The following is a 62393-nucleotide window of genomic DNA, read 5'->3' on the forward strand; positions in this document are numbered from 1 at the left end:
TCTCCCATCTCTAAACTGAAAACATTTTAAAGTTACAATTAGGTTGATGATGATATGCTAAATAAAATAAAGGTTTCTTCAGTGTCAACTCCCTTGAGTAGTGGTCTGAAAAACAGTGAGAAATATTTTGAACTTGAACGTACATTTGTTTTAAAGATTTTATTTATTTGTCAGAGAGAGAGCACACAGGCACATGTGCACAGGGGGAGGGGCAGAGGGAGAAGCAGGCTCCCCACTGAGCAAAAAGCCTGATGTGGGATTTGATCCCAGGACCTTGGCATCATGACCTGAGCCAAAGGCAGATGCTTAACTGACTGAGCCACCCAGGCATCTCTCATTCGTACATTTAAGGTGTGAAAAATACATAGTTCTTTTCTCTTAAATTTTGTAAATCAATTTTATTATTTCTTTGGGCCAATTATTTATAACATCAGGTTTTACCCTTTGGTAGCTATTTTGTTTTGTTACTATAGTCTGCACACTCATCATCAGTTTTTCATTCTTTGAATATATGCTATTTATTACAAAAGATTGTGAATGTAACTCTATGCAAAAATGACTACTGAAAACAAAAAAGAGTGTCTGTTTCTTCATGTACCATTCATCAGAGGTTTTTGAGTATGTGCTATGTGTCAAACACTTAGATGCTGGAGACCCAAAAATGAACTGAAAATAGCATTTTCCTCTAAGCTTAGTGGAGATACAGACAAGGAGAAAGAAATTTATGTCTGTTGTGATAAGTGCAGCTCTAGAATTAAGTAGAGTGTGTCATGGAATCACATTCTTTTCTAACAGTTGCCAAACAGTGTCTCGGGTGTGTGGAAAAGTAGGAACCTCTTCTGTCCTTTGTTTATAATGAATTGGAGGGGAGGCAGGGAGAACTTGTGAATCAATCAGTTGTTACAAAACAACATTCCAATGAGTTGTGTAAATGAGTTGGAAACAAATTGAAGTTCCTTAACTCATGAAGCCCTAAAAATTGTTTGGGACAAGTATGCTTTGCTTTTGCCAAGCTCTAGTGTATGAAAGATAGTTTGTCATTTTGTTGACCTGTATCCACCCCCAATTTATTCTATTCATTGTGCTATCATCAGATCTTAAAAGTGCAGAACATAGATACTAGTAGAAGTGCCATGAAATACAAAAATATTATAGAGGTTTTGAAAAGAACAACATTGTGTTTGTGTGTGTGTGTGTGTACGTGCATGCAAACATACACACATGTAGAAGTGTGGGTGCATATGTATGTATATTTTTATATGGATATGCATTCATATATATGTGTGTGCCTGTGTGTGTATGTAATGCATATTTATATAGATGACATGACAAAGAAACTCTGGCTAAACATATTTAAATGTGATAACTGGGAAAATGCCACCCATGGTCTTATGGTATTTGGTGAGAAAATAAAGAGTTTCTTTATGAGAAGGCCAGGGTCTAGTTGAAGAAAGAAGGTTTAGAGAAAGTCCTGGAATCAGGTTGGAGGTAGAAGGTATTTACAACAAAATGAAAGAGGCCAGCTAGAGATGTGAGAAGAAAACAACAGTATGGGAACAACACGGTGGAAGCAGCAACAGAGGAGACTGAATTTTGACGGGTGGCCAAGAATAACCAAAATGAAAGGCGTGATTAGATCAACCAGCTTCAGAATTCTTGACCTAGGCAGGTTGAGGTCCTGTGGGTTGTGGCAGACCTCTGTGTTCGGCAGCCTTTGCTCAGTGCTCAGATGTTTCATGCTGCTTCTTCCTTTCCTCCCTCTGCTCTTCATAGAGCCACACTAACCTTGGAAAGGAATTCATGTTCCTTCATGCCAGCATAGCCCTAGAATACAGTGTTTGGAAGTTTTGATTTTATACTGGGTTATTTTTATTCACTATCAATTAGTTTCCAGGTATCACAAGGGAACAGAGGACTATTTCTGTAATAGAATAGAAAAAAAAAAGTCTGAGAATTGGTGCTGGTTAGGGCTATTAGTTGAATGGTCTTATTTTCACAGAGAAAGTATTTAGTAGAACATTGCTGATGATGATCTTGATAAAAGGACGGGGAGAGGTGGAAGAGGAGAAAGAAAAAGGGGGTAATAGTGAAGTGACTAACACCACTGTGTGACGCACTCAAAATATATTGTCTTATCCATTTACCAGGTTTTATTGATTCTAAGTAGCCCTTTGATTTAACATTTTACAAATATTAATAAATGAAAATAATGGCATGTTACAATTAGAGCTGGTTATGTTTTTCCCTTTGTTTTGGTCCATAAAAAGCCCATCTTGGATTTAGTGAAACATTTTAAGTCCTCATGTTTTCATTCTCATCCAACCCCCTTTTAAATTTCATATTATTTTTTAAAGATTTATTTATTTACTAAGAGAGAGAAAGAGAGAGAGAGAGCAAGCTAATGAACTTGGGGAGGAGGGGAAGATTATCTGGAGCAGACTCCTTACTGAATATGGAGCCCATGTAGGGTTTGATCACACAACCTGAGATCATGACCTGAGCCGAAATCAAGAATCAGCTGTTCAACCGACTGAGCCACCCAGGCACTCCTCCAACCCCCTTTTTAAAAGCTTTTTTATTTTCCACATACTTAATTTCCTTAATTTCTTGAACTCTACACAATATTCAATTTATTTCCTTTACCCTTTTTATCCTAACTTCATTTTTCTTCTGGCTTGTGGTTTACATAGAATATAGTTCTTTCTCTATAATCTCAGGTTTTAAAAGTGTGTAGTACAAGCTCTCTAGGCCCCTGTTCTTTTATGAACTATCATGTGCCTTTGGGTGAGTCTTTCAACTTCTTTGGGCCATGTGTTGTTTTTTTGTTTTTTTTTTTTTTGACTGTGAAAGGATGTTGGGCTTAATGATATCAATGGTCTAGTTTTGTTTTTAAATTTCTTAATTACCTAACTCCTTAGAGGGCCAACAAATCCCTACTCTTTAGCATTCTTTTTGAGTTATGAAGATAGAGGAACAGGGGCATAGAGAAGCCTGCCTTTCTTCCCAGATTCATCCTTTAAGTAGCCTCTGACTTTTGTTGCTGCCAAGCCCCTGGGAGCTAAAGGCTTCTATCTGGACATAGGCATCAAGCAACATCATCTTCAATTACATGGATCTATTAGATAAAAAAATAATATAGGTTGGGGCGCCTTCCACTGAGGTCATGATCTCCAGGTCCTGGGGTCAACCCCCGCATCAGGCTCCTTGCTCTGTAGGGAGTCTGCTTCTCTCTCTCTGTCCCTCTGCCCTTCCCCATTGCTTGTTCTCTCTCTCAAATAAATAAAATCTTTAAAAAAAACAATATAGGTCATTCTCTTCAAGTGTGGTACAAAGATTCAATACATTTTGTTGTCATTTGGATATTTAATTCCTTCCAGGGGTATCATTATCTTTTATGGTCTCTGGCATAAATCAAGATATAGTCTGACAATTGAAACTTTAGAAGAGATTATTTGCTGTGGGTCACCACATAAATATATGTACATAGCAAGTATACCATAAAATAAGATGTAGAGAAATCAGATAGTTTCTTATTAGATCACCCAGAAAGTAGGAATTATATGTTGCCTGATCAAGTTGGAATGGTTGTTTACATAAGACATATTGTAATCAGTAATTTTTAGTAATGATAAATTCTGGGAAATATACTCAGTTGCAAGCGAAAATAGTTGAGCACCAAGTTCGCTTTATTTACCAAGTGATTTCTTTTGGGCTAGCTACCATGTCTATTGATTTTTTTTTTTTTCCCCCAGGGAAAAGTAATGCTATTATCAGGTTTTATTATAGAGTAGATACTATATCAGATTATCACTAGAGAGGACAGATGATCCAAGAGAAGTGTACAGTGTTGTCCCCATATGTGAAAAAGCTAGCTATGAAGGAAGCTAATAGCTCCTTACAAGGATAATAGAATATTATAATGAACTCTCATATAACTATCACTCCAACTCAAAAATTATCAAGATTTTTCTATACTTGCTTCACCTATTCCTTTTTTAGTTGTGGTTATTGCTGACACATTTTGAAGCAAGTCCCAGATTCCATGCCATTTCTCCACCACATATTTTAATAGTTATCTCTTAAAAAAATGAATATTTTCTTACCTTGCCACAATGTCATTATGACATCTAATAAAATTAACCCTGATTCTTTGGTCTATCTAATACTCTGTTTATATTCAGAATTTATCAGTTATCTAAAAAATGTTATTTTCCACTTGCTTTATGTGAATTGGTATCCAAAGAAATACTACACATTGCATTTTATTTTTTATTTATTTATATTTTTTAAAAATATATTTATTTATTTGACAGAGAGACACAGTGAGAGAGGGAACACAAGCAGGGGGAATGGGAGTGGGAGAAGCAGGCTTCCTGCGGAGCAGAGAGCCCGATGTGGGGCTCAATCCCAGGACCCCAGGATCATGACCTGAGCCGAAGGCAGACACTTAATGACTGAGCCACCCAGGTGCCCCTGCATTTTATTTTTTAAAGTTCCTCCACTACCATACCTTTCCCATCTTATTGAAGCAAACTGAGCCAGTGATCTCGTAGTCTATGTGTATGTTTGTTTTTGTGGCATTACATAGGTTGATTCCTTGGCCCCTGAATTTCTTGTAAACAAGAAGTGAGTTATTAGGCTTGATAAGATTCAGGTTTAATTTATTTCCATTTTTCATGAAGTTTTTCACAGATTAAACTGTATGTTTCATAAATGGTTCCATGTAAAACCATGATTGTTTTTAGGAATTGTTGATAATCAGAAATTATAATCTTATGACCAAAAGAAATACCAGGACTAATCTTTCTTCCTCATTCCCTCAAAGTGTCTGTGGTCTACCCCAAAGTGCTTTGACCATCAACATATTAACAACTAATATGAAATGTTTATAAAAAGTGACAATGTCAAATAGGTTTCCTTGTAATATTCATTAAATTATTACATGGTGCATGTGCTTTTTATTCCTGCCCCTCCTTTTTCTGGTTTCTTTTATCCCATCCTCTGAAAAACAGGTTGTCAGTTCCCATAGCAGCCTTTACCAAAATAGATAAATATCAACATCATGGTTGAAATACCAAAGCACAGTGCCAACAATTATCCTGCAATTTCTGTGTTGGCGTAATCACACACGGGGACTGGAGCACATTGAAAATAGCCACTGAGGGTAGCAAGCTAGTCTCTAAACATATTAAAATGCCTCAGAGGACTTCTTCAGCACTACATAATCAAGATTTGGTGATATGAGCTGCTTTGTTAGGACCTGTTGTGAATGTTGAGTTGCCTTATTGTGTGTGTGAAATTAGTGCCGATCTTCATAAATTGGCTTAGATAGTATACAACCAAAAGATAAGCCAAAAGGAGATTGAACTAGCTGAATGAAGCATATGGCAAATCACTGGGAAAAAAGCATGTCATGTAGTGACTTTTAATTTGGAAATGAGAATGTAAGGATATATCCAATTTAAATGGGGCTTGTCTGAAAAATGTGCTGGTATCTGTCATCTCAGAAATGAAATGTTTTGATTTGCTAAGGTTTGATTTGCATTGCCGAGGACAAGGATACTTATAACCAGGAATGTATGAGTCTTTGGCTAAAATAAATCATTAAGCTGGCTTATCCTCATTTTTATTCTCTTTCAAGCTAGTATTGACAAGGTAGATCTTACTATTCTTAACAACATAAATAAAAAGTATGGGAGCAAAGAACATATGAAAAAATTTTCAAAGTTATTTCTTTTATTATATTTGGAGTGTTCGGGAAAGTTAGGTGAAAAATATTTTTCATACAGAGTCTTTAAGCTTCATTATACAAGATAAAGTAAGAATAATGAATAGTTTACTGGCTAAAAATTTGGAGGATTTCTGTCACACTGAAGCCATTCTGTAAACATGTTGTGATTTGGGTGTCAGATTTTCTTCCACCTCTTAGACAAACTTGTGTTTTTTATCATGTTGGTTTTTAAAGAGATTTTTGGATTTGTATCTCCCTTTAGTTATAGTTTATTGTGTTGAAAACCTCCTGCTTGCCACTCCTAATTCTGTCCCTGGGAAAAATTCCTGTTGGTGGATACTCCCATTGCTTAGGGATATTTTATAAGCATTTTTAATCTACTAGTCCAAGAAATCTGCATAAAATGTACATTAATATGTATTATGTTCAATAAAGAAATTACAAGGCAGGGCATTAAGCAGATGCCACATGCAAAATTATTTCTTTAGTATTGTCTCATTTTAGAAAGGGATATGGAATAAAATTTAAAATATGTAAGGCCCAGAGGCTCCTGGGTGGCTCAGTCGTTAAGCGTCTGCCTTCGGCTCAGGTCATGATCCCAGGGTCCTGGGGTCGAGCGCCGCATCGGGCTCCCTGCTCCGCTGGAAGCCTGCTTCCCCCTCTCCCACTCCCCCTGCTTGTGTTCATGCTCACGGTGTCTCTCTCTGTCAAATAAATAAATAAAATCTTAAAAAAATATATGTAAGGCCCATTAAGCTTTAATTAACGTGTGTGTGTGTGTATAACACATATATATGAGTTTCTCTCAAAAGCAACATATAACTGCCTCTATATACATATTATATATATATATGTCAAAGGACTGATTCCAGTCCATAGTAGATATAATTATTAGGATATGCCCTCTAAACTGAGTTAAAATTCTCTTCTGTAGAGCTTTCACTTAATTTGTTTTGTGATGTAATATTGAATGCACTTATACCTATTTCTTCTCTTCTACTTGGAAGCTTTTCAAATATATGAAGACAGAAATATCTCTCTTCTCAACTTCTTTTTTAAAGGCTAAATCTCTCTTATTTTCATAATTTTTCTATGTCATCATTTTAAGGTACTTGATAATTCTATTCAAACTACTTTAAATTACTGCATTTTGACACTATTGTTGGACTGTAGTACTTAGTACCTAACACACTGTCCAGGTGTGGTTTGGTCAGAGCATTAACACTATCATTTCCTAACATCTGAATGTTGTGTTATTGGTGTTTCCACTAATACAGCTTAATGCATGACATATTTTTAGTTGCAAAACCATAGAACACTGTGATCAACTAACCTTTATGTCATCATCCTCTTTTTTAAAAACAGAAAATGCTATCTCATGTGTGGTTAGTTGAGGCTTTAGGAGATGTTTTGAACCCCGTTCTGTCATACACTCATAGCTTTACATACACATATCATAAGAGTTACAATTCGTATTGATCAAAAATAAAAATCTCTTCCTTTCCTCTCTTTCCCTATTGGTCTTTCAAAGAGATTTGAGTACTAAATCAAACTCTCCTACTTACAATTTGTGAGTCTGTAAGATATTGAGACTCTCTGAACTTTTATTTCTGCATTTATAAAGCATTGATAACAGGTGTGAAGGTTAAATGAGATAATGCATGCACAGATTTTAGCATAGTACCTGGCATGTAGAAGGCATCTGATAAACATACATTTTCTTCCTTGTGTTGAGTTTGTACGTAGAACAATCTATATTAATTAGCCACTTGGCTAGATAACCCCTAAACCCATACTGTTTTCATGTACTGTTCTTGATAAGACCCTGACTAATTTCTGCTGGGCAAAAGGCAGAGAGAATGCTAAATAATCTTGAATTTAAAATAATACACATTCTTTTTGTTATATAATGGAAAATATATTCAGTCTCAGAATCAGGATCAACATTTCCTGTTCATCTTGGCTGGTATAAAGTTAAACAAATCCTCTGATTTATACTTTGTAATTTTTTCTTTATCTCAGGTTATATAGTGATAAGTTTATTTGTACCTGAAGCTAGTTAATGTCATATACGACCATTGAAAAATAGTGAAGGCCTTTCTACTTCTCTTCATACTGTTTTTACCTATATTTTCTCAGTTATTAAAATGTCCTTAATCTATATAAAAATGTTGGGGCACCTGGGTGGCTCAGTTGTTTAAGCATCTGACTCTTTTTTTTTTTTAAAGCGTCCGACTTTTGATTTTGGCTCAAGGCATGATCTCAGGTTCCTGGGATCCAGCCCCATGTCAGGCTCCATGCTGAGCTTGGAGTCTGTTTCAGATTCTCTTTCTCCCTCTGCCCCTCCTCCCCCTGCTCATGCTCTCTCTCTCACTCAAATAAATAATTAAATCTTTTTAAAAACCTCTATTTAAAAATGTCACTGCAGAGGCAGATTTTTTCTAAGATAGTTAAAAATGTAAAGACAATTGAATATATTCTGATATTTATCACACTTCATCTATAAGCACCACTTAATTTCAGACAGAGAAACAGTTTGACACAGATTCATTTGGCTTCCCATTAGAGTCTGGTAGGGGAGGAGTACAATGAATATAGGCTCCTTTTATGTCCCAGCTGAGTCTTAGATGAAATTCTTTGAATCTTTTTTGATTATTAGTCAGTACTAAATTGAAAATAGAAGACTTCTGTAGTTCCCTTATTTCTTATTTCTGGAAAGTTTTTTCTAGAATTAACCTAAGAACCTTTTAATATGGAGAAAATTCCATAGCCATTCAAATCAATAAATATTGATGAGGCACTATTGTGAGCATGGCATTTTGCTTGACTCTGTTTGTGATCAGTTAATTCTGTTTTTTTTTAATTATTTGACAGAGAGATAGAGCACAAGTAGGCAGAGCACAGGCAGAGGCAGAGGGAGAAGCAGACTCCCCACTGAGTGGGGAGCCTGACGTGGAACTCGATCCCAGGACCCTGGGATCATGACCTGAGCTGAAGTCAGACACTTAACTGAGCCACCCAGGTGCCCTGTGAGCAGTGAATTCTAAATGTTGTTGCTCTTACTGTTGTTTCGCCCTGAAGAAGCTTCCTTATAATATAGCCTTTTAAAATACAGCTGACCTATAATAATAATTCTGAATTGAGGGGATATAAAAAAAGATACAAATTTGGAGTACAGTTAGAAATATATTATATAGGGGCGCCTGGGTGGCTCAGTCGTTAAGCGTCTGCCTTTGGCTCAGGTCATGATCCCAGGGTCCTAGAATCGAGCCCCGCGTTGGGATCCCTGCTCAGCGGGAAGCCTGCTTCTCCCCCTCCCACTCCCCCTGCTTGTGTTCCCTCTCTTGCTGTGTCTCTCTCTGTCAAATAAATAAATAAAATCTTAAAAAAATATATATATACAACTGAAACCACGTTAGATCTTTTACAAAACTTACTTAAGTTGGTAGAATAGATGCTCAAGAAAGAACTTGCTGAGTGAATATGTTCAAAACATTCAGTTTTAGATATATAAGCTTAGAAAATGTTTCCCAAAGAACTAGTTTGCCTGATGGTTTAAAGGTTTTGTGAGGCTAAGTAGAGTTTGAATAACTTAACTGAGAATCTGGGGCGCCTGGGTGGCTCAGTTGGTTAAGCGACTGCCTTCGGCTCAGGTCATGATCCCGGAGTCCCGGGATCGAGTCCCGCATCGGGCTCCCTGCTCAGCGGGGAGCCTGCTTCTCCCTCTGACCCTCCCCCCTCTCATGTGCTCTCTGTCTCTCTCATTCTGTCTGTCTCAAATAAATAAATAAAATCTAAAAAAAAAAAAAAAAAAAAAAACTTAACTGAGAATCTGGTGGTTAACTAATTAAACAGTGTGGGCTGGAAGATCTTACATCAAAGAAAAGAGTAGGGACTGTTGTTTCACTCCTGTTTATTCATTCATTTATCAAGTATTGGTACCACTTTAGTGCCAGGCATTCTACTTTTAAAAAATAACAAAGTAAAGAAATAGGCAGAGAATCTACTATAATTTAATCAGAGGTGAGGGAGGAGAGAGATATGTAAGACGGAAGAAGGTAATCTTAGACCCCTGGAAATTTTTTTTTTTCACTTTCTATTTCTTCCATATGAGAGGAAAGTTAACAGTGCTGAGAAGAGGAGATAAAATCTACAGCATTATTTCAGCATTTAGCTTCAGGTAGGGAAAAAAAAAAAGGGCAGGCAAAAGAAAGTTTTCTAGGTTGAAATACTAACTTGGTCTCCTGGAGAGAAGCATCTCCGGATGTTTAGTTTTCCTGAGGGGGTGATAATTATTTGGAAAGGACTTCCAACTTCAGGCTGAGATGAATGAGATGAGGTATAAGAGCATTCAGTCAAAGCTAGTGGGTAAAGAAATGTTTAGAAAATGCTGGTAATAGTTAATGAACAGTGAATCTTTATAGCTAATTGTTAACTTCTAAATTTGCTTTTAGATTGATTTTAAATACTAACTTTAATAGCAATTTCAAAAAAAGTAAAATTTCAATGAAGTATTATTCAAAAGTATTCAGATATACACATGGGCATATACATATACATATACTCATAATGCAGTTTCCACCTACTTTGTTGCCATCTTGGCTTTTCTATTTAGAATATACTGGGCACTGGAGAGGAAAAGGCCACAGGTTATCCACTAGTGGATAAGTTACGTACATAGATTGTAAATAAAAGTACACTACTCGAGTATTTGAGAAGCACAATAATATTTTCTATAAGTTCCATTTGTCCTTTCCAGCAGTGTTCTCCCTCCTTCCATAGTCTGTTTTTGTAAAAAATGTAAGATTGGTATCACTGTAAATAAATATGTGTCCATAACATAAATATCTCTAATTAAATCTTAAATGAGATGGAATGTATTTCACATTATTTGTGTTTAAGTCACTCAGTAATTTTATTAGAAGACATAAGTACAGGAAAATACTCAGGACTTCAAAGTACTACCATTTTGAATAAATTGCTATCACATTTAATAAGATTATAGAATACAGCAACTATCTTCTGCCCTGTGGGTATATCAGAAAATATAATCAGTGGGTTTTAAATGAGAGTTACTTATTGTTTTAGATAGACAGCAATTTAAATAAGAATAATTACTTTGAATCCATTCTTAGGTTGAGTATTTTGGGATGTCTTTATTTATTTAATTTATTTATATTTATATTTATAATTAATTAATTTTAAAAGTAATCTCTATACCCAGCTTGGGGCTCGAACTCACTAAGATCAAGAGTCGCATGCTCTACCAACTGAGCCAGCCCCTGAATCGATTCTTGAGTTGAGTTTTTGTCAGTATAATGTGGAGTTGCTCTGAAGTGAAGTTCATGAGAAGTGGGCTGGTGGGGTAGGGTAGGTCTTGGAAACAAGAGTGTGTGGTGGATCACTGTGGGCCTTTGTACACTTCTGGACAGGGCAAGGGAGAACATCAAAATGATGTTTGAGGAAAATATACTTGTTTCATGCCTGTGGTATTGTATTGGAGATAGGAAGTGCTAAAGGCTGGGGTACCAAATAAAATAAAATTTTTGGTATTTCAGCAAAAATGACTTACTCTCTGGATCCCCTACAATGAAAGCAGAAATAGTTCCCTTCTCACAGGCTGTCCTCCCTCCGCTTCCTCCTGAAAAAACAAAAACCAACACCAACAACAAAAAACCCCAACATGCTATTTTATTTGACTAAAAACATTCAGGGCAATCATACCTTTCTTTCTATTACCTTTATGGTTGCTCTTGATGCAGTTAGAGGTTATTCTTCAACTCTGGGGATTGCTGTGAATTTCATGGTAGACCTATGTTGTCTTAAGGTGTCTTTTATTGTAATAATAGTAATGATACCTTTAATAAAAGATAGCAATGTAGAGATCCTCTATACTTTATCAGATAATTTACTTGCATTTTGATAATTAGTCTTCAAGGATACTGCTTTTATTTTTACAGATAGGGAAATTGAATCTCAGAGAGGCTCAACAACTGTGTTCTTTTAAGTAGATAAGAGATGGAAGCAGGATTTGAACTGCAAAGCATTTTACTTTTCATGCTGCTCCAGTGCCTTTTGATTGAAACATATCTTGTATATGATACATGTATATAATACACAATTACATCCAGATATTTAAAAGCAAAGTTTTTTTTTTTTCCTTTTCTAAATCCACATTTCAAATGAATGATGTAGTATGTGAAGTTCTTTCCAGCACTTAGGAGATAGATGTCAGCACTAATGAGGAAACATTTCTAAATTAGTGTGTCACATGGGGATTCAACCACGAGTAATTGGATGACCTTTGAGAAAATTAAGATCCCTGTCAGAGGGAAATTTCTAGATCACTCCATGGAATAGTCCTTCAGTGAAAGAGGATTTTACTTTCAATTCTCAATAAAGAACAATAAAAAATTAAAACTATATGCTTATTATTGAAAATAGTCCTTTTAATAGTGGAAGAATAACTAAATATCCTATGCTAACTTTTCTGTTCTCAAATGACTATTTGGAACTTGAAATTATCACACACAGAAAAACATGACCTAAAGCCTTTAAGAACCTGGTTCACTACATGAATGTATATTTAAAATTTGGAGACATTCAGAAAGTAAGAAGTATATATATAATTGTGAGTCAAAGGATGTAACTTAAACACGTGTAATCATTTAAAGACACCAAAGATATACTATGGAAGTTTATAAATTTAACGTCTTTTGGGGAAAACATGTACCAAATGTGTTTAATAGGAAATTTTGCAACTTTTCCTAAGGATGAATATATAATAGTGGTTCAAGAATTATGGTTATGAAATGCCCAATAAAAATAATATTCTGTGAGCAATGAGTAGAGGAATGCCAGCTGCCAGAATTTTGATAAAAATTATATTGACAGGCATCGGGAGAGACTGGGACCAGATATCTCTCCCCCAAGTATGAAAGAGCCAAGACATTATTTTAAAGTTCTAAGGATTGACAGAGGCGCCTGAAGCCCATTTAGGTCATGGATTTGAAGAGCCCATGTATCCAAATTGAAGTTAAATATCTTTAGAAAACTCTAGCAGTTTATAAAAAGTAATAAAGCTTTTCACCTTTTTTTAGCATCTTATAGGGAAAAGAAATCCTCTATATACTATGACATTTACCCTCATTTGCATGACTTCAGTGTATTGGTTGATCATTGTTTCTCCTTAGGAGAAACCTATTCAACCTAGGAATAAAGCTGCCAAGATAATATGTTTTATAAAAGCTAAAAGTTACTCGGAATTCCTCTGAATCAATAATCTAAAGGAGATAATGGAAAGTTATATTTTCATATTCCTTTGAAAAGAAGCAGTAGAAAAAAAATTCTGTGTAGCAGTGGTTTTCAAGTTTTTGGTCTCAGGACCCTTTATACTTTTAAAAATTATCAAGGACCCTAAAAAGTTTCAATGTATGTAGATTTTATACTTTATAGTTTAGAAATGTTTAAAATAGTGAATTCATCTGAAAATAATAACAGTCAATAACAATATCCAAGAAAATCACAAACATATATTGACACAAAAGGTGGTACACAAATGCTCATTATCATTCATAATAGCCAAAAACACAGGAACAACTCAAAGGTTCATTATCTGATGGATAAACAAAATGCAATATATCCATCCAATGGAATAGTATTTGGCCATAAAAAGTGATAAAGTACAGCTACATGCTATAGTATGGATGAACCTTGAAAATATTATGCTAAGTGAAAGTGACTAGACACAAAAAACCATATAGTATATGATTTTATTTATGTGAAATGTCCAGAATAGAAAAAATACATAGAGACATAAAGTAGATTAGTTGTTGCCAGAGACTGAGGACATAGGAAAACAAGGAGTGACTATTAATAGATATACAGTTTCTTTTGGGGGTGATGAAAGTATTCTGAGATTAGTGGTGATGGTTATATAGCTTGGGAATATACTAAAAACCACCGAATTTTGTGCTTTATAGTGCTTTATATATAATGCTTTCTAATGCTTTATAATGGTGAATTTTATAGTGTATATATCATTAAAAATATACACAAAAATATAATAAACACATTATATTTCAACATGTGTATTTTTATGAGGAATAACTGTATTTCCCAGACAAAAATATAACGAGGGTGGCATTGCTTTACATTTTTTACAGATCTCTTTGATGATTGCTTGATGAGATTAGAGTCTTAGGTTTGCTTCTGCATTCTATCTATTGCAATATGTTGTTTTGCTTGAACTACAGAAGAAAATCTGATCTTACACAGATATGTTGAAAAAAGGAATATTACAGTAGATAATTCAGATGATTGTGAATATTTTTCTCTCATTTTATATTAAAACTTGACATGTACTAATTCTTAAAGTTTAGTTACAGTGTAGAATCTCAAATCCCCAAGTGATGTTGGCTAGGCTGCAGTTATTCAAAGGTCAGTCTGGGATGGGAAGTTCAAGATGGCTCATATACATGGCTGACACTTAGAGCTGGCTATTGACTGGATGCTCAGATGACCAGAATGCCTCAGTTTCCCTCTGTGTGGCCTCTGGATGTGACTTGGTACTCTCACAGCATGGTGTCTGGATTCCAAAAGGAAATATTCATAGTGAGAAAGTAGAAGTTGTGGATCTCTTAAGGCCCACCCTCAGAAATTACAGTGTTACTTTCCCTAAATTCTGTTGGGCAAAGTTGCAGAGTAGGCCCAGACTCAAAGGCAAGAGAGATAGACTCCACTTTTTGATGGGAAGAGTGGCAAAGAATTTGAAGCTATCTGTCCTTCACTATATGACTTTTTCTGACCTCTTGGATGCCATGCCTTATGGGAGGTTAGTAAATACTATGATTGTCGTTCTTTATACTGTGGCGACTTCTGCTTTGCAAATTAACAGCATCTTAATTGGATGCTTTTGTTTGAATTATTAAAAATCTATTACCAAATGCAAAATATTTAGTGCAGTGAGAATCAAGAGTGCCTTATGGCTTTTTATTATCCACCTATCCTTCCTGTTTTTTAATTTGTGACATTATTGTTCAGTTTTGTTGTTTATATTCAATTACTTAACAATTTCTTTCAGTGCAATGCAAAAAGTGTAATGTAGGTAGAATATTAAACTGTGTGTTCTAGTATGAGTCTGCCATTTCTAAATTACGTATCTGTACTTCCTGTCAGTGTTTATTCTGTAAGAGGCCCTGGTTTTGTCCTTAAGGGCTATCTATCAGCAATGGTTATAAGAAGGTACATCAGGGTTTAATTCATGTAGTTACTTAGTTATAATCTCCTTTGGAAGAAAATAAGCCAACAAAACAGTAAAAAAATGTGTTTCTTAATGTGGAGGCAAAAAAAAAAAAAGAGTAAGCAAAAAATATATATATATTTTACAACTGGCTACAATTTTCAAATTGCTTTTCACATGTCCCAAAGTTAAAGTGCTGATGAAATGCCTTTCAGGTTTTCTTTTAGTTTCTTTAGGAAAGGTAATATTTTATGCAGACCCAGGTTAGAAATGCTTACTTATTATTAAGCATTTATGTAATTTGGGAATTTTGATAGTTATCAAAGCATGCTAACAGCCTCATTCAGCTGCTCTTAGAAGTTGCTTCTGGAAATCTGCTTTGAAATTGCTTTCGAAAGCCTTATTCATGTTGTATAGAAAATTAAGCTTTTTCTCTATTGCAAAATGGCAAAGTGTCTGTAGATTGTTAGTAGAGGTATTAGGTTGGGCATGCTTGCTGTTACTGATCATGGGTAAGTAAAGCACTCTACTTCCTTAAAAGAGCAGTATCAGGGAAACTAAAGCTTGATTGACAGCTCAGCATACTGAAAAATCTTAAATTTGTTTCAAAATATTTGGTAGAAAGACATTATAGAACTTGGAACCTAGTGTACAAAATCTCTCCAGAGCATTGCTGTCAACTCTAAGTATTTGCAGTACCAAAGCATAATTGGTCACCATTACCATTTGAAATAGCAAATATCTTTACTGTGGTATAACAGATGTCTCTCAGAAACCCTCTGGCTATTTTGGTCACATCTAAAAATCAAGGATGGGGATTTTAAGTATTCTTGAAAGGAAGATACAGAATTATGAGACATAATTTCAGTTAAATCTGTACTGGTAACTAAACTGTCATTAAGATGAGTTTTCAGATTAGATTCGAGCTAGGATATAGCTGCCACAGTCTTGTACCTTATTGAATATAAAGGAAACAGCCCTAATGATTCACAGAATGATCTCAATTGCTTAATACTTTCTAAATGTCTGTAACAATCCTAGTGCATTTTCTTAAATTCTGTGAGTACTTCATATTTCCTTTGGTTCTATTTTGGTAGCTAAATGATTTCTCTGATCAGTTTCGGTGGCTGGTTCATTCTGGAGAGTTCACATTTCAGTGGAGAGACTCTGTTCCTATATATAAATAATCTTGTAATTTTATGGGGGAATTTGGGAAAGATCACATCCTAGAAGAGAGGCTACACTCCTCACTTTGACGTTTTGTGTTATTTTGCCCTGTGTTAGTTCCTTCCCTCATGCCAATGCTTGCAATATCTTTTATCCACCACTTACCAGTTTTCAGTCCTCAGCTCCTGTCCCCAGGATGCCCTACCAATCTACCTTTATTAGCCAGATTAGCCTTTTTAAAAAAATTAAATTCAATTAGCCAACCAGATTTAACCTTTATTCATCTCTCCCTTCTTTGCATTCACAGCGTAGTTAGGGTTAATAGCATACACTGAACAGTTACCTCTTCTCTAATCATTTCATTCTTTTATCTACTATTTTATCTAATCATCCATTCTCTTATCCAATAAACATTTATCATGTTTTTCAATGTAATTTGCAAGGCACTGTCCTTATTCCTATGGTGGAAATAAATTTGTATTCAATCTTTATCCTCAAAATGAGACACATGAAGAAATGGTCATAATACAAGGCACTATGTGTGTAATGGTGCCACTAGAATTCATTTTATTTCCCCAAATAGACTCTATCCAGTAAAAAAAGATCACTTTTAGTATGGTGATCAGGATGAAGACATGGAAAATGGGTGTTGAACTGGAGATTAAAGGATGGATGGGTAAGGTTTTACAAAGTGAAAAAGGTGGTGCGGGATGGCATTCTGGTAGAAGAAACTAATTTAGAAAACATAAGAGTAAGGAAGAATAGATTGAGTTTGAAGGATTTCAAGTCAACTCTAGTTCAGTGTTAAGTATTAAGGAGTAGTAAGAAAACATTTTTATTTTACTAGAAAAATGTCAGTATCTGCAGATCCAGAAATCTGCCTTGACTACTTCTGTAGTGTAAGTCTTAAATGTTTGTTCTGATTTCCATTTGGATATTGGTATGTTAATGATAGTCTTCATCTGGGTTACTGTTTTGTTGCATGAAAAAATTGTTCACAATGTTTAATTTTTGAAACAAACTGTTATAGGCTATCAGATATTCTTGTTTATGGATTGATTGTAAAAATGGTGAAAAAATGTAAATTCCAGAAGTCATCAAAAATAAATATGTTAAAATGAGTGTTATTTGGAACTCCATAGTAACGAGTGAAGCTCACATTCTCTTTGTCGAAATGTGTACACACCATTTCCCCTGAGGAAAAAAATATACAAGGAACCCTATTCAGTTACCTTGTAATATTTACTTTTTTTAAAAAAAAAGATTCATTTACTTGAGAGAGAGAAAGAGAGCATGGGGGGTGGGAAGGGGCTAAAGGAAGGGGAGAGAGATTCTTAATAAGACTCCACACTCAGCGTGGAGGGGCTCAATCTCACGGCCATGAGATCAGGACCTGAGGGGAAACCAAGAGTCAGATGCTTAACTGACTGAGCCATCCAGGCGCCTCACCTTGTAATATTTATTTTTGAGTTAATAAGTGTCCTCAGTTGGCTCATAGTTCGCTACATTGGAAGATTTTTTTATTTGATCATGAGCATACCTCTTTTGTGGAAAGTGAAAAACAAAACCAAATCTAGAGGGGAAAAATAACTTGAGGACTTTGCTCTCTTCCTTGTAATCTCATTTTACAGGAAGGTGATACCATGGCTTTTGGTTATGGATGACAGTGACCTACTATTGGTAGGCTGTGTACTTGAAGTGGTGATTGTTTCTGTTGAGACTGAGAACAACAATTATATTTTCTCATTTACACCCCTCCCCCACAAGGATCAGTGATATTTGTTGATGAGGTTTAGTGGTCCCTACCATCTTGCTTCATGGTTAGGTATCTGTTTGTACAAAGTTGTCTCCAAAATGGGAAGGAACTTTGTGATATTGTTATTATCCTGTCACTGATGTCAGAAATAGGGACACATTCTGCAGCAAAAAAAGTATAAAACAATTCTGTAGAAATGGAATTTTATATGCAGAAACAATGTTAAAATATTTTCCATGTACACTCACTAGAATTTTAGGGGTTAATATACCATGTTTGTAAAACAAGAATATGAACCACATGAGGGAAAAAAAAAACTAATCGATTCCAAGAATTTAAAAATTACTGTCAATGTTATAGTAGTTAAAGTCTTATGTAATTATTCTGATATCTTCTATCAATTAGTACCACATACTTCTGGAATAAATCTTTCTTTTCCATTTTTAGCATCTCTGTACTTTAGTTTTTCTTTATTAGGTACTTTTTATTCCTTACAAAATGTGCTGTTTTACATTATTTTTTCTATAAAAATAAACATAAGCAAAAACTAGAGTATTTTGGTGTAATAGCTATTCTCCTCATATTCCCTCTAAGATCCTTAAGTTGTGATAAGCCAAAAACCCCAAATCCATTATTAGAATGTTCCCCATGCCAGGTTTTTATTACTAATATGTTGTTTATTTTTAATCATCTTTTGAATTATTGACTATTTTATGGTGTCTCATAACAGCAATTTCTATTTGTTTTATATACTTCATAGAGTAGATTTCTTTTTTTCTTTTTTTTTTTTGCCTCACTCCATTATATGTAATGGCCTAGCTTTGAAATCTTTGCTTGATTTAGGGGATGTTAATTTGCTTTAACACATTACTGTCTAAAATAGCTCAGGTTTTGTATGGTCTTGTAAAAACTTTATCTTGAAATGCTCTGAAAGGTGCTTTTTTATTCCTTTTTTTTAATTTTTAAAATTCCTCCTGGTATTCTTGTCACATACCAGGAAATTAAGCAGATGCTCAAATTGACTCTGCTAGATAATATTAAAATGCATAAATTCAGGTTTCAAAGGAATTGATAACTTTCACTCCCACATTATTCTTCCAATATTTTACTCCTACTCGGTGACATTTTTACCTAAGGCTTCTAGCAGCTGTTTTGCTACTTAACCTCTAGCTAATTGTTTCTTTTCCCCTCAGCCTGACTCCACAGAGTGATGGATCTGTTTTCTGTAGACTTGCCTGCAATTGTTAACTGAACCCCTAGAGTACTATGTCCTATCTTATTCTTTTCAGTTCTTCCCCAATGAGGCATGACCAAAAGATTGTTGTATCCTTGAGAGGCAAGTTCTTGGAATGGAGTGGCAGATGGATATACAAGAATCACCAGTGCAGTGCTAATGGAAATTCAGCTCCAATTAGATTTTAAAGTTGGTTGCTTCCAAAAAGTCTAGAAGTAATGTGAATAGAACTGTTTGCCCTGTTGGGATTTTAGTCCTTGCTAAGCTGTGAGGCAAGGTGGTGATGATATTGGAGGAATCTGGCTTTAGGAAATGATGATTATAATAATGATGATGGTGATGATGATAAACATTGCAGCGAATATTTATTGAACACATATTATAAATAGGGAATGAGTTAGGCCTTTTCTACAGAACTATGAGCATCTGTTGGTTGCCTTCAATGTTAGTGTATTATTTTTCTATTATTATATGACAGATCACCACAAACTTAGTGGTTTAATATAACACACATTTATTATCTTAGTTTGTGTGCATCAGGAGTCTGGACACAGCTTAGCTGAGTCTGCTGTTTACAATTTCATAAGGCTACAATCAAGGTTTCATTTAGGATTGGATTCTCATCTAGAGGCTCATCCAAGAAAGGCTCTCCTTCCTTGCTTTGTGGTTGCTGGACTGAGAGCTTTATTTTTTGCGGGCTGTTGTCTAGAAGCTACCTTCAACTCCTAGAGGCCACCCTCAGTTCCTTGCTATGTGGAGTTTCCCAGTATGGCCACTGACTTCCTCATAGCCATTTCTGGAAGAGAGAAAAACTCCTGCAAGACAAATGCTAAATCTTACATAATGTAATCATGTACACTAATCATCTCCATCCCATCTTTTCCATATTCTCTTGCTTAGAAGCAAGTCACAGGTTCTGCCCATACTCAAGAGGAAAGCATTACACAAGGGTATGAACATAAGGTAGTACAGATCGTGGAGTCATCTTAGGAATCTGTACACCATGCCAGAGATTGCTATATATGCCCCAGTGTCTATCCTTTTTCCCCCCAAGGAAGTAGAAAACATCTCATTGTTAAGTGGATAGATGGTCGCCTGCAATAAAGACTTCATTCTCTAAATTCCCTTTTGGCTAGATATGCCCTTGTGACCAAGTATGGCAGAATCTGGAATCTGGAGGATTTTGTGAAGTCACTCTATCAGCCTTTTAAAGATCCTTTACTCCCGACTTCTTTAATGTGAAAGAGAAATAAACTTTTATCTTGTTTAAGCCATTGTTATTATTGGTTGTTATTTTGGTTGCAGCTCAGCCTATTCTTAATTGATATTCTTTTCTAACATCTATTCTCCCCTCTTCTCTTTCCAACAGCCCTTTCCTTCCATTTTGTGGTCTATGTTTTTTCCCCCAAAGAACTTGAAATGACCCCAGGTTCAAGTTAAGCCAATGAGAACATTCTGTCTCCTGTTCACGGGTATGGAAGTACAATGTGTGCCAGTCTACTCAGAGTGAATCTCAGAACTTTTACTGAGAAATTATGGCATATTACCTGTATGTAGCAATAATTCTGACTGATCATATTTTCCATTCCAGCCTCTGATCCTACCTTTAGAAGAAACAGACTTCACCTGACTCTTGAGCCTGTTGCTTGAGAGAGATGGCTCATGGGGCATAGAAACAAACCAAACTACTTCATTTTAACGGCTGATGTTTAGGGAATGGTCCAGTGGAAGCTTCCATACAAGTCTTGAGGTTAGAAATAACATAGAAAGAAGGTCTCTGGGAGAATTGCTCTGTCTCCCTGCCTACAATGGGATTAGTTGTGTGACTGACTCAGATGGAATTGGGGGATTCCCATTCAGTATAGATTTCTGAGACATTCATGTGAGTGGCAAGAATTGATATCCCTGTGCTTGTAGATTGATGCAGATGTCTCAAGATATTGGATTCATCCTTCCTAAATTGTGTATCAGTTTCCACACCTATGGTCTTTATTTTGGGGCAAAATGGTATTGGATTTATTATTGGATCTTAAAAAATGACCAAAATGACTATTGCTCACTTTGGTAAGTTGAACAGGAGAAAGGTGTGCTTTCTTCCTCAGCTAATCTTCTGCTCTTCAGTGTTCCTTTAACTTATTCCTTTTAGTCTCATGTTGATGTTCATTTAAAAAAATGACCTCGTTCAATACCTTTCATATTCTTTATTTCAGTGTTTTCAAGATTTTAAAATATTTTTGGCCTAAACAATGAATAATTTATTAAATCCAAAGTAGATAAAATTGCCCAGCACTCTGGATACAGAATGGAAGTAAGGATTCATTATTAGTCTTGCCGCAGTAGGAACTTACAGCTGAATTAGGGGGTGAGAGGTTAAATATGTGAAACAGTGAATAAAAAAGTGCTAATCATGTACGTAATCTGTTTTTAGAAGGGGAGTTACCACTACAATTATATATGCATAATAAGTGAGGGTATTTGAAATGGTCAAAGATGTTTCTTAAAAGGGAGATGTGACCTATCTGAGGCTTCAACTAAAAGGAGAGTCAGAGAATTGGGGCTGCCCTGAGAATTCTTGGCATGGAACAGAGAAACTGTTCCTATACCTGGCTGAGCATCCCATCATCCTACCTTAGATCTATTGGGATAGAATCTCAGGAGTGAGGCCAGGTAGCTGTGTTAAAAACAAACTCTTTAGGTAGTTCTTTTCCAGAACTGGCATTTAGGAGTTTTTGAAGCAGAAGTTGTGCCTTGTTATTATTACAGCTGCTTGAAGATTAACTTCACAACATACTTCATGACTGAAGAACTTTCGAAAAACAAAAGGTCATGTTCATTGTTGGTTGGGGTATTAATTATATTCCTTAAAATCATATATTTGTACATGAGTTGCTATTCTCTTGATTCTTCTTAAAATTTTTTGAGTCGTTTATTTGTACAAGCTTTATCAAAAAGGAAACAAGAGTCCACAAAAATAATCTTCCTTCATTCCTTTCATTCATTCATTTATTTCGTTGACAAACATTGGATAAGGCTGGAGGCAAGGAATAATACAATTTAGAGCAGAACATTCTTCCAGCCCTAAGGAATTTTTGTAGAGATGAAATTAAACACTAATAAATATAATGCATAGAAAAAGTGCCAGAGGAGGGAACAATTACCTTTATCCATGGCAATTTGGGAATCTTTTATGGAGCATTTTGATCTTAAAATTAAAATGTGGGTAAAATGTGGGCATTTTGAAATAAGATAAAAGGTGTTCAGACAGAAGATACAGTGTGAGCAAAAGCTTCTAGGTTTTTATTTTCAAATAAAATTTGAAAGTGCACCTTAATATATATATATACACATACACACTTTTGAAATGTGATTCTGCTCCATTTTGATGGAATAGCCATTAAATATGCATTTTGATGGAATAGTCATTAAATATACATTTTGACAAAAAATTGTGGCTTTCAAATGGAGAAAGGCATGCTGTGTGCTTTGTGTCAAGTGCCAGATACATGGTGAATGAGAGTCATATGATTTTGTAAATTTATAAGTATTGTATGTTCATCATAAAAAAGGGAAATCTGAGAATCATATAAGTAAAATCAACCTGTTGAAAACCTTGAAGGGCAGAATATAGCAGCATAACTGAGCTGCTGTCTATACCTTCACACCAATCCACATCCTGTCAAGTTTCCACACTTGAGTACTGAATAAGTACTGCATTGTTTCTACAGAAAAATCAGATACCATTTACTATTTCTCAATTTGGGGGATGTATTTTTAATGCTTGCCTAAGCATCATTTTACTTATTTTCTCCTCACTTATTGTCTTATATATCTTAGGTTGGGTTCCCTAGAAACTGATCCTCAGATAGGAATTTTTATGTAAGCAGAAGAAATAGTGAAGGTTTGTAATGAGTCACCATGTTGCACAAGGCTTTTGTTTGAAAAATGTATTCATTGTTAGGATGTCTAATTTTGCCTAAAAAAAAAATGAGATGGAGGCGCCTGGGTGGCTCAGTTGGTTAAGCGACTGCCTTCGGCTCAGGTCATGATCCTGGAGTCCCGGGATCGAGTCCCGCATCGGGCTCCCTGCTCGGCAGGGAGCCTGCTTCTCCCTCTGACCCTCCCCCCTCTCATTTGCTCTCTCTCTCAAATAAATAAATAAAATCTTTAAAAAAAAAAATGAGATGATTATAAGGAAAAGTTTTGGCAGTTTCCTTAATGGCTAAGATTTATTGACCACCTAATATATTTCAGGCACTGTTGCAAAGGCTTTTTACATATTAAATCATTTAATCTTTACTACAATCCTATGAGATGTGTTCTTATTCTCCTTATTTATAGAAAGGGAACTAGAGGCACAAAGAAGTTGCCTAACCTGCTACCAAAGATCACACACTTAGTAAATGGTGGCAGATTTAGAATTTTAACTCAGGAAGTCTAATTTTAGAGCTCACATATCATGCTGCATCTTCTTAAATTGAATAAAGATTTGGATGTGAATATGCTGTCTATTAAGAAAATGAAAGGAAAACATCAAGTATCAGGGCAGATTGAATTTTTTTGTTTAATTTCAAAATGAACTATCTGCAGACAGAAAGGCATTTATAGTTTGGTTGCCTTATAGTCTGTAAGGCAATAAACCTCGCAGTGTAGGCCTATAAGAACTGCCAAGTCTTTGTGAACTCCTTTCATTTATGTGAACCCTTGATTGAGTAAAGATCAAGTACCAAAAAAGTGCTTTTTTGGATTTCCCTAAAGCAACAACATTATGAAATGGTGACCAGTTGTGTTGGTCCCTTATCATTCCTTGCTCAAAAAATGACCTTTGTACCTATTGATTTCTACTTCTCTTTTTAAAAATGGGATATTTTTATTCTACCAAAGATTTAAATTGGAAAGTTATATTATCTTCCTCTTGGATCATTTTGTGTGTGTGTGTGTGTGTGTGTGTGTGTTATATGCTTTTTTTTTTTTTTAATTCCCCATACGTATGTTAGAAGTCAGACCTGGAGAGTCTTAAAATTGGTGAGAAGTATTTATTTCTTCTCTGTTCACTGGAAGAATGTTAAACAGTCAGTAAAGGAGGTGGTAAGTAACCTAACTCTGATTCCAAAGTCCCTTCCTGTGATAGGTCAGTGGAGAGTTGGAGCCACTTACTTGTCTTTTATTTATGGTAAAGGCACAGAACATGCTGAGTGTGAATTGAATTTCACAGAGAGCTTATCTTTTCAATTTTCTTGATTTAGAATACCATAGTTTTGCTCTGGGACATTTTTACCATAAAACCTATCTATTTTCATGACTACCTCAAATCCAATCCCAGCAGCCATTTCTCACTGGAAATGCCCAAGGCCTCAGGAAACAAGCATGGACGGAAGGGATCAGTGGATCTTTCTTCTGCCTAAATCTGGCTACAGAGAGAGCTTGCAGGCTTCCACCATATTCCAGAGACCTTGCTTTCCTGAGGTGGAACGGTAGCATCACCAGTAGTCTCACCCCTCAGATCCTCTCTGGAAAGCCACAATGGTGATCAATGTTCAGAAGAGAAAAGTCACCTTCAAGGTGTAAGACTTCATAGCTACTTCAACTCCTCTTGGCTCTAGTTGGCTTTCATTCATTGATGAGACAGATTGTGATCAGGATAGACATCTTCCATGTACTTTCCAATCACTGAAATTCCCTCTTCCTGATTCTACCATGTGAGGAGCCTTTCAGCTGACCCATTTCCTATAGAACTGGTACTTACTATGCATTAAATATTTCTTTTTAAAGTTCATAGACGTTCACTTCAGTGCAGTTCCAGATATTTTTTTAATCATTCAAGTCTTCCTGAGACCCCTCCCACTCCCTCCATTCCACAGCTTCCAATGTATTTAACAGCATATTCAGCAAAACAAAATTTCCCATTACAGTCATACAGGGGCTTATTCATAAAATGCATTGGGGCTCTTCTAATGAAGGATAGGGGCCAGCTATGTCATGGTCCCTTCTATGATTCTTTTGTATGAATTCAACATCTACGCTGATGCCCCTTGAAATACTGTGACCTTTTAGCTTTATAACTCCAGTCTTTTATCATTTACCAGAATGACCATGTTTTGAGTCTCTTCATTATTCTGTACCACTTTATTTCTAAGATAAAGAAATGGGAATTCCTTCATTATGCCTGAGACCTTTCCTATTCTGTTACTACTTTTGAATGTGAACTTTCATGTCATCATCCTTTGGGTTAAAAAAAAATGACCATTATTCGTAATAGAAATGACTGCCAGATTATTTTTCACTGTGGCTGCCTATCCTTGGATACTCTCTTAAAAAGTTCATCTGAACTGAACATAATATTCCAAACATGTTTTACCCAGCTCAGAGCAGATTAGGTTGCTTCCTTTTTGATGTGTGGATTATAATTTCCCAAATTCAAGTGAATATCCATTCTATAGCCAGAGGGAAGTTAGTGATTATCTAATGAAGGCCAACCACTACTTTTTTTAAAGAAGTCTAATATTGTATTAGAATATTTAGTAGACATGGCATGCCTATGGCTCAGAGTGAAATTGTGGTCAACCAGCCTCCCTCCCCCTCACCTTGTTTGGTTTGTCTGTTTATTCAGATCATTGTACATTCTGCCACATGATCCCCTCGCATTTCACCCTAACTTTTTATTTCAGTTCCTTGATTCAGTTCATACCCCAAAGTCCATTATGTTAAGAACTCTCCATTATCCTTTCTTTTTCTTTTTTTAAAAAAATTTAAATTCAATTAATTAACAAAATATTACTTATTTCAGGGGTACAGGTCTGTGATTCATCAATCTTATAAAATACCCAGTGCTCATTACAACACATACCCTCCCCAGTGTCTATCACCCAATTACCCCACCCTCTCAATGCCCTCCCCTCCAGCAACCCTCGGATTGTTTCCTAAGATTAAGAGTCTCTTATGGTTTGTCTCCCTCTCTGGTTTCGCCTTGTTTTATTTTTCCCTGTCTTCCTCTATGATCCTCTGCCTTGTTTCTTAAATTCCACATATCAGTGAGATCATATGATAATTGTCTTTCTCTGATTGACTTATTTTGCTTAGCATAATACCCCTAGTTCCATCCACATCATTGCAAATGGCAAGATTTCGTTTTTTTGATGGCTGTGTAATATTCCACTGTTCCATTATCCTTTCTTTACAATCACTGTCCTAGTGCTTGGTCAATCCAGCTATCTATAGACATACCTTGGAGATACTGCAGCTTCAGTTCCAGATTACCACAATAAAGCAAATATTGCAATAAAGTGAGTCAAATAAATTTTTTGGTTTCCCAGTTCATATAAAAGTTATGTTTACACTATACTGCAGTCTGTTGTGCAATAGCATTAGGTCAAGAAACAATGTATATACCTTAATTAAAATATACTTTATTACCAAAAAATGCTAACCATCATCCAAGATTTCAGCAAGTCATAATCTTTTTGCTGGTGGAGGGTCTTTCCTTGATGTTGGTGGCTGCTGACTGATCAGGATGGTGGTTGCTGAGGGTTGGGGTGGCTATGGCAATTTCTTAAAATATGACAACAAGGAAGTTTGCCACGTTGTTCGACTCTTCCTTTCACAATGATTTCTCTGTAGCATGTGATCCTGTTTGATAGCATTTTACCCAAGGAGAATATTTTTCAAAATTGGAGTCCATCCTCTCCACCATGCCACTGCTTTGTCAAATAAGTTTATTTCATATTCTGAATCCTTTCTTGTCATTTCAACAGTCTTCACAGCATCTTTACCGGGAATAGATTCCATTTCAAAATTACTTTCTTGCTCATCCATAAGAAGCAATTCCTCATCCATTCAAGGTATTTCATGAGATTGCAACAATTTAGTCACATCCTGAGACTACACCTGCAGTTCTTTTGGCATTTCCATTACATCTATAATTCCCCCACTGAAGTCCTGAACCCCGCCACGTCATCGTTTGGAATCAGCGTCTTACAAACTCCTGTTCATGTTGATATTTTGACCTTTTCCAATGAATTACAAATATTCTTAATGGCATCTAGAATGGTGAATCCTTTCTAGCAGGTTTTGAATTTACTTTGCCCAGATACATCAGAAGAATTAGTATCTGTGGCAGCTATATAGCCTTATGAAATGTAGTTTTAAATAATAAGACTTGACCTGTACCTCTGAAACAAATAATACATTATATGTTAAAAAAAAAAAAGATAGTAGGAAGGGAGAAATGAAGGGGGGGAAATCGGTGGGGGAGACAAACCATGAGAGACGATGGACTCTGAGAAACAAACTGAGGGTTCTAGAGGGGAGGGGGTGGGGGATGGGTTAGCCTGGTGATGGGTATTAAAGAGGGCATGTTCTGCATGGAGCACTGGGTGTTATTTGCAAACAATGAATCATGGAACACTACATCAAAAACTAATGATGTAATGTATGGTGATTAACATAACATAATAAAAATATTATATAAAAATAATACTATAGTAAAAAATACTAAAAAATTAAAAAAAAGACTTGAAAGTCAAAATTACTCCTTGATCCAGGGGCTGCAGAATGGATGTTATGTTAGCAGGCATCAAAACAACAATAATCTCATTGTCCATTTCCATTAGAGCTCTTGGGTGACAAGGTGAATTGTCAGTGAGCACTAATATTTTGGAAGGACTCTTTTTCTGAGCAGCTCAACTGTGGGTCTAAAATATTCAGTAAACCTAATTGTAAACAGATGTACTTTCATCCAGCACATGTTGTTCCATTGACAGAGCACAGGCAGAGTAGACTTATCATCATTCTTAAGGGTCCTAGGGTTTTCAGAATGGTAAATGAGCATTGGCTTCAACTTAAAGTTACCAGCTACATTATCCCCTAACAGCAAGTTAGCCTGTCCTTTGAAACTTTGAAGCTAGGCATTGACTTCTCCTCTGTAGCTATGAAAGTCCTGGCATCTTCTTCCAATAGAAAGCTGTTTCTTCAAGATTTTCAATGGTTAGTGTAGCCACCTTCATTAATTATTTTAACTAGATCTTCTGGATAACTTACTGCATCTTCTACCTCATTACTTGCTGCTTTTCCTTGCACTTTTATGTTATGGAGACGGCTTCTTTCCTTAAATTTCATGCACCAGCCTTTGTGAGCTTCAAACTTTTCTTCTGCAGCTTCTTCACCTCTTTTAGCCTTCATAGAATTAAAGAGAGATAGGGCTTTGCTGGATTAGGCTTTGGCTTAAGGGGATGTTGTGTCTAGTTTGATCTTTTATCCAGACCACTAAAACTTTCTTCATGTCATAAGTAAAGCTGTTTCACTTTTTAATTTGTGTGTTCACTGAGGTAGCACTTTTACTTTCCTACAAGAACTTTTCTTTTGTATTCACAGCTTGGCTGACACATGAGGCCAAGCTTGTGGTCTGTCTTGGCTTTTGGCATGCCTTCCTTCCTATGTTTAATCATTTTTAGCTTTTGATTTAAGATGAGACATATGTGACTCTTCCTTCACTTGAACACTCAGAGTCCATTGTAGGGTTATTAATTGGTCTAACTTCAATATTGTGTTTCAGGGAATAGGGAGGCCTGAGGGGAGAGGGAGAGAGAGAAGGGATAGGCTGGTCGGTGGAGCAGTCAGAACACACATTTGTTGATTAAGTTTGCCATCTTATATTGGTACGGTTCATGAAACCCCTGAATAATTATAAAAGTAACATCAGAGATCACTATCACAGATCACCATAAAAATATAGTAATGAAAATTTTAAAATATTATAAGAATTATCAAAATGTGACAGAGAAACGTGAAGTGAGCAAATGCTGTTGGAAAAATGGCTCTGATAGCCTTGCTCAAGGCAGGCTTGCCATAAACCTTCAATTTATGAAAACCACAAATCTATGAGGTGCAATAAAGCAAAGAGCAATAAAATGAGGTAGGCCTAGATCTCTTCCACAACTACCCCAGGCTGCTGAGCAGTGCTGTTGAAAATCACACAGCTGTGTGGGTTGGTGGTGGTGGTTCTTCTCTGTAAATATGATCTAGTATCTTTGCTAGTTTTCAGCACCATTATTTATTTAGACCTTATTAGCTGACCCATATTTTTCTCTTAGACTCCAAGCATGCTCCTCCCTCTGGGTCTTTGAACTTGTGATGACCTCTAATGCTCTTCCACTGCATCAGTAATTTTTATTCTTGACTACACATTAGAATCAATGGGGAGTTTCAAAAAATTATTTTGCCCAGGCCATACCCTAAACCAATTCAGAAAAACCAAGGGGTAGGACCTAGGAATTACTTTTGTTTTAAAAGATTCCTAAGTGATGCAAGTGTGCAGTGAGGTTTAAAGCTACTGCCATCTATAGAGGCATGCTTTGCTTTCTCAGTTTAATTTGTTTTATGCTCAAATTATCACCTCCTTAATGAGGATTTTTCCTGTCCATTCTATTTAAAATATAGGCCTCTTTCACCCTCTATTTCCTTTCCCTACCTTATTTTTCTATACCACATGTATCATTTACCAGGTCAGTTGTTGTAGCCAATTTTATCATTGTCTGCACTTTCCTCACTGGATTGTAAGCTTTATGGGGGCTTCATATACACATTATCATGCACATATTACATAACATACTATTAATGGTAATTGGGACCAGAGGAATGGATGAGACTGCTTTGAAAAGGTACACATAGAGAGAGAAGAGGAAATAGAACAGAACCCCAAGAAACTACAACATTTATGGAATCAACAGGATTACTTCTCTTAGTTGTTGTTGTTGTTGTTGTTGTTTTCCATTGCTGCATTCCATCCATGTTAGGACCTCTCATACTATTTATCAAAGAGTTGTTGAATGGAATTCCCCAGTGTGGCTAACCCCAAATTCTACCATTTTTTCTCTAACTCCTTTCTAACCATGCTTTTTCACTCTTACAACATGACTTTGCTTCTCAAATAGCAGGCAACAATTACATATTATCAATGATTGGAACCAGAAAAATGGATCAAACCCTAGGAGAGTGTGTATGTAGAAAATAGGGCCTAGAACAGAATCCCAAGGAACTACAACATTCAGGGAATTGGTGGAGTCACCCCATTTCTGTCTCCTTGGGCCTCTCTCTCTCTCTGCTAAGGTTTAAGTGGTTGCTGTTGTCCAAGATTCAATTCATGGCTTTTAACTATTTTTTCCCATATAATCTTCTAGACCCATCTCATTTGTACCCCTGGCTTCAATGAGAACCTATGATAGATTCTCCTAAATCTTTATCTCAGGGCATATACCTGTCCCAAATGTCAGACTCTATGTGTACAGTGGATCATGGGATATCTTCACCTTCACATCCCAAATTTTCTTGGACTCTCCCAGTGGGAGTCAGGTAATACTTCTGTTTTTCTTTGTCATGTATTCATTTTCCTATTGTGGCACTTTTCACATTGTAGCATAATTATTTATTCCCCTATCTTCTTTACTAGGTCATAAATTTCTTGAGGAAACACTGTTTCTTTATTTGTATATTGCTGAAGATTTGCAATCTAGCACATAGTAATCAGTAACTTTGTGTGCATATGAATGTATGAATTTAAAATCTACTTCTGTCATTAAACATCTTATTTCTACCTCTAATATACAATTCTTGGAAGGTTTTATGTCATTATTGAAGTTATTGATGAAAAGTATGAAAAATTTCAGTTTGAGGACAGAGTCCTGTGATGTGCTGTTAGAGACCTCTCTCCAGACGTTGGTGATCAATTTTTGGGCTTTGTTATTCAGTCCACTAATAACATTACTGTGCAGCCTGTGATTCTCTGTTCTGGTTCTGGAGGATATAATTAAAAATTGTTAGATGCTTTCTGAAATCCTGATCAAATATACATTACATAGGAGTGCACCTCAAAATAACACAAATTTTGACATAAGGCAATTGACAGTTGATATTTGAAGTGTCTGAAGTGGTCTTGAAGCCAGCACCTCATTATCAAGCAGGGATAAACTAAAACTCTTATTTTCTAGGGGAGAGGAAAAGTTATGGGGGAGAGCAAAATAGCAGGCACTAGGTCTTAAAGAGCAGAGAAGCCGAGAGTGAACATGTCCCTAATATTCTCTCCTCCCAATCTCCTCAGATTGGGTTAACAAAATGAAGGTCAATTAAATAGTAGGCCCTTGAATTGTTGCAGCTCCCCCAGAAGTGCCAGTTAGCCCAAGTTCCACTACCCCTTGGATATTTGAGCTAGAGGGGCAAAGGCCACTAACTGGTATACCAAACCATACCTGAACCCAAATTAGATATTGATTGCTGTAGCTGGAACCTAAATATTCTGTCCTACTCAAAGTGTGGTCCATGGATCTCACACACGTACACATGATACTGACCCTTGACAGGAAAGGAAGGGGATTTTTATAATCAGAGAGGGAAATAAATCACAATATACAAGTTAGGGAAGACATTGATAGTTGCTTATCATGAATTTGAAAATTTTAGCATAATTTGAAAATGAGATGTCCTCCTTATTGATGTAATAAAGTTGACCTAAAATTTGAAGTCTTTTTTTTTTTTTAAATTTGAAGTCTTAATATTGATTCAAGAGCCAAAGAGACCTCTGGTTGTATGGTCCTGAATTTTGGTTGAGGAATGTGAAAGACAGTTGAATCTTGTCCTAAACTGATAACATGGGTCGATGAAAGACAGGCAGTTTACCTTTTAGGTTTTCTTCACTATAGCTTTGATCAAGAAATTTGGCTTTTTTTTTTTTTAACTTTCTTTTTTATTTTATTTTTATTTTATTTATTTTTTTATTTTTTTAAAAGATTTTATTTATTTATGTGACAGAGAGAAACACAGCGAGAGAGGGAACACAAGCAGAGGGAGTAGGAGAGGGAGAAGCAGGCTCTCCGCTGAGCAGGGAGCCCCATGCGGGGCTCCATCCCAGGACCCTGAGATCATGACCTGAGCCGAAGGCAGACACTTAACGACTGAGCCACCCAGGCGCCCTATTTTATTTTTAAAAATAAACGAGGATGATATGGGCTTCATCTATTCACTTTTTCTTTAAATAAAAACTTATTTTATTTAATAACTGAATAATTATTCAGTTATTTTAATTGATTTGAGAAACTGTTGTTTGGACATAGTATAGGATAGTTGTCAAGTTTTCTTTTTAGAGCTGTGAAATTTGACTTTAGTAAGTTAATATGTTAGAAGATCACAGAACAATTAGCTAGGAAGAGAATGAAGATTTTCCAGCTTTCAGAAGACACCCTGTTTATTAAGCCTTATATTGCCATGAACTCAGCAAGAACTTTAAGCATTACCAATGCTCTTTGAAATTTCTTGGACAAATTTTCTTATTTAACTGCTTCTGCTGATACATTTTGGTAAATTATTTTGTCACTAGTATCCATTTCTAATTTTTTCTAACAATTGAGTTATAGCTCAGAGAATGTCATAGGTGGTGGAAGGGTAGGGATTATTTGTCATGACAGTTGATGAACTATTTTGGTTGATTTTACTGAAAGTTAATGTCAACTATGTTCATCTGGAAAGCAAGCAATTTTGACAATTAAGTCTTACAAGCTGTGAATGTTACATCTAGCTCTTCCAACTATAATGTGTTGATTAGAGCTGTTTCATGAATCCTTCTCAGGAACAGCCCGAGTGTTATATACTGCTTAGGAAGAAAATACCGTCCGTGTATTTGCCATCACAATGTGCTGATTGGGGCAGCTTGCCCAGAGCTAAACTTGCTATAATAAAAACTTCTGGACTGGAACATGGTGATGGCATTTATGTTATTTGCCTCCTAAGTTGTTTCTGCACTATATAAACCCAGTGTAAACAGCTCTCAGTTTGAGAACCTTAGAGCGCTCTGTCACTACGCACTGCTGAGTTCTCTTGTGTTGAATCATTGAAGAATATGTTAGCTGAAGTCTTGCAGTGAACAGTGGAATCTGGATCTTAAGCAGCTGAAGGCGCTGGATTAAAATGGCTTGTATCTTTTGACTTAGTCCACATCATTGTATGGAACTCACTTTGATAGATGCCTTTCTCTGAGGGTGTAACTATTTTTAAACCACTCATAGTGAACTCCTTGCCTTATGGATCCTTATTGCCTTCTACAATAGCATTAAGTCAGAGAACTTAGACTTAACCTTATCAGCATGGTGCCCAAGAAAATTTGAAAAAGGCTCAAGGGAAAATGACTAGACCCATTTTATAAATGCAGTATCCCTTAAGAAATCCATTGTAGATTAGCTGTAGGAAGTCCTCATGTTTGTCTGCATGGGAGGCTGCACAGATCTCCTGCACAGATTCCAAGGTCTGTCTACAATTGTCCCTTTTTAAATTTGTAATAACAGTGCCTTCCAATGCTTCCTAAAGGAACTGGTTGTGGAGATAGGCCAAAACTAAAGAGAGAATAGGAAAGAATACAGATGGAAGGAGTGGGAAATTTGGGATAGAAAGGGTAAGGGATGAGTAATGAAAGCCTTGTCAGGGGTTAGGTCCTATACTTGTAACAACAATCCCGTGGAAAAGTTGGCTCTCCTTTTCCTCAGAGAGGATCAGCATTTTTTATTTGCCAGCCTTCACTAGGTTTCCAGTGTGTTTTTGGATCAAACACCAGATGAATAGGAGTTCTTTTATCACTATCGGTGAAACTGTTACATCACTTAGCATTGCTAGCTACGATGAACCATCTTTTCGAAGGCCTACATTTGGAAGTAGCACATGGAATTTCAGCCCTTGTATTATTATTTCTTCTTGTATTATTTGTTATTATGAGGAAGACCTATGACAGATTTTCTTTGAGGGAGAACATGATACAGCCTCTTCAAAGTTTTTAAATGGCCTTACTAATAAATTTGATCCCTCAGATAATATCCTTAAGTAAAGGAATTACCTTCCCTAGTAATAAAAAGAATACAGTCCTTTTTTTTTTTTTTTAAATTAGGAACTTTGGGAAGTCAGAAAAGTAAAAAGAAAAAAAAATCCACCTATCATCTCACCACTCAGCAATGATCACTCAGGAGTAGTTAGGAGTCCTAAGTGGCTTTTTATTTTCCTAAGTCTTGGGGCAGTAGATAACTGAAAAACCTGAAGTATTGTGCCTGCTTCCTTGGGTCATATTTTAAGTAATACCAATAGATGCTTTACTTTAGCTCATGCTCCTATGGATCAGTAATATTTGAATAGCTATAATGACTGCATGTAGGTTTATTTTATTCCAAATTCATGCATGTAGTTAGCAATTCCATAATGAGGAGATTTTAGAGAACTACATAATGATTTCACTGTTTTACATCTCCACTTACTACACTGGATCTCAAACAGTAATAATTCTTGACCACAAGATGTACATGGCTATTTATACAAATATATGTGCCTATTTGTACAAATAAGATGTACAAAACTATTTATACTTGTGTTTCTACTAGGAGGTAGATTCCAGATCTTTCAATTGTAAAAGTTGCTCATAGTTTGAGCATGTACATGGTGTATGTTTGGGGTGGGTGTGGAGGCTTTGGAAAATGGAAACTCATTTCCTTTTATCATTTTCTTGAAAAAAAATGCAGATCCAAGATTGTGCTAATTTTACTAATAAGAGATAAACTACTTTGTTTCTAAAGACTAATGTTCAGAAGGGTCAAGGAAAAAATGGTTATACCCTTTATTTTTGCTGTGAATTTGTTATTTGAATGTTCTTCAGTCATTAGCATTTTAAGCTCATTAGCAATGGCAGCAGTGTCATAAATAACTATAACAGACTTCTTGAAGAACCAGACTACTTGACCAATAGGACCGTTGCCCCAGTACTTTTTGAACTCCTCAGGACAAATGGTATCATATAATTATGTGTATCTTTGCCAAGTATATTTCCTTTCTTTCTGTTTGCCACTCTCATGTCCCAAATGATGTTAATTTTTAAGAAGTTGTCTGTTTTTCAATTACTTTTCATATACCGTTTTGTGAATTGTACTGTAATATATGCTCCATGAATATTTTGTATTAATAAATACTCAACAAAATATTTGTTGAATAAAAAAATCTTTTTAACATTCCCATTTCCTTTACATAGTACTTGTAAAACAATAATTCTGTTCAGTGGGTGTGACTGCTTAATATTCTTAGGTTCGGTGGTTAGATGCAGCTTCAACTAAGGCAGGGTTTTTGAGCCTGCCCAAAGTAACATATACCTGGGAAGCTGATTATAGATACAGATTCCAAGGCCACACCCCAGACCTGCTCAGTCACAATCTGTGGGTGATTTGTATCATCAGACAAGTCTGGGAAACCTGAAACTAGGGAGTCTGTACTACGAGCTTGATTAATGTATAATCACATATTGGTATATAGGAAGGATTTCTGGATGTGAATTAATAGTGTTCATTTCTAATGCTGGTCTACTCAAATACCAGGAGAGAAAATTGCTCTGATATGCTCTTTATATTTCAGCTTCTATGAAACTTTGTTGAAGTAATTTTTGAAGTTATTTATTGGGTGCTTACCATGTTCAAAGCCCTCTTCTAATCTTTTTTCATATATTTACTAATCCTAATAGAGGGAGGTGAAATAACTTAGGTACCAAACAAGTAAATAATCCAGTACCAAACAAGTGACAAGTGAGAAAGCTTGGCTTTGAACCTAAGAAGTTGAATTTCAGAATTTATACAATTAACCCTATGGCCTATAGACTCTAAATGCTGTGTACTTAACTAATGTATCAGGCAGTACTGTACTAAGCACTTTAAAGTATAAGCACATATACTTTAAAATCATTTGCCACTTCCATAAAGTAGGGTTAAAAAAGGCGAGTTTAGAGATTAAGTAATTTGCCCAGAGTTACCCTACTAGTAAGTGGTAGAACCAGTGTGGTTTGAACCAGGGTTGGCACAACTCCAGAATTCTGCACTCTTAACCATTACCCTATATGCAAGAATGACATGTTTGAATATGCTGATATCTTGTCATCTCTCCAGCATTTTGCACAAAAAATAGTAGTTACTGGGGGGTTTCTAGAAGGTAATTATATAACACTTTAATGTCTATATTAAATAATGTCTGCATTTAACATCCACATTAAAACACTTAAGTGTCAACATTAAATTTTAGAAAAAATTCTGAAATATATTACAGAATTTCTTGTCCCAGAAAGATTTTTAAAGAAGTTGATTACTCTGTAATCTGCTACAGAGTGGCTGAAAGTAGAGCATGGGATTAAGATACTTTTAAGAGATCCTTAACTGTGTATTTCTTAATATTTAAAGATATTATAGTTGGTGGATACTTAGGTATTTTGTGCACATTTGGAAAGAAGTTACACTTAATTTCCTTCATTTGAGCATTAACTATTTCACACATGTGGTTTTGTCACAAGTAAATGTTTTCCTTTAGAAATGACTTATAAATTTATGCATTCATTGAAGAGTTAGCTTGAACCTCTTCTCTTTTTCCCTCTTATTTGTCCCCAAATGAAAATGAAGTGTTAATTGGTTTTAATGGCTCCTACTGCTACCTCTGTCTGGGATTTCTAAGGAAAGGTGAAGAATTGGAATAGAACTTGTGAAATTTGTCTGGGGAGGTGAGAAAGTTTAATGTGCTTGTGAATCAGCACACTTCTTCTAGGTAATACTATTGTATGTAACAAATATTGAAATTTAATTTTCACTCTTAGACCTAACCCTTTAAATATATTAGTTAACATTCAAAGAGGAATTTTCTGAAGAAATATGTTAACTAAATGCCTGTACCTAGAAAAGATCAACACCTGATAAACCAGGAAATAAGAATCTCTTGTTTAAACGTGTTTATAAAACCAAAGAAAAAACCTCTCTCTCCTTCTCCCTTAAATTAAGAGCAAGGGCATGCTAATTTGGATTCACAACTAGAAGGGACTAGCCTGGATTATGCTATTTACTGTCACACTTAAACAGAAGACTGTAGTCGCCAGAGACATGTATCTGGCTGCTATCACTCTCTTTCCCAATAAAAATGATTCCCACCAGCCCAGGCTAATTCATCTGAAACATTGTCCCTGGTGCTCGTACACTGATACACTTTAGTAACTCTGTAACTTCATTTAACAAGTAGCCATCTAGATATTTGTTCTTATGCAACACAAATTTTTATTGAGATTCCGGAAAATATAAAGAAGCTTTAAAATAACAAATCTTGGGCACCTGGGTGGCTCAGTTGGTTAAGCGACTGCCTTCGGCTCAGGTCATGATCCTGGAGTCCCTGGATCGAGTCCCGCATCGGGCTCCCTGCTCGGCGGGGAGTCTGCTTCTCCCTCTCCCACTCCCCCTGCTTGTGTTCCCTCTCTCGCTGTGTCTTTCTCTGTCAAATAAATAAATAAAATCTTTAAAAAAAAAAATAAAATAACAAATCTTTAAATAAAAATTGTTACTCCTTCCACTTTTAGCAGTTGACATTCCTACTTGTTCTTTTACCACAGGGTAGCAGGGTAATATAATGAGCCTAGTTCTGTGTTGGGGAGAGCAAGAAAGGTGTGCCTTTGTTAGTATTTGCTTCTGTAAAATCAGTGCAGGGTTCAGAGGAAAATAGAAATGCAGAGAAAGTCTGTTGATCTTCCCCACTTTCCTTTTTTTTTTTTTTTTGTCACCCTGTGTTCAAATGATAGTTCTAATATCAGATACTGGGAAATATTTTTTCATCATCAAAGGTGAAAAGAAAATTTAGTGGGCATTTGCTAAGAGTCAGGCATGAGTTAAGTGCTGCATTTGAAATATGTAATTTATTCCTGGGCGCCTGGGTGGCTCAGTTGGTTAAGCGACTGCCTTCGGCTCAGGTCATGATCCCGGAGTCCCGGGATCGAGTCCCGCATCGGGCTCCCTGCTCGGCAGGGAGTCTGCTTCTCCCTCTAACCCTACCCCCTCTTGCGCTCTCTCTCTCACTCTCTCTCTCTCAAATAAATAAATAAAATCTTAAAAAAAAAAAAAAAAGAAATATGTAATTTATTCCTTACAATTAGAGAGGCACTATTATTATCCTATTTCACAGAAGGTGAAACTGAGGCTTAGCAAGATTGGCTAAATCGCCGAAGGCCATACCCCAAGTAAGTGGCAGAAACTGGATGCAAACCCAGATCTGTGTGATTCAAAGACAGTGCTCTTAATCATCATCTCAAGTATCAATTGTACATACAATTTAATAGAGTGTTCTAGTATATTTTGTTTTTACATACTTGGAGTCAGTCAGCATGTCACAAGGAAGAGAGCAACATAAAAAAGATCTGGGGTTAAGATCCTTGCCTTTGGATTCGAGTTGTTTTTTCATAGTCTTAATTTTACCATTTATACTGGTTATTGGGTGAATTGCTTAATCTGTTTGAACCTCAGTGTCTTTTGTGAACTGGGGAGTGAAAGGTGTAGAGTACTTAGTAAATGCTCTACATGAGTTATCATGAAGATGGTGATAATATTCCACATTCATAGAATGGTTTACAGTTTATTAAGAGCTTTCACAAAGTGATACAACCCTTTCAAGCTCATTCATCTTTTTTTCGTTCATTTAACAATTTTTTTTTTTTTTTTTGAGTGTCTGCTAGGTGCCAAGAATTGTTCTACAGGTTGGAGGGATTTAGGTGAAACAGCAGGAGAAAAAAGTTCCTTGCCTTCATGGGGTTTACATTTTAATGGGGGATAGGGATAATAATACATAAGTAAAAATATTTAGCATATTAGAAGATAATAGTAACAATAAAGGGAATATTTAACTCTCAGACAGTGAATGCTGTGAGTCATGTATATAATACAGTAGTTAGAAGCATATTGTGACTCACCGAGTAGCTACATGTTTTTCCATTATGGACTTTTTAAAAACTGTAAACCAGTTATAGTTCAACTACAAACTTTTGTTTTTGAATTAGTATTGTTTTAAAACAATGAAGGGATTAATTTTAAAATTTGTTAGTACATATCACCAAAGTTCATGAAATCTCATCTAGCTAGCTCTAAGATTCTATGAACGTGGAATTAAATGTAGATCTCTAATACCTTGTCTGTATACTTAACAGTATATGCTGAATTCTAATAATTCAAAGATTATTTTAAAACAAATAATTATTGAAAACCATCAAATAATCTTGGCATTTCTTTACCATTGTAGGCTAATCAGCAGTACTCATGGGTTGTGTTTCTCAAATTCATCACCAAGCCTGGCAAATAGGTGATCTGGCACTTCCATTCTGGTACTTAGAAGACATAAAGGGATCATTAGGAGGTGTTGTAGTGAACCCAAACATTAAGACGTATCTGCCAACTATGAGTTTAAGTTTATTGAAAGCTGCAGGAAAGACAAGTGCTATTCTCAGGATAGCTTACAGCTATTAACTACTGACCTCCAGAAGTTATCATTTAGCATCGTGGGGCAGAGGTCTATAAGCCTTGGGGGGGAAATTCACATTTGCCCCATTAAAATGTTTTGAGATTTAATCTTAAAAATGTTTTCTAGTTGTTATCTCAGTAAAAGGAAATAGTTTTTTTGGACCAAGTCCTTTTTTTTTTTTTTTTTTAGTTATTAAGGAATGTTTCTGCTCACTATTTAAAGAGAATGGTTAAGAGCTCATGCTTCAGGATCAGACAGAATCCTTGTTCCACTAGCTAACTATATAAATCTAAGAAGGATTCCATTACAGTTCCAAAATATATTTGGCATCTTTTCACCTCTGTCCTCACTACTACCATCCTGCTCCATATTACTCATTCTCCATATAATGGCTAGTGACCTTATTGCAATTGAAATTTGATAATATAATCCACACACATCTTTCTCCTCCTCCTTCTCCCCTGCTCCCACCTGTTAAAAACCCTCCAATGGCTTTCTCTTTCACTAAAATGAAGTCCAGACTCCTTATCTTGGCTTTGGCCTGCAAGACCCTGCATGTTCTGATATGGGACTGCTTCTCTGAACTCACTTCTGTCTTGCTCCCTGAGCTTGAGCCCCCTGACATTTTTTCAATCCTTAAACTCACTAAGATGATTACCTACTCGCGACTTGAACACATCCCCTCTTCTGTGCTCAGGGCACTCTTTACCTTATTTTTCGCATAGCTTACACTTTATCCCCAAGGTCTTAGGCTTTTCTTTACCACCCAGTCTAAATAGGGTCTCCTGTTTTGCTCATTTGTAGCATCATGTTTTTCTCTTCTGAGGCATCTGTCACAACTTTTCACTTTATATTCATTTGGTTTTTGGTTAGTATCTGAGTCCCTACGTCTCCAACCATAGTCTCGGTATGTTTTTGGTTCAGTGCTGTATACCCAGCCCAAGCACAGTTATCGAGTGGGTACTCAGTAAATCATAGTTAATGTTGAATGAATAAAATATCTCCATGACCTTTCAAAGCCTTAATTTACTCATCTGAGAAATGCAGATAGTAATTCTTCTCTGTAAAGTTACTGTGTGAATTAAATGAGATTAAATATATATAAATACTTAGCCCTGTGCTTGACAGAGTCCTCAACCAAGGGGAGGGTCTGCAGCGGCCCCAGATCAGCAGACAGTCATTAAGCCCACGGTATGGGTAAGACATTGCTAATGTTTATAGAACATATTTTATAAGATAATTTTGTTAGATTTTTGTTTTACTTAGTCTTCACTTCCCCCCCCCCCTTTTATTAACATTGGTCTTCATATCTAGGAAATTTAAAATGTGGAATTCCGGCAGTGATTCCATGCTTTCTAATGGAATAGTGGTATGAACTAGCCTCAGCTTTGTAATGTCACAATTATCAGAGCTGTGATGTATATTCAGAAGGGTAATTACTTTGGGTAGTAATTTCCTAGACTACCCCCCGCCCCCGCCCTGCCCCAGCCAGCTGGCCTTGAAAAAGCACCACTGCTTTTATGTGTACACACGATCAGTCTGTAAAATCCCATTATCCCCAACTTCCACACCCCTGTGGCTGCATGCTTCCTTATGAAGCCTCGCAAAAAGGGAAAAAAACAAACAAAAAGCCAACTTTCAAGTCAGCCCTAAAGTTCATTTCTAATCTCATTTCACCCAAATAATATAAAAATGAGATGGGGGATAGGAAGTGGGAGGGGTCCATAATGTGCTTTGCTTACCTGTTCGCCTGGGATCCTATGATACTTGTGGGAAAGATTGATAAAACTAGGAAATACTTCTTCAGTGTATATTTTGAGATAAAGTGAGATTTTATTCCGTTTTGATGTTCAAAGAATAGAGCAAGGTTAATTTGGTTATTCTAGTTCTTTGTCTTTCATCTGTTTGAAATGTCCATACTATTTAGAACAGGAGTCTCCACCAATCTCTCATGGCCAACGTCCTTTTAACTGTGATCATCTATTGGAATCCTAAGTTCTATTTTAGGATTTTAGAAAAATAGAGCCTCCTCTGCTCTATTTTTCTGTTTTGTGTGTCTTTCCATCTGGAAGTTTGAACTCCTTTCAGGCCTATTTTCTAACTGCTTCCCCTGGGCCCATTGTGGTCATTTACTTTTTGGATTCTAACTTCCCATGTAACTGACATTTTTCTTAGCATTCTTCCCATGACCTTGAACTAATTGACATCTGTTTCCTGAGGATGACACCTTCCAGTCACCTGTTCCATCTCTTACTGTCACTACTTGATGAAACTTTGGTAGGAGGGGTGTGGAATGTAGGAAGGGAGTACCAAAAATTTTTTTCTCTGTCCCTGAAAGATCACTTCCTATGTTTCTGTCACCATTATTCAAAAACCTTTCTTTTGAAGTCCTTGTTTTGTATTTATGTCACCTGATCCCATCATTGTCTCCCTCCTCTTCATCTCTGGGACGTTTCCCCATCTTCCTTAGGACCTGTCTTATAAACCTTACCCTCACACCAACCCTTTCCATCTCCCTGGGTGACTTTGTACTCCTTGCTGGTGACTCTTCCAAAACTGCAGCTTCTCAGTCACATCTTTACTTCAGTCCTCTTAGACTCACAGCCAAGACTTGGACCACACCTCTCCTGCATCTCCGTTTTCTCCTATTGAATGTGCTCCCTGTCCTCATTGTAGGTTCCTATCTCTATACCCCATCTTATTTCTGAGGTCAGTCAATATTCCTCCTGGTACTCACTTCCTTCTTATCTATCTTGATCCCTCCACCCTCCAAACTTCTTAAAGAGTAGTCTTAGTCCTTAGGTCTGTTTTCTTTATCTCTTACTATCCTGTCAACATCCTAGAGGCTCTTACCTCTCTGTTGACACTGCTTTAGAATCCCCAGCAGTCCCCTCCTTTTCCATTTTAAACAGTGTCCTCTTCCAAATCTACATTCCAGACTACGTTTTGACATCCTCCTTTTTAAAATATTTGTACGTCCTTGATTTTATAATTTTCTTCTCATGATGATTTTCCGCCTTTGTGCCTTCCCTTTTTTGTTGTTTTTTGTTTTTTTTGTTTTTTTGCTTCTCTCCCTCTTCTGTCCTCACAAAACATGGGAGTTCCTGTGGCTCATCTCTTTTCCCTCCCTCTGCTCACTTCTGTTGCTGCTGTCTTCCACCCTCTCAGCTATAATAATAATAATAATAATTCTCTGACGATCTCTCCCCAGACCCTCATTTCCCACTTCCCAGTAGACATTTCCAGAGGAATAACATACAAGTATTTTAAAACCTAAGACAATTATAGTTTATCATCTAAACTGGATCCAAACTGGGTCACTTGGAAGGTTAAAGAAGGCACAATAAATAGCCATTGTAAATCTGTACCATGCATAGGTCACCTGTTCAAACCTAATATGTACAAAATACTCTGAGATTTGTTTTCTAGTATTTTTCATCATTAAATGTCTCACCAGCATTCTGCTTACCTGGGCTAAAAATCATTACCTTCAATGCTTATCCTTTGCTCAGTTCCCAGTTCCTAGGAATTCTACCTTTTGTGTATCTTTGAATTACATTTTTTTTAAAACCCCATTCCACTGTTTAGGCCCTTGTTTTCTCTTGCCTGCAGTATTGCATGTCCTTCAAACTTATCTTCTTGCTCTCAGTTTCTCCTCATTCATCCTTCATTCAATATTCCTTATTTCTACAAGATGTCCCTAAAGTATACCAATTATTTATACACCTGCTCAGAAACTGTCACCAAAGTGTATCATCCAGACTTCTCACCTGGGAATTCAACACACTACATAGCCTGCCATAAAAGAGCTTTTCCAGCCTTACCTCCTTTATGGACCCTGTATTTCATCAGGCCTGGTGGCCTTTCCCCAGATATCTCCAAAATCAGGTGTCCCCATTTGCCACAGAATAACCTTTGGAATTAAAGAAAAATTGAAATATCTAACTTTAATCTGGGAGATTTAAATTTAGTAGGTCTGTATTAAGGCCTGGTTATCTTTATAAAAGCCTCCCCAAGGGATTGTGACCAAAGCCAGCATTGAGAAACGTTGCCCCTGTTTTCCTATCTCCGTGACTTTGTTCTCCTTTTTTCTCCATGGCCAGTATCTAGTTTTCTTTTTAAATATTTTCTTATCCTTTACTACCTGGCCCTCATTTTACCTCCTTCATGAGATCTTCTTTGATCCATCCAAATAGATATAGTTATTTCTTCTATACCACAGTTGTAGCAAACTTTCATTAGATTCTGTGTTTATGCCTTACATCCTATAGACAGCATACTTCCTGAAGCCAGTGCTTCTGCTATTTATAACGTAGAAGCCATTCTGTATAGGTAAATCACTGTTGAGATTCTATGTAGAGAACTTTGAAGTTCTTAAGAAAGTGATTGATAAGCATGAGTTATTTTTTGCTAATTTAACCAAAAGTCCCAAAGCATAAAATAACAATAGTTTTAATTCCAAGACTATGCTAAATTAAGATTTGCTAATCATGCTAAGTAGGAGAGAGGAATTAGAATTTTAAATGCCACTACTGTTTTCAGCAGCAGATGAGTTAATATTAAAGTAAATTCAGTGGTGGATTAGTTCCTTTAACACCCACACTTTAGGTGCTTTAAAGCATGTGGGTCTCTGGATTCCTCAGGAAAACTGTCATGTTGCCATGTAGCTATAAAATGTGCTTCACTCAGAAACTGTAGTTAGGGGCGCCTGGGTGGCTCAGATAGTTAAGCGTCTGCCTTCGGCTCAGGTCATGATCCCAGGGTCCTGGGATCGAGTCCCGCATCAGGCTCTCTGCTCCTTGGGAGCCTGCTTCTCCCTCTGCCTCTCTCTCTCTCTCTGTCTCTCATGAATAAATAAATAAAATCTTTAAAAAAATAAAAAATAAAAAAAAAAGAAACTGTAGTTAGTAAGGCAGAGGTTTTTGTTTTTGTTTTTTTTACTAGTTCTTTTGGCACAGGGGAATACTTTTAATAAGTCGGCCTTGCTGAAAGATGGAGCACAGTATTGTTTTTAATAGGGAATGAGAACCTAAGTGCAGTGATTTGATGCAGTTACAAGAAGCTGCATCCAAAAACAATTTTTGATTTTTGTCAAACATTCAGCAAGGGAACGATTTGTCCCTCAAAAAAAAAAAATTTTTTTGGTAGCTTCCCAAATTGCATTCTTGTTAAATCTACAAGTTTTATATTCAGGATAGGATTTTTCTTTGTCCTATAATTTTCTCTGTTAGTACTTGATCAGTAAAAATTATAACCATTTAGTTTGGGATACATGCAGATGTATTTTATAATTAATTTAGTGCCCCTTAAGGTAGATATTTGTATTTTGTTATTTTATTGAAAGGATATACATTTGGATTTCATAGCAGGCCTAGGGAAATAATAAACTTTTACCCTGTCAGTGCTGTCTCTATATGCTGATATAAAACCCATTTCTGATTTGTCCCAGGTAAAATAATTAAAATGCATGTATTAGAACATACGTAAAATTTTCTGTGCTCATGAAAGATGTACTAACTGGAAAAGAGTCAATATAATCTCTTGGCTTTTGGATTTTTATAAACACACAGGTTTATAGGGATTTTATGGAACTATCCAGCCCTTTCCCTGACTTCTGCCAGCAAAAGTCAAACTTCCTTCACAAAATGTTCCCAATATTTAATGTTAATCACACTAGTCTTTGCTAAGTTAGCTAGAAAACAGTATTCTTCATAACAGGAAGTCAAAAGAGAAGGTACTGGGAAACATATGAAGATGGCAAATGAATAATGAATGAGGTTTCATGCGCAGCTGGAGATATTTGTTAGTAGACCAGTAGAAGCAGAACTATATGGCAAACCTCTGGAAACACATGGCAAACTTTTCTTGACCATAATAGTAGTAACTTCTGTTTAGTTGAACATTGTTCAGTGTCTATGCATATCATCCCCTTTCATCCTTACCACAACCCTGTGAGGTGGGCTGAACTAATCGCTCCCATTTTATAGATAAGGAAACTAAGCTAAGAAGAGAAAGTGGTTTATTTTTAAGTACATACCTAGTAAGTGATAGATCTGAGATTCCAAATACTCTAATGCCAACTCACACTACCAAAAAAGCTATTTTAAAAAATATTAGTTTGTCAAAGACCACCCTAGAAAGTATCAGTCAGGACAATGGCAGCAGTGTAAAAAAGACAGATCACAGCACCACTTCTGAAGTTTTCCATCTTTGGCTTGAATAAGCAAAATTAAGAGTATTCTAAAAGACTGCTAGGAAATTAGTTTGTGCATGAAACACTGAACTCTTTAAAGTAAAATGATACACAAGCTCAAGATATTGCTATTTTTTTTTATTTGTAGCCAACATTTATTTTTATGCCTAGAAAAATACATGGGGGTGCTTAGGAATAATGTGCGGGGCAATTTGCTACTTTAGTGATAGTAACATAATCCCGAAAAAGCAAGCACGATTATTTTGTACTTTTTTCTTGTTTTATTCAGCAATAAGACCATAATTTTTCATATTTAAGGAAGTATGAAAAATTTGTCGAGTTTTAAAAGCTGAATACATGTAGCGTTGGATCAAGGCACATACAAGACTGGCCAAAGGGCGTACAATGCACTTTGGTTTTTTGTTGGAAAAAAAAAAATCATGGCAACAGAAAAACGATGTGGTTTTTAAACAAGTAATAGCTCACAATTCAGTAGGAAGCTAGAAAGAAATGTTACATTACAAGTTCATTATGTAATATGTGGAAAACTGTGACAGTAATGGGCAGTATTCTTGATCATTGTGAAAGTAAATTGAACTTTTATGTACAGTGTTAAAACATTTCACGTAAACCAGATCTAAATTTGATTTCTAGTATTTATTTTTCTTTTAAATTCTTCCTTATTTAAAGTACTACTTTCTCTGCATTGTTGAGGGGAATTGCTTATGGTTACATTACCTTTTTAAATACGTATGTGTTTCTTTTTTGACATCATTTATGATAAAAAACATTATAAACATTAACAATTATGTCTTTAGAATTCACTTTTCAAAAATCAGGATGGTATAGGCAAAACCAAAATGCAATTCTGGTGTCTGTGTTCATTATACTGTGGAGTCTAAGTTTTCATGTTTTCCTAAGTACAAATTTCCCCCCTAACTTAGAAGCGTGCTCACATTATTGATTTTGTGAAGTCCTTTATTCTCAAAGCTTTGTTAACAGTGGTTTTAACAACAGACTTCACACTCCTTTATGCCAGCTAATGTATTCAGTTCAGAAGATAATGCTTACTTTCTTAAGGATATCTAATTTGCTCAGAGTAAAAATGGAGATATGCAGCAAGTTTGATATTGCCCATTACTTCACATATTTTAATTTATTGAATACCACTGGGATAATACAAATTGAATAATTGGAACATTATTTCATAACTATTTTTTGAACTTTAATTTTTCTCATTCAGCCAGTTTTTTTTTTTTTTACATTTTATTAATACCAAAGTGAAAAATGGCCTGTGCTTATACTACAAGGATCTCATGTGAACTCAGTCCTGATTGTTCAACACAGCAAGGAAATTCACTTTCACAGTCAACAAGTCATCTTACTCAGTAGAACACAAAGTAAATGGTTTATAACTTCAATATTTGCAAGGAAAATACAGTACAAATTACTAAAAAATACTAAAATATAGAATTGTGTTCAGGCATCTCCACTACATCAATCGCAGCAGTAACCTGAAATTTGAAACTTTTAATAAAAAGTTCTTAAATATAAATTATATGGCAAATGTACAGTACATTGCTTTTTTCAGTCTTTTGTTTCCAGTGTTTTGCAGTAGAACAGGGTTCCTACCATCACCTCCCTTAGGTTTAAAAAAACCAAAACACAGTCTGCTACAAGGCCTCCAGCATCATGAGTGTGAGTGATCTGAGTCTGGAATACCACTGTCTCTGTAGCTTCGGTTACTACTGCTTTCACTGTGATTGTTTTTGTACAGATTCATTCCATTAGGAGGAAATATGGTGTGTATTACAAATTCCTCCTTTGAGATTGGTTCACTGCTTATTGGTAACATCTGAAAAGAAGTCTCCCTGATTTCCAGGATGGAGTTGTCCTTCTTAGTGCCAGCTTCCGCGTAGTCATCCTTTCTTCTCCTCCCTTTGCTGTACGCACAGTTCCTTGAGAAGAGTGATCCGTTTCTATGAACATACCAGCACACTAAAGCAAGAAGGGCGATGGTCACCAGGGCCACAGCCCCACCAATGATGGCAGCCAATGGTAAATTGGGGTTTTTGTAAGGTTCTTTCTCTTGCTCTCGATTAAGGGTGGTTGTAGGGTTGTACATTCGAAGGGGTGCAGTTTCAGTCTCAATACAAACACGGGTGTCGTCAAATAGGTAGAGGTTACTGGTTTCCATGGGAACCATGCAGACTCGATAGGGCGAATCAGGCTCCAGGGCTGTGACTAAGTATTCATTGCGTTCGCCTGTTACGATAGTTTCTGTTATAGATCCAGATGCTGGGCTATGGCCCAGTTTGAGCCAGCTGAGTCTTAAAGCAGTCATAGGTAGGACAAGTTTCCAAGAGATATGAATTGTGTCAGAGGTGACGGATTTCACAGTAATTATAATTGTTTTTCTTGTTGGGCTCCCTGTGGTGCGCTGATCTTTAGTGAGCCTGGGGTTCTTAATGTCTGGTTGTTTGGTCACTGGAGCTGGCCACTGTCCTTGAGCAGGATATACCGTGTTGGGTGTTGCAGGGGTTATCTGAATGGTGCTTACAACTGCACTGTCCTTACAATCAAACAGTTCTGCATTAAGGTCCTTAATAGCCATCCCCCGAACTTTTTCTGGGGCTTGGCACATAAGCCCACGCACATTGACCTTCATAGGTAGTGATTGCAACCAGTCACGTACCCATTTCATCTTGCACCCACAATACCAGGGATTGTTGCGAAGAATCAGTTGGGTTATATTGTCTAAATCATCAAAGATACCCTGAGGTAAATTACTTAGGTTGTTATTGGACATATCAAGTCGATACAGCTGCCTTAGATAAGAAAAAGCATTTGGGGGCACCCGGTTGATGTAGTTATCTTGAAGATAAAGCTTCCTCAGGTTTGTGCCTGGAAGGTTTACTGGTGCAGCAGTCAGGGAATTCCGTACCAGGGACAGTTCTGTTAAGTTGACTAGGTTGAAGAAAACTTTATCACCTAAACCATGGTTGTTCAACAGGTTTCCATCCAAAACCAGGCGTTTGAGGCTAGTGAGACCTTGAAGAGATGGTGATGAAATAGTGGATATGCGATTATCATCCAAGCGTAGTTCTTCTATAGTCCTGGGCAAACCCCAGGGGATTGTGCTAAGGTGATTACGGGACAGGAAAAGCAGTCGGAGATAGTTGCTGTCTCGGAATGCCCCCTCTTCAATGCTAACAGCAGACACCGAGTTATCATCTAAATGTAATTCTTCCAGATAGGGAATTTTGGAAAGTGAATCATAAGTGATAGTCCTTATGTTATTTTCTTGCAGATGTAACTCTTTTACATACTTTGGTAGGTTGGTAGGAAATTCATCTAAACTGTTGCGATATAGATATATTCTTTCTACTTTTAGCAAGTTTTTCAAATCTGAAGGAATTCCAGCATTATTTATTTGGTTGTTCTGAAGGTAGAGAGTTGTAGCATCCTCTGGTATTCCTGTCGGAATGGATGTCAGAAAGCGATCATTACAGTAAATGAAACCTGCATCACAGCGGCACACGGATGGGCAGGACTTAGCCATAACTGATAGAGGTGCCACCTGAAGGAACAGCCCAATTTTAGTCCCGATGAGGAAGATGCTCCAGGCTGGGCTGATCATGGTCAGCAGTGTTGAGGTCTTTGTACACGGTAGCGTCAGAGCCCTAAAATGCAGTGAGTGAAAAGAAAGGTAGAAAACAATTAGGTGAGAATACTTGAAATAGTATTCAAAATAGATGTGGAAACTAAAATGTGTATAATCACTTTTAATGTATTAATTTTTTTTTTTTACATGTGTAGGGTTTATTGCTAGCTAACAATGAACATGATCATATAATCTCTTTACCTTAAATGCTTGTAGTATTAAATTAAGGAGTATCATATCCCAAATCCATTTGATTTTGAAATGTTAAATATAATAAAAGTTTTATTGAGCATTTTTGTAATACTTGATATCAATTCTATAGCCAGTCACTGACCAAGCTAATCAATTTTCTAATTTTTTCTTAATATTCATAATGAATTGACACATAGTAATATGATTTGTTGTATTTAAAGATAATGTTACTTTTTTTAAATTAAAATCTATTGTCTGTTTCTTAGGTAGGCTGTACAGGTGTAGAAATGTGTAGTAAAAGAAAATCTATCTTCTTAGTATTCAGGAATAGTAAGTTAAATACCTCTTAAGATCCTGAATCCTAGTAAAGCCATTCATTTGTTTTCATTATTGATGTTAGTATTTTTCTTTGATTATTAATATTAAATATCATTACATAGGTATTTCTAACAAGGAAATCAGAAGGAATCTTTTTCATCTAATTTTAAGGAAGTAAAGAACACATAGTTAATACATCCAGCTAACCTAAGTGGAAAATTCCATTTCATATTAAACTATTCCTTTCTTTTGTTCCCACTTTTTTTTATATGTTTCATACTATATGACTTAATGGCTTTATGCAGACTTTTCATTATGTTCTATCTTATAATATGTTTCACAATGCATTTATCTTTCTTCAGGTTCTAATCTAGAATATGGTTCAACTTTCCCCATGGCTGGAAAGTGATAGATTTTTACTGATCTATTGTGTAATATGATCTCTTCTGCACTTTTACGTATTAATTAGCCTTTGTAATTTCAGGCATGAAAATAACACACTTTAATATTTTTCCTACCTTATTGAATGATGTGAATAAATTTTGCGTGAGTGAAAATCCAATGCGCATATATTATTTTCCTGGTGAGGGGCTGGGACTTATAAACTCTTGTTCAGTCCTTGGAAATGTTCTTCACTGTTTATTCAAGTAATCCTATGCCGCACACACCTCCAGATCAGGCTCGCTGTTGTCAATGAACATTCCAGCTGCAGTTCAGCATGGTGGGCAAGCTCATTAAAGTAGGGACCAGAAACAATTCAGCTTCCTGTTACTATGTAGAACACATGGCTTCCTATGCACTTTTTTTTTTTTTCTGATAGAGTTTCTGTGTGAAGGTTCCTTTTGTGTAGCTTAATTCCCTTAGTAGAAATTGCTCTCTTTGAAATTCTTATTGGCTCTTCTGTGCAATGTGGTCAGAGATAGTAACTTCAGATCCTCATGAAGAAAGCCATTCATGATGCTAAGGCCTGTATAGTAATAGGTTTTTCAGTCAGTTACCCCCCACCTTTATTCCTATCCAGGATTATCCAAGTATAAACTTTGTACAGTAGCTATATCCTGAGGTATGATTACCTGCTGTGAAATAGCTTTTTCCAGCTTTTGCTTCTTGCTGTTTTCTCAGAATATCTGGTGCAGTCACGTTATAGAAGAATAGGTATTCTTTTTTAAGAGGTAAAACTTAATTCAAATATTCTTCGTAGGAAAAAAAAAAGGAAGCATACTAGATTTCCTTTACATTTCTCTTCCTCAAAATATACTGGGTCTGAGCATCTCCTGTGAAAGCAAAGGGTTTTAATGAACTATTAATAATGAACTTTAACATGATAGAGAGATTTCTTAGAAATTTAACTTCAGTTTTTCTTTAAGCAACATATCTTTCATCATAATAGTTGGTGAAAAGGGGTAAGATGACCTCTTTGTTACCTCCCAATTTTACTATATAAATAAAGTAGGAGCTAAAGCTGAGATTGTCACCAAACAGATAATTTCTACTGTTACCTGACTGTTAATGTCACTTTAAATTAAACACAGAAGCAGAGCTTCATTCAAGAACCAGTAAGTAAGTGCCTTCCATGGCTTTTGAATTCAGGTCAGGCCAATCTTTAAAAGTTCACTTTTAAATCTTAGATATAAAATTATAAAATGTTTGAAAAGAAGAAAACAAGTATATGCCAAAGAGGTGAGTAAATATGCAACAAGGATTTTTGACAGAAATGCCATGGTAACTTTTAAGAGATTTCTGACATGGTTTTACAAAGTCATACAGTCTACAATGTAAAGACTTGAAAAGAGTTTGCTTTGGAATTCTTTCTTTTGATTTGCTCAATGCCCTGTTTAAATCTTCCTGTAGGCCTTGATTTTCCCAATTGTAGAATGTGAACGTCATCACCTTCCTCCTTAGAAGTATTTCTGAGGACTAGTTGATGATCTTGAAACTCTAGTTACTCAGGTGTTCTTGGCCAAAAGGTAGCATAGATGTTCAAGTAATTATTAATTTTTCAGGAGAATACAATTTTAATTTTCTTTTGGCAAACTGAACTTGAAAAATCTGTGTTTGAAATAGAAAGGACACTATGTCAATCTATCTCCTTACAATGACCATTTGGAAAGCATATCAAAACCTGACAAGGCATTTCTCTCTAGGTTCAAACATGAACACACCAATTTCCAGTAAGTATATTTTTCATTTCTGAAAGAAGACTTACGGCTTCACCAAATAAAACCCAAAGTACCCCAGTGATTTTAATGATGACTGTTTTGCCCATTATCTAATATGCATAAAGATTTTTTGAGGGTAGAGGTGGGGAAGTGGGTAGCATCAGTATCTGTTATGTAGGGTTACCCACTCAGGGGCTTTCTGTACATGTAGGGAGCATTAAGGGTATCACGGAAATATTTGACCCTGAAATTAAGGACTACAGTAGAAGCTATTTACTTCTCCCCCTGTAATTACCTAGCCTCCAACAAGGATAGCATCTGTTCCAGAATTCAAATACTACTGAAGTGAATGTTAAATAAGGCCAAAATTTGTGTTTCTGGTTCTATTTGAAAATTCAGTGTCTTTTAGTTTGCCACCAAATACCAACACTATCATAGAATGCATTAACAAAAGGAAACTTAAAAAAAAATTACAGATCCATTTAATTTATTATTTAAACAACTTGAAACAAAAATAGCAGTTAGCAGATGGATAAAGTAGTCTCTAGTGGATATTGCAAAGTGCCCACAGAGGAAAGTTTAAATGATTTATTGTTTCAAGTGAGGTTTTACTGTGATGCATTTAGGGCTTTGCTCATTATTGTTGAATTTCAATAGTGTATTTTCTTGAAAACTGTTGCTTTCGTGGAATGTGAAAATGAAAAACCAAGCTGTTGAAATTATAATGACAGAGTTATTTTAAAAAGTATCTGCTGTAAATATTTTCTAAGCTTGAAAATTATTCAACATTTAAAATAATGTGGTTAATTTAAGCTGAGGAAACAATTACTTTTGTTAAACTGCATTAGAAACTAATTAAAAGCTGTGATAAAAATTACTGGTGAGAACCTGCTTAAAATGTTACCAATAGTCAGGCATTTGTCATACTCCAAAGCACACTTTAAACTTAAGGAGATGAATCTGATGAATGAGGATTTAAAAACTGTTCACTCTTCCCCAAGTCAGGTCAGCCTAGAGTATGTCCAAGATGATGATCATAATAACTAGTGATAGAGCATGTATCTGAACTATAAATATTTTATGAAATAAAGCTCTAAGAATATGTATTGATTTTTAAGTTTTTAACCCAGAGAGAGAGAGAGAGAGAAAAAAAAACCTAAATTGGTATTTATTTTTCTTGTTTTATATCTGTAAAACTGCCTCTTTTGCTCTGTTTGATATGCAAACTCACATTGCCATTAATACAATAGTGGTAATAATGTGGGATTAACAGAAAGCCTTAAATCTCATTAAATTCTTGGAAAGTGTCATTCTCTTTTCCCCAAATTACATTAAAACAAAAGGCAAAAGTATCAAGCAGATTTCTTTGGAGAGGATACTCTTTGAGAAATGAAGATTCCCTCACTACTCCCTTTATTTAAGCTCAAAACAGTTGATGTTTTTGTTTTATATCTTATGTTTTGTATCTTTTCCTTCCCTTTTATATTTGAAACTATAGTGCTAGACAGTTTTGTTTTGCATATTAAAGGGTATAATAATCTATCTAACATACGTGATCCTGCCCCTCATTCTTACACTTCCCCTTTTCTGAGCTGGCTCTACATACTCATGCGCACAGAGACTTGCTAGTTGATTGTGAATGATAAAAAGAAAAATGAGTCCTATTGGTATGGACACTGTGGCCAGGTTTCCATAACATGGACGTCAGAAGCCTTTATGTCTGCATAGGCTTGAAAAGAGGCCATTACTTCTGAGCGAAAAAGAATCGATCTTTTAGAAAAATATTATTAATAGGGTAACTTGGGGAAAAACATAAATGGACCCTGGTTACTTAAAGAAATGTTTTAAAATTATTTTTTGATGGAATCATTACTCAGTAGATAGCATTTAAAACTATGGCAAAAGGAACAACATAATCACCTCACTGATAAATCACATTTTTAATAGGGATCTTTCTCGTCAGTTTCTTTTTAGAAACAAAAATTGTGGAGTTAAAAAAATATGCATTTATAATGTAATCATCAAGTCTGTGAAAAGCCTCCAATTTAGTTCTATGATACACCTAAGAAAGTATTAAATAGATAAGGATGCTATCATTTTGAGATATCTTAAGAAGTTTTATCGAATTGAAAACTGGCATTTACAGACAATCAAAGATTTGAGGCAATCTACATGTTTATATGATTTCTGTTATTACAATATTTTAGAGGTAGGGGTGTTTGAAATGAGAAGGTATTCTCATGTTTTCATCACTTAGATTAAGATTATATGTTGATAATATGCACTGACTTCCTAAATCCTTTATTTGCTGCCTTTGATTTAAATTGATTTTGATTTGAAATCATTGCTTATTTAAAAAAGAAACCTTAAATCGAGTACAGAGTTTTGAGATTTTCGTAAAGAGTCTTATTAATGATTTGCTTCACATAATGATATCTTAATGATGGGACCTTTTTAAAAATATTAAATCTAAAAGTAGAACTTTTAATCCAAGTTAATTGCATTATTATTTTGAATAAAACCCTGAGATTGAAGAAAACACATGCTTAATCAGATTTATCCAAGTCTGTGAATATTTCTAGTTAAATTGGGATTTATATAATCACAATCTACAGTTTTAGAAGGTAATTTATTTATGAAGGCTTAAATTGTTGCTAGAAAGCACAAGAAAATGGTCAACCTGTGAATGCTAAGTCTTTTAATGACAAATGATATTTAAAATAAGTTACATATATGGTTAAACTGAAAAACTGAAGTACATCAGGTTAGTTGATAGTGACAGCAAAATGCTTTCTAAGCAGCCTGTCTGGTAGTTAAATTTTCCACGATCATCAGATTTCAGGAAAGTTCCAATTCTTTTGTTTAATGCCAGGGAAGCAGAAGGACCTCTAACTCCCCTCTTGAGAGTCATGAAGTCTGAAGCATTTGCTGAGCAGCAGAGAAGCAAGTGTGCCTTTTCATACTTGGTTTTATCCCGACTATTTTCTAGCCTGAAGAAGGTTGTGTTTTATTTATGCAAAATAGGGGATAAAAGTTCCAAAGCAAGGGATTTTTACTTTCCTCTTTTATGTTACTGGTTCTTTTCTCCCAATAGGTTTATGATAAATGAATCCAATTCCGCTTCATTTATACTGGCTTTTAAAGTTAAATGGAGCTTCCTTAAAACAAAAAGGCAAACTAGGATGTTATCTTTCATCGTCGTGAATGCTTCTTCCTTTTGTGGTATGTAAAGCCAGACTAAATGAATTAGAGAACCAAGACTTGTATGAATGAATGAGACATTAGTTGAGAGGGTGGTAAAGGTGAGCAGTAGAGGGCTTGGAGCAGGGAACAAGCTTTAAGTTTGCGTTGACCTTTGAGCAACTGCAGTTAAAACTATATTTTTTAAAACCACCGACATTTTCCCATTGCAAACTTTAAAGTTCCTTTTTTGGTGTTGTGAGTACAGTTTGGTTGACGTGCTTTAAATTTCTAATATTCAAGTTTCCATACATGAATACAACAATTATTTGGGTCTACTGTGTGCCAAGCACTGTGCTGGTTGGTGAGAACATCCCAAATCATAAAACACTTTGTTTTTTCATTTCAGAGTAGGGTATTATTATGTAAAGCAAATGAAGAGGAAGAAAATCAACAACACATAAACTGATCAATCCGCAGTCCAGTGGCACATTTTAAAAATGGTGTTTAACCAAATGTGGTCTGTGGGTTTTCTTTTCAAAGTTGCCACGGTTACTTGTGCACAGGAAAAGTGAAAGAATAAAGAACAAAAGCTGTCATTGTCTCAAGTGAGAGCAATTTCTCTCTCCTCTCATTTAAGGAGACTAATACCTGGAGAGAGCTTTTTATACATTCCTGACACTTAATTTTGGGTCTAGGAAAAAGATAATGCATATGCAAAACAAATGAACTTTAGCTGCTGCTGAAATCGTATTTCATTCCTTTGTGACTTAAAATCTGTTTTCTCTGCAGTTCTTGTCAGTAGTCACGACAAAATCCTAAAACCTGCTTTTCTATGCAACAGAAACATGGCTTTCAAAACTCTTTTTTAGTGTGATGTTTTACCAAATTTAGTGATGTTGATTTGCAGTCTGAAACTGAAAAATGCTTTCTGAAATGTATATTCCTATTTTGGCTCTTAAAAGGAAAAAGGCTTTTTTCAGAAGACATTTACAAACCATCTCCTTGGAAATTGGTTTGTTGACTTATGATAAGTTTTGAAATGGTGGAATGTTAGAAGAAGTCGAGAAACAGCCCTTTTTATGCTCTGAAGAGAAAAATGTAGTTTTGAGAATTAATATTGCTGAAAGATTTACTGTAGAGTTTTTGCCCACTGGGGGGTGGTACACTCTACCAGAACACTGCTTTCAGAAGCCGCAAGTCAGATGTTGGCTGCTGCCGGCCAGTTTTTCTCTGGTTTAATTACAACAAAGCCTCCCGTAGAGAAGAACAGTGAAGGCCTCTAGGGCAAAAGGTGGGGGGTGGGAGCGAAAGGGGAATGAAGGGAAAAGGAGGGAAGAAATTACAGCCTTTGAAAAATTACTGAATCTTATTTCCCTCATTGAGTTCATTTATGGTGGTCTTCATTGGACTTTCAACAATTATTTATGATGTTAAGTAAACTGAACAAAAATATTTAAGGAGGTTTAACTCAGAATTTTTAAGTTAACTCTGAATCTTGCCATTAATCACATTCTTTGTTATCAGCCCACCCACCTTAATAAAGGGGAGAAAAGTTAAGATACACTGAAATTTTTCTTTAAATGACGAGATTTAATTTAGTGTTGGTATAACATTGGCATATCAAAAATAAAAAGCAGAAAGAAGAAACATTCATATAATAATAACATAAGGCAAGTTCTCTGCTACTGATTTTTGTAGGGTTTAAAATTGTTCAAAATAATCCAGAAAGAGCAGGAAGCCTTCGGGTGTGTGGCCAAGAAAAGCACAGACAAATCTCTCCGCAGTGCACTTGCATGTTTAAAGCTGATAATTGTATTTTTCATCTGGAGACACTGAGTGTTCATTAGGGTCTGGTGTCCCTAGGCAGGAGATGCTGAACATAATTGGAGTTTCTATTTGATTGGGCAATATAGTCTAGAGAAGAAACTGGGGTAAAGATAATTAATAGCTTGCTAACAAAGTCTGACAGCCACAAGATTTCAACCAAATTTATTTCACACTGCTTTGTTTAGCTCTGAAAAAGTTTTGATAGAATTGGAGGCACTTTAATTAACAATTGAAAGCAAAAGAAACATACCTTCTATTTTGCTGCCACATTCAGTAATGACAAATTTTCTTACTGTTTTTCTTCTTTTTTGTAAAAACTTTATTTGCTGCCCAATTATGTATTTCATAAATGTTAATGTTTAGGAAGTGTTTAGTTGGGCATTTTGAACCTAATCATCATTGATTTAAAAGGGGGGGCAGAGAAATGAAAAGCCCAATTAATAGCTGATGGTTAGTATTGTACAAGAACAATATTAATGAATTCATTATGTTTATTCATTCTATAATATTTTTGCTGATTCCTGGATTTGATGTGTTTTGGCAGTGCTCTATTAAAAAAATTGGATATGACTTTCCTACTTAAATACATACAGTCATGTTTTTGTAACTCTTTTTTATTTCAGGCTAATAAACATGTGTTCGTGTAACCAGGTGTGTATATGTTATGTACACACACATATTTGCAAACTAAGTAGCATATCTGTGATTTAATCTTCTTAGAGATTGAAACCTGGTATATTGTTATTAATATTGGTAGTAATGGTAATATTATTTTGTGGTACTTTTCAAAGATAGATTCTTTACTCATTTCAAAAGAGATGAGTATCAATCATCTGTCACTTTGGGGCAGGCATAAATGGTTCTATCTCAAAAGAGACAAATTCATTCTTTATGTTTTATGCTAGTCAGGATATTCATATGCAGCTCGGGATAAATGAAAGGCATTGCTACAGCTGATGCACTTTTTTAGTGGCTTTATTCACGTTGTTTGCTGCTAATAAAATAACATATATGTGCATTTTAGAGCAGATAGATTTAAGAAAATTTAAAATAGCTATTTGTTAAAGGCATTCAAGAATTTGGTTCTATAAGTAGCAAATATCAAGGCTTTTTTTCCTTTTTAATTTTGATAGATAGATAGGCAAATATCTGCCCCCAGATGTTGAAAAATATAGGCCTGTTGCACTTTTTACCTCTATGCAACCATTTTGTTTCAGACCAAATTCACTGAAGAAAAAAACATTTTTTTTTTTTTTTGAGAAGATACATTTAACTACTTTTTGGAAGCTCTTCTGTACAAAATCATTTCTTTCAATATAAAATTTTCTTATTGTAAGTTGCAAGTGAATGGATACTCTGCACATCCCACTTGATGAGGGCTCTACTCATTTTTTTTTTTCCCATGCCACCCCGAGCTCACTGCATACATCAGGCATAGCTTCCACACTGAGCTTTGTTAGTTTTTCCGAGTAGGCTTTGCCACTTACTATGCTAGTCACATACTACATTTGCCCAAGCAGTGGATTTTGGCGTTCTCCTGGAGGGGGTGGGGGTATGGTTAGGAAGAAGTCTCCCCCTCCTCTGAGTTGAATTCACTAGTTGAGATTTGCAAGCCTGAAATGCTTGAGGCAGCTCTGGCAGGATAGCAGTGCAAGCTTTAAAATCTAGGTGTAGCTGTTAATCCTTATGGAGGCACAGAAGTCTCCAGGAGTAGCTCGGCTAGCTGTGAGCAAGATGTATGCTTTTCATGTACTGCGTACTCACGGGCTGAGGGATTATTGATTTTCTTTCACAGTTGTAAAAACAGCAATTGGTGATCATACCACACATACAGTACACACCAAGTTAGCAAGACCTTTCGCTTTCCTCTCTGTGAAAAAATCTGCCTTGTATTCTTCAGTATTTAACATTTAACTTTGCAACTTAAGGTTTTCCATAAGGCTCTTTTCAACTTGCAAATATACGAGGCAGAAAATAGCCATTAATTATTACTTTTTAATGAAAGAAGGTTTTAAGAAACTTCTTGCATGTGGCTATATCATCAAAATTTTCCTCGCTGGCTCGCACACACATATACTGTTCTTACTGGTGACAGAACAAGCGTTCATATTTGGATGCCTCTTAGTACCAAGTCATTTCTGTCTACAGAGTAAAACCAAGCAAACTTTCTGGGACAATCTTAAGGAAAAACATGGGAAACACTTACCAGGAAGACGAGAAAAAGCAATCCCATATATACTGCTGCTATAGCTGTAATTCCACTGACTGCGAATTGGAGTAATAACCCTCCCCCTCTCCCAAGCTCCGCGTCCAGTCCACACAAAGCCAACAGCAGCTGCAGTTAGAGCTTGTCCTGCTTCAGATCACTCCTACACTGAGGAGTGAGTGAGGGAGAGCATTCCAGTTTACTGCACACAGCCCACCTCCAAGTCTGAAGTTAAAGCTTCACCTCGCAGTGGTTGAAGAAGGGGGTGATGTCATAGATGGGCAGGACTTAGCCGAGCTCTTGTTCAGTGAGGTAACTGGATGATCAGACAGATGAGCTTTGCAAACGCTAGAGGGAGTGAGAGAAGCCAAAATGAGGCGCTCACCCTGCCAAAGCTGGGATGCCATTTGGTTTGTAGGCAGCCTTTTGGAATTTCAACATTTTATAAAGTTTAATACAACAAGGTAGTGGTAGCAAGCTTATAAAAAAAAAAGAGCATGTTAGAAGGATATTTATAAGAGTACAGTAGAAAAACACAGGTTCTTTTTATTTTTAAGCTATATGTATTAAAAAGAAGTTAACCAAAAATCCTATTATTTTCATTATTGACTAGTTCCAATAGCATTGTAATTTTGAAGGCTAGTAACTCCAATTGTGAGTAATTATTCGACAAATGAGTGGAAGGCAGGTTCACATAAAACTGAGGTATTTAAGGGAAGGGGAACGAGAATGACAAAAGGTAAAGATCCTTGAAGTAACCAGTTCTTTTTCCTAGAGGTAATGAGTAACTTATTCTATGTATGTTTCAGGAAATGAAAGTATTTTTCACAGACTTCCACTATTTGTCCATCTCTTTTGAACTTGGTAGATATTAAATGTTCTCCTATTTAGGGAGCCCTCCCTAAATATGAAAAGTTGTAGAAAAATTAAATAGATTCTTTTCCTTTCTGGTATATTTTTGCTGCTCTAAATATGGATTAAGATATAAACATCTTAAGGAAAAACCTTTCGTGGGTGGTTTTGCTTTTATTAAAATAATTTTATTTTAATTTTGGTACATGAATAAACACTGGGTAATTGTATGACAGACATAAATGTCTGTATCTAATTAGCAGAATGGTAGACTTTAATATTCAATTATGATTTTCATAAACTGGTTTCTGCTATTTGGTCAATAATTGCTTTGGGCCCATAGTTTTCCAGTAAGTTCATTTCACTTTTTAATGTTGCTGGGGAGAATTTTGTTTTTATATTTACCTGGAGAGCAATTTCCTTAAACTAATACTATTTGTTTTAGTTTTAGAAGTTCACAACATTGTCCTTTGGCTTTTAAAAAAGTTTCTGTGAATGTGTGTTTCTGAAGGAGGCCAGCTAATTGTCTTTCCCAGGAGTATTTGATTATGGTCTCTTCATTAGCTTCATTTAGTTTATCTATTTATGTGCTTCTTTGATAGCAGTTTGACCTTCTGAGGTCCCCTGCAAGAATGGATGATATCAAAGTAGAAGGTGAACCCTTGATAAGAGGTATATTGACCCCTATTGTTCTGTGATTGCACTTTTGCTGGCCACTGAGGGCAGACCCATTAAATCCAGGAATTTTAGAATTCTAATATCTGTTGAAAAGCCAATTTCTTAAAAATGTTAGATAGCACAACTTAGACTGAGGTTCAGCTGCTGACTTTTTGGAGGAAAGGGAGGTGGGAATAATATCATCTCTCACTAAAGGGTGAATTTTTTTTCTGTTACTTCAAAACAAATACATGAATTAAATTATTTTATGAAATAATTCTTTCTAGAGGCTATTTTCAGATGGGGGTTGGTTATATTTAAAAAAGGACTTTTTGCTTGGCCAAATTACTGTGGGCTTATATCCATATTTAATCAGTGTGTCTCCATTCAGGCTGACCTTAAACTGAAAAGAAAGATGAATGGACAGTTTTTGGTTAAAGGTAGCTAAAAGATGGTATACTAGCCTGGGAGTTAGGAGTTCTGAGGTTTCCGTTCCTTAGGCTGCCATTTGTTTTATGACTTCATCTTATGTGTTCTGGCCTTTGGTTTCATCACATGGCAAATAAAGGGAGCAGGAATTTATTGAATGCCAATTATGTACTGTTCCTTTTTTTTTTTTTTTAAGCTGTAGATTAAAATGTAGAAGGAGGCAAGAGGTTGTGAAAAATATCATCTGTCCTGGAGGCACTGACTTGGAAGGCAAACTCTTAAGATAGTCTCCATCATCCTATTCTGTCCAAAAATATATACTCTTTTGCTACTTCCATGTGTTTTTTGTTTGTTTTTTGTTTTTTAATTTCCTGCTTTTATCAGCTGCCTAAAATTCTGCCAGTTGGAGGTGAACTTAAAGTAATATGTACCGCCTCTAGAAAGATTAAGAGTTACTACAGACTGCTTTCCTTCTTTGTTACCTAAAGGAGATTAGCTGTAATAAAGGGATGACTGTCCTGGTTGGAGGGGAAGGAAGACAGGCAATTTTAAGCCTGATGCCCTTTAGGCTGTGATAGGAAAGGAGGGGCTGATTCTTGCTGCAGAGAGGACTCAGAGAGGACGAACCAGTGCAGTCTAATGTTGAAGGGCCACACCAGGGTTCCATCTTGGCTTTGCCACATGACTGTAGAAGACAAATCATTAAATCTTCCTGAGTTTATTAGCTCAGTGTCTGACTCATAGTAAGAACTCAGTGAATGGTAGCTGATATTATTAAGATGAGGGCATCTGAGCACCTGGAAAAAAAAGGAACATCAAGAAATAGAAGAAGAGTGCGCAAAGGGAGGTGGGCAGATAGGAGACAGCCAATGACCACTTTTTCACGCTTGTCTAAATTTCCCTTTGGAGTGGTTCTGTAGCCAGGACATGGGGAAGGAGGTGGGCAAGTAGGAGATTTTCTTGTTGATTTTTTTTTTTTCTGTTGTCCTGTTTTTCATAGCCTCATGGTTCCCAGGATTTAGAATTTAGTTGAGTTCTAGTAGATGTTTTAGGTTGAAAAGGTGTTTGTTGTTTTGTGTTTCCTTCTGTTTTGTGGGCAAATCTGTGAATCTAACGCTGTATATGAAAAAATCTCTAAAGATTGTAAACAGCTGAGACATGTATCATATGATCTCATTGATATGAGGAATTCTTAATCGCAGGAAACAAACTGAGTGTTGTTGGAGTGGGGGGTGGGGTGGGAGGGATGGGGTGACTGGGTGATAGACACTGGGGAG

The 62393-nt window shown here is 36.0% G+C and overlaps 1 protein-coding gene across 3 annotated transcripts; it reads right to left on the reverse strand.

Moving 5' to 3' along the window:
- Positions 1–45887: 45887 nt before the first annotated feature.
- On the reverse strand, positions 45888–59417 carry FLRT3 (fibronectin leucine rich transmembrane protein 3). Of its 3 annotated transcripts, none has more exons than XM_006735402.3 (3): positions 59179–59417; positions 50877–51077; positions 45888–49312 (listed from the first exon to the last, which is right to left on the reverse strand). In XM_006735402.3, the coding sequence occupies exon 3, from the start codon at positions 49267–49269 to the stop codon at positions 47320–47322; it is 1950 nt and encodes a 649-aa protein (XP_006735465.1). In that variant the 5' UTR covers positions 49270–49312; positions 50877–51077; positions 59179–59417; the 3' UTR covers positions 45888–47319. The 3 variants fall into 3 exon arrangements, with proteins under 3 accessions (XP_006735465.1, XP_030886156.1, XP_081689373.1); XM_031030296.2 differs by having other exon boundaries at positions 50322–51077; XM_081833247.1 differs by lacking the exon at positions 50877–51077.
- Positions 59418–62393: the final 2976 nt, after the last annotated feature.

This window comes from Leptonychotes weddellii, chromosome 10 (assembly GCF_054177405.1).
Source record: "Leptonychotes weddellii isolate Sample4059 chromosome 10, ASM5417740v2, whole genome shotgun sequence".
Classification (NCBI taxonomy): Eukaryota; Metazoa; Chordata; class Mammalia; order Carnivora; family Phocidae; genus Leptonychotes; species Leptonychotes weddellii.

Excerpts from the sequence above, each read along its gene's own strand:
- FLRT3 (XM_081833247.1), bottom strand. The coding sequence starts at position 49,269 with ATGATCAGCCCAGCCTGGAGCATCTTCCTCATCGGGACTAAAATTGGG.